The following is a 69,471-nucleotide window of genomic DNA, read 5'->3' as shown; positions in this document are numbered from 1 at the left end:
ATACAGCAAGTCAACAAGAAAACTCTTAACTTCCAGCAGCCATTGTACAGAGCATAAAAACCAGCTGACCAACCGCTGGAGATCAGGTGGTTGCTAGGTAACGACACAGTGCCAGTCGAATGTGACTCAACAGCCAGGAAGGTTTTGAAAGAACTCGTTTCCAGACACCAAATCATGAACTTATTGCCAAAAACCAGCTGAGTGTTTTTCTAAGCGCTTGGTTTGTTTTTAGAAACAGTAGAAACAAAATGGAAGTTCAAAACCAAGCAAAATGTGACCTTTGAACCATAGGTCTTATTAAATTCACAAACCTTGCCAGGTTAAGAAAATATGGTTTGAAGGTAAAAACAACTTGAGTAAAATTGCAATTTTCTCCTTTTTTGGTCACAAAGTTGAGAAGCAACTAAACTTAAAACTCTCAAGAAGAGTTCAGAAATTTTAAAATTACTAAAAGAAAACTTCAAAACTCAAATTTATGCAACAAAAAGGCTTTTGCTCTACATTTCTATTGACTTTGCCACAAACTGATTTGTTTTCATGTCTTAAACCTCAGGAAACTTCATCGGTTGTCATGGCGACTCTTCTGCCTCTTTCAGCCTCTAGACAACTTGCAGCGCTCACATTCAAACTCAAAAAGCTGCTCAAAGATTTTCAGTTCCATCTTCCCAGTGACGTGCGGTGAGGTCATAGCTGGTGAGGCTCTGACTTAATCATAATCAGATTTACAAATATAGACCCCCTGCATGTTATTTACATAAGGAAATTTCACGCATGCGGACAACGCTGGAGGGCAAAAACACTTTCTTCTTCATGTCATCATAGCCGCGCTGCCGCCGTAGAATAATTCTGTTAACTCAATCAAACTTGGACATGTAGATATTATTAATTTCGTGCTCCACAGCAAAGGGAAAAACCGTTAAAGTAAAACTCAAAACCACGTCTTTCTCGCTCTCTGTATCAGAGCAGCTACGCGCAGACTCGTTGCCATAGCAACTGACAACAACGCCACAAAAACACTGAAATATTTCCCACACAAAGAGCAGAACATTCAGTCTGTTGCAGTGGTTTGGTTTTAGGGTTAATGTTTGTTGTGCGATTATTATTGCTGTGGTATGAGGAGAAAACTATAAATATATCGCTGCATTTTACTGTATGGCTAGCTCCGTGGCTAGCTCGCTGTTACTGTCTCTTACTCTGCAGTTGTGGAGTCACAATGTCTGGGATCATGAGCGCCCCCTGCCATGAGGCCAGAGAACTGCCTGCCTCACCTCCAATCTGTTCTCTGGTTTCTGATCGCTGCTCAGCACAGAAACACGTTACACACACAGTTGGTGACAACAAACACTGAACATTATTTAAGTAAGCTAAATTATGGAAAATCAGTTTAAATATTAAATGTTTTAACCATTTTATTGGCGACGTACAGACAGGAGGAGCATGCTCCCATAGAATAGCAGCCAGTGCAGTTAGTGAGAGGTTGATCAGTCCAGGTGAGACTCAACTCACTGCTGCCTCACCTGCTGCGCTCCGAGCATTTGAATGGGAAAATGCGAAAATTCAGCGATTTTGAAGAAAAAAATAATCAGAATTGGTTAAACTAAATAAAAAATAAATACTTTACAGTACAAACCACAGGGTGAAAAAGCAATATAAATAATTGTATCATTATAAATTATTTTTCCATGATGACCCATGTCACTGCATCTTCCTCAGGCGAAGATCAAAACCGACAGAAACCAGGAGGATCGAATGAGACGTTTCAACTAAGATTTCATTAAGTCATGCAATGACTGTGGAAGCCAATTCATTCTAGAAGAAGGCAGAAATGTTGCTGCTTTACTCAGAGTGGCAAGAACAAGATGGAAACTCTTGTGATGTCATCATGGTTTCGATGTGAACCAAAAACGTGATCCGTCCAAAATGAGCTGCAAGACAAAAAGGTCCAACTTTGTCCTTTAAGGTGTCAGTTTCATCAGAAACCAGGGAAATCGACTCACAGTTTCTACCCAAAGTGTCTTTTATCAAATGCCATTTAATGCTGATCAATAATATAGGCCCAATACAATCCCAGCTGGGCTCCATTTCCCACCCAGATGGGGCCCCACACTGAGGGACTGCTGTTTTATTCATGTGTATTTTGTGTATTTTATCCAAAATGCAAATCACTGAAAACTAAATGGGAAAACAAGGAGATTCTTTGCATCCAGATCTGGATGACCTTTTCATAAGCAAAACATGCAGCACAGAGTTTAAGGCCAATTTCACCATCTGTTAAAATGAAGGTTGACTCTGTGAAAAAGATGGAGGAGAAACTTGTAGCCACTTTTGGACAGAATGAAGATATTTCTCTAGTTTTTAGCTGCACGTTTCTCAGGGAGAGTGTCGATAACACAACCCACCTTTTCTTACAAAGTTAGCTAAAAATGTTATTCAGAAGAAAGTTTTGTTGTGGTTTTGGTGGAATCTGCACCCTTGTTTAGCCAAGGATTGTTTTAAAATATAAATGTTTATAGAAATCTGCTTTGGGTCAAAAGCTAACAGCTTCTTCTTGACCTTTGCGACCTTTTAGGTTTCCTGTAATAAACTGGAGAGTGATTCATGGACTCCAACAGGCCGAGTGTCCGAGAAGAGAGAAGCAGGAACATTTAACCAAAGACCCATTAAGCTGCGTTTGTCTGGCAGGTTTGACTTTTACAGAATCAGCTGGACAGATTGAGGCTTCCTGCCTGTTTCAACAGCCGTTCAGTCGGAGCAGAAAACTGTTATCAGCCATTACCATCCACCACCGGAAATAAGCTGAGGACTTTATTCACACACTCAGACAGAAACACAAACCCAAAACATTTCAACTCATACTTAAAAACTATTTTATTAAAAATAGCCGAGTGTCATCAGCAAAATGGATGAAAACCACAGAAACCGCTGATAATAAATACTGTAGATCAGGGGTCTCAAACTCCAGTCCTCGAGGGCCGCTGGTCCGGCAGTTTTTAGATGTGCCACAGGTACAAAACACTGGAATGAAATGACTTAATGACCTCCTCCTTGTGTAGATCAGTTTTCCAGAGCCTTAATGACCTAATTATTCTATTCAGGTGCTGCAGCAGAGGCTCATCTAAAAGTTGCAGGACTGCGGCCCTCGAGGACTGGAGTTTGAGACCCCTGCTGTAGATGGATGGATAAATGGATAAATCAATGAATAAAACTGATAAATAAATGGTGTGATGCTAACCATTAGAGTGTTTTACTAGCAGCTGGTTGAGCTTCTAGCTCTTTCTGGAATCAAGAATTATTGATCCCAAACGTTTGGAGTTGCTGATCAGTTCTGCATGCAGGTTGATAATATCAGAGCATGAATATTTTATTGTGCTGCCTGAAACAAGATGCATAAATAAATTGGAGGCTAAATATAAAAATGGCTTATGAGTTATGAATTATGTTTGACAGCATAATTCATAAACTATGTGAGACCAGAGCCTGAAAGTCCTGAAAGCAGCAAAATTTCACTTTGGGTGGAAAACTGCAGACAGCTTCGCTTTACAAAAACTTCAACAGGAAAATCAAACCAGAAACACCTTCAGAGTCGGTTCTTAATTAATCAGATTACTAATTTAGTGATCGATTAATCGTCAAGTGGAGAAACAGAAAATGAAAGAACATCATATTCAGAGCAGTAATTATGCCAAAACTGTTGAATAAATATGTAAAGCTTCTTAGTTTGTAAAATATATTTTACCCCAGAACTCTTCAAGTGGCATTTTAGCTTCACCTGGTTCAAATTTTGTAAAAAGAAAAAATGTCAAACTAAACACATTTTTAATCCAGTTATTAATGTGTTAATAATAAGTGGAGCAGAAATCGTGAATTTTTCACACGTGATGTGATTTTTAGTTTTATCGATACAAACAATCAAGCATTAGGTAAAGTGCTACATTATTTTAAGCAATACAATTTCTGCTTTTTTATTTTTTCGAAAAATTAACAATTTTAAAATTATATAGAGTACAGTATTTTTCAGACTATAAGCCGCTACTTTTCCCCACGCTTTGAACCAGGCGGCTTGTAGCCCGGTGCGGCTTTTCTGTGGATTTTTCTTCGACCACCAGGGGGCTCTCTAGCAGGAAGTGAATCATTGGAAGTCAAAATTGGAAATCAAAAGAAGAAAGCGCTGATTTTCATTTAGATAAGCTCATGCTAGCAGCAGGCACGACGGAGAAATGTTTTCAAACTCATATGATGCAGCTGTTAAGTTGAAGGCTGTCGATCTGGTATAACAGGAGGGAAATGGAGCCACTGCACGTAAACTCTGCGTGAACGATTAATTGACTTACAATTAATTGTCGGTTAATAGTTTATTAGATTAAAATCAGTATCAATCGATTAATAACGTATGTTTAGATTTTCTTAGTGTTGTAGTTTGGCCACCATCCAGCAGAGGGCGTCGCTGGTCATCCTGAAGTGGAGCCATGGATAACTAAACAAATATGGTGGCCATATCAGAAATGAGACATGAAAGGAACTTAAATGCGTTTCTGTTTAGAAATGTAAACACTAGAGAATCTCTTAATGTTGCTTCTCAGCTTCTCTACTAGAAACTCGCCATGTGCTGCGAAGGCAGGAAGCAGAAAACAGGAAGCAGGAAGCAGGAAGCAGGAAGCGGAGAGCAAATGTAACACGGTAGGAAAAGACTTGATACCAATTAGAACGGTTCAGTTTGAGGGCTACGTGTGATAATGTGAGAAAAACACAAATTTCTGAATATTCATGCATTTAATTATAGATGACACAAAAAAGTTCAAATATAATGATGTATTGTTTAAAATCAGCATATTATGAAAAATGATCTTGTCATTCAGCATTCAGTCAATGTTTTTATCTCTTTGTTTTTACCGTCTTCATTCATTAGACAGACGGCTGACAGCGACCCGCCTCCGACCCGCTTCCGACCCGCCTGCGACCCGACCCGCCTGTGCCCCGCATCCGACCCGCCTCCGACCTGCCTCTGACCCGCCTCCGACCTGCCTCTGACCCGCCTGCGACCCAACCCGCCTCCGACCCGCCTCCGACCCGCCTATGACCCGCCTGTGACCCGCCTCCGACCCGCCTGCGACCCGCCTATGACCCGCCTGTGACCCGCCTCCGACCCGCCTGCGACCCCCGACCCGCCTGCGCCCCGCCTCCGACCCGCCTGCGACCCGACCCGCCTGCGCCCGCCTCGCCCGCCTCCGACCCGCCTGCGACCCGACCCGCCTCTGACCCGCCTGCGCCCCGCCTCTGACCCGCCTCCGACCTGCCTGCGCCCCGCCTGCGCCCCGCCTCCGACTCGCCTGCGACCCGCCTCTGACCCCCCCCGACCCGCCTGCGCCCCGACCCGCCTCCGACCCGCCTGCGCCCCGCCCCTGACCCGCCTCCGACCCGCCTGCACCCCGCCTGCGCCCCGCCTCCGACCCCCTGCGACCCGCCTGCGACCCGCTGACCCGCCTCTGACCCGCCTGCGACCCGACCCGCCTCTGACCCGCCTGCGACCCCGCCTCTGACCCGCTTGCGACCCGACCCGCCTGCGACCCGCCCTGCTAACTCTGCTGCTTGTTTTCATTGTTTGGATGAAACTCGCTGTGGATTCTTCTCTTGACCCACAGTGAATTAAAAACGGTTCGGATCAAATCCAGACAGAAATCCGGTTCAGAATCTCAGATTGAAAATTGACGATCAGAGCTGGAAATATTTAGAAATATTGTACGGCTGAAATGTTCATCTTTAGATGTGGAAATTTGCAGTGAACTAATTACAATTTTCTGGCCAATCGTAAATATTTAAAAAGCAAAAGTGCAGATTCTGTTTATATTTTTTTTTTGGCAGAAAAGTCATTAGAAGTATCGATCTATTGCCAATGTGGCAGAGAAAAGGAGATTTTTAGACCTTAGGAGATAAATAAGACCAATTTCACATGGAAATATCGGCCGATCACCGATTCCCCAAAATTAAGAAAATCGAGGCCGATTTATCGGTCCTCCGATTTATCGGTAATCCGATTTATTGGTGAGATAAAAGTGGAAAGCTGGTAAAAAAAAAAATGTTTTTAAACTTTCACACCAAAACAACTTCCAGCTGTAGGTGTAACAAAAAGTTTATTTGCTACAAATTAACTCAGAGAAGCAGAAATCAGATGCCTGCCACACTTTTCAGATGTTTGAAAAGCCCTGCATGCATTGCTGGTCTATCATAAAACCTCATTAAAATAAACTGATGTTTGTTTTTGCAGCTAACGATTATTTTAGTAACTGATTTTTCGGCAGATTTTTCATTTCACCACTTCAGGTTTTTTTTGTTTTTGGAGTAAATTGATTCTTTTTTCTACAATTAACCAATTAATAACTGGATAGGTGCTTTAGTAACAGATTCTTTTACAGAATTAAATATGCAGCCAAAGTTTGAGAAGGAAAAACGTTTTTTTATCTTAAATGTAAAATGTAAATATATTTTGTACAGCTGTGCTCTCATCGTCTGGTTCTTTTAGTAAATGGCTATCTTGAGTCTGTAAACTCCAGTTGATGAATACCAGATTACTAAATTAGTGGAGGAAAACTTCAATAATCGATTAATCACGATTAATGGTTTCAGCCCTAGTTGCAACGTGACAAAGTAAAGTGAAACAGCATCCAGCTGGCAAGTGGAGGTTTGTGCAGCACCTATACCCCCATCTCTTCCTGCCCTACATGCCCGGCCGGCTCCTCTCTCTCCCCAGAACACTTTCTGCTCCTATTTTGGATTCTAAACCAGGCCAGGCGGCATCAGGCTCCTCCAGTTTTCCTGGTTCCGTTTGAACATCCGAGCAGCTGCCAGGTTAAAGCCCAACACTCCGAACTCTGCGGTAGGTTTCACTGGAGGAACCGGAACCTGGAGTTCCCTCCCGTTCAGGGTTTTTAGTAACGATCGGCTGTAATAACATAACCGGTGGTTATTTTTAGCCCGCGCGAAGACGCGCTCAGCAGCGATGGCTTCCTCCCCCCTCTTACACCACCATGACGCTGTGCTGTTACGCAAAAGCAGGGGTTCACCTTTGGTAGACCTCCAGCTTCCACAGCACGAAGCCAAAACAGCAAAACGGCGCAGAAATGAGCGAATAAACGATCAAGATGCGCAAAGTGACGCGCAGCGCGCGCGGGGGGCAAAACGGGAGAGGCGAGAATTAACTTCTGCTTTTGGCTCCATTTAATTCCCCACAGCGTCTCCGCAGAGACTCTTGTCTGAACTTGGAGTAGGACACACCCTTCATCCCGTCCAGCAGCAGGTAAGCATGAAGCTGTCGGAACCAGAAGAACCCAGTTTGGACGAAAACAAAGCGACCCGATGAAAGCCTGAAACACGGAAACGCGCGCATGCCAGGACACAAAGTAAAGTCTCTTAACTATTTGTAGAGGTGCTGCAGGCACAGGTCCAGGCATTCCCCCTCCACCTCGTCCTCCGTCACCAGGTCCGACAAGGGGCGCATCGGCACCGGGTCGCCCTCCTGCAGAGGCAGCCTCATCTCCCGGACAAACAGCTCCAGGAACCGGCGGAAGGTTTTCTCCTCTGCTGCAGAGCCGGCCATCATTTCTCATTCCTGGGCAGAGACGGACACAAAGCACCAAGTTGTCTGAAAAAGGGAGCAGAGTGAGAACAGCCTGCGCCTCCTGCACAGGTATCATTACCTGAATACCTGTGCAGAACCGGAGGAGCGGGGCCCGAGGACGGCCGGTGGTGTCGGAGCGGCGGACCGTGGATCAGACGGACTGGACGAGCTGTCACCGGCTGGACCGAGCCCCCATTCAGAGCCGAGCGGGAGCGCGCGCCGCGTTATCAGGGATTTCGGCTGATCAGGAGGCGGTGACGTCAGAGGGAAGACGGCGTTTGACGTGAACGCGCACGCAGCCAGCGCCGCTTGCTTTGACGTCCGAGAGCTTTTAGTGGAGATGCCATCACGAAGGAGGATGAGTGTTGGGAGGAAGAGCAGTGACCTTGAAATCAAATCTAATCTAATCAGCAATCTCTCCCGGACTTTTTAATTTGAATAAGTTCATCATTTTTATCATTCATAGTCAGAGCTGCATGGGAGAGGAATGAAAACAATTATTCTGACGTTTTTCTCAGAATTTATTTATCTTTCCATAACCAAGAAAAAAACACAATGCTGGAAAAAAACAATATTGAAAATCCTGTCAATGACAAGAACACAAAGAATTCAGACTTTCTCTCAGATTTGCTCAGATTGTTTTTGCTGCATGAATAATTTAATTTCTGCTGAATAAATCCGAGACGGTTTCCTGAAACAGTTATGTGATTATTTTCATAACAATATTACTGACATACACCAGCGAATGTTTAGGTATTTATTTGGATTTTGACTAATTGAATTAGAATCTGATCTGAAGGTTCAGACCAGAGGTCAGAGGTCAGCCTGATCTGAAGATGGTTATGTTTTTAGATGAAATTCTCTTTTCTTGTCTCTGAGCGGAGTGACGGCTTCAGCCTGTTGCTCGTTAGAGACGCTAATCCCTCAGAGGGAGGAGAGTGAATGTGGAGCTTAAACCGTTAGTGGATCACATGACGTCAGCTGACCTTAAATAAGCGAAAAGGTCAGAGGTCAAACAGTTACACATACAGAACAGCAAACACATCCTGATCCTATAAATGACATTGTTCTTTTAAAGCTCGTAGTTTCTGTGCTACACAGATTATAGCATGCTGTTTTGCACATTTTTATTTTCTTATTTTTCTTATCCTTTAAACGTCTCCAGAGGACAGACGCTGCTTTAACACTAGAAGATATAAATGTATTTGTAATTATCCCTAATTGAATAAATGCAATAAATAAAAAGAAACAATGTTTAGCGTTGTTCATGTTCAAATTTGTTGTGTTTGTTAGAATAAGTTTCTATTTGAGTTTTTCATTCATTCTTTTTGAAACTTTTCAGCGTTTTTTGTCTTTTTATTTTTCCCTCTGGTTATGGAAGCTGTACAGCCGAAGCGATTTTTGCTCATTCTGTTTTATTTTTGGACAGTTATGATAGGTAACCGTGGCAACAGGATTGTTTTTACAGCTGGGAGCAGCTGATTGGCTGATTAGCATCTCAGAAGCTCAACAAACTCAAGGCTTCAGGCTGAGAGAAGCAGGAAGTGCAAATCTTCACAGATCAGATGTGCGACTTCAACGTCTCTCAGCTTTTAACAAAACGGACTGAAAAGATTTAAGAGGTGCAGCAAAAGCAATTGAGGCGGATTAGCAGAGCTTGGGGTCATCCAGGACATTACTAAAGAAAAGTGTCTCTTCTGCCCAGATATTGAGCTGTTAGCATCTCACAAACAGCAACAGTCTTCAGTCAGAGGCGTCCTCAGATTTGTTGCGAGGCTGACTGCTACTGGAGATCCTTCGTGCCCACAGCGTCACCCACAACCACTCTAAAGGTGCTTGGATGATGTGAGTTGGAAGAACATTTAATTTCACTTTGGGACAAATTAGGTTTTTTAATTTAACTGAATAAAGTAAAAGCAGATCAGTTGAGGGGGCAGAAAGTTTTTCCAGCTCCGTAGTTTAACAGAAATCACCTGCAGGTCAGAGGAGAATCTGCTTCCTTTCCAGGACAAGCGTTCTGCCTCCAGCACGTTTCCCTCTGCATGTCCTGAATAACAGATTCCCCAGAGAGACGGGTCTGCAACCATTTCCCCTTTTCTAACGTTTTCCCAGAAAAGTCTCATCCTGAACGCAGAACCAGAAGTCCTGCAGCACCAGGCTCAGCTGCAGCACCAGGCTCAGCTGCAGCACCAGGCTCAGCTGCAGCACCAGGCTCAGCTGCAGGCTGCACACAATCAATTCATCTCAGATGATCAGCAGAGAAAGAGAGTTGGCCGATTTACTTCCTGACGGATGCCGGGCGTTTTACCAACACACGAAAAGAGGCAGCACATTATTCTAGTTTGAATCTATTTACACTGGCTGCCAGCACATTTTAAAATTCATTCTAAAATGTTAGTATTTACGGTTACAGCGCCTGTCTCTCGCTCGGCTCTGCTTCCAGCCGAAGATCGCAGGCGGCTTTGCCTCCATCTTTGCCTCCATCTTTGTGCCATTTTGATTCTGTTGATTCTTCTAAGAAACAGAAAATTCATTTATTAAAACTGGCTTCTAGGGCGAGCCATGGTGGCGTAGGGGATAGCGCGACCCACGTTTGGAGGCCTTGAGTCGCCGTCGCGGGTTCAATTCCTGGACCCGGCGATATTTGCCGCATGTCTTCCCCGTTTCCTGTCAACCTACTTTCATATAAGGGACACTAGAGCCCACAAAAAAAGGCTTCTAATAGGTTTTATGTTTCCTTTTAATTATTTATTTTAAATGTTATTTAGCCAGGGAAGCTAAAATCCTCTTTTGTTTTTTTTTTTACCCCTCCAGGGGGTCTTTTGTGGCTCTATTGTCCCTTATGTGACAGTAGGCTGACAGGAAACTGTTGGAGAGGGGGGAAGACATGCGGCAAATGTCGTCGGGTCTGGGAGTCGAACCTGCGACGGCCGCGTCGAGGACTCAAGGCCTCCAAATACGGGTCGCGCTAACCACTACGCCACCACGGCACGCCCAAATATCCTCTTTTTTAACAATGACTTGTTCAGGAAATATAAAAACATCACACAGCAGAAAACAGAAGAATATCATAGAACAAAAATTAAAATACAACCAAATTTATATTGACTAAACCAGGTGTGCTCCAGTCCAGTCCTCCAGAGCCGTCCTGCAACTTTTAGATACATCTTTACTCCAACAGAGCGGGATTGGCTCTGATGGGCCTGGCATAGGCTTAGGGTTAGAGGTTAGGGGTCAGAGGTCAGAGGTCAGGGGTAAGGCAAACCTAACCCTATAACTGGATTCAGATGTGTTGAAGCATGAAGCATCTGGAAGCTGCAGGACAGAAGCTCTGGAGGACTTGAACATCCCTGGACTGAACAAACTACAACACACAGGATAAGTCAACAGTTTTTCACTGAGTTGATCAAAATCAATATTGGACTTTTTCTTCTGAGCTTTAGTGGTTTTTGCAAGTGCAGCAAAATGAAATGATGATTGGCCCATTGATGTGATTAATTTATTAGAATGTAAAATGCAGGTATTGCTGAAAAAATGGATGAGTGAGGCAACAGCAGGAAGGATTTGGTTTTTCCAGTAATAGTTTAAAAGATGAATTTGTACCAATTTCTTAATCTGGGTGAATGGAGTGATGGCCAGTTAACAAGAGAGCGTAGACGACAATCATGGGTATTAAAACCTGTGGTGGATATTGAGAAAATGTTTGATCTTTGATGTATTCTGTTTTTATCACTTTTTTATGCTTTTATCATCTGTTTTTAATCTTTGTTTGTATTTTAAAGCAGCTTGTAGTTATCTGACATGTGAAAGGTGCAACATAAATAATATTTTCCTTTTGTAAGGCTGCAGCACTAACAGTGATGCACATTTAGCTTGTTCTATTTCTTTAAATGATGAGGGAGGTAGATGGACTTCTTTGGGAAAGTAAATGTCAAAGGAAATTTATTCATTAGTACATCTAAAAAAACAAAACCTGTTGACCAAAAGGCTCTGCGTGTTTAAATGCCAAAGAATGAAAAGTAAATAAATAAACAGGTTTTGAGATTTAATGAGGTTCTCAGTATTAAAAGACAAGCTGTTATAAAATTTCCTCCAAAACATGAAGTTGCCATGAAAAGGACTTTATGGTTGTTATGGAGACTTCGTTACCCCTTTTTGTGTAACGATGTAACTGCTTTGTGCCAAACAGCTCCTCTGTCCAAAAAACCTTATTTCTTAAATTGGAATGGTTCTTGTTACTAACTAGTTTTTTATTGACCACTGACATTGAAGCTCCAAATCTTAACTTGACATGAGAGATTCAGACTTCAGACAAGAAAAGTGCTGCTGTGAAACCAGAGAAGGGGTTGAGTAAGTGTCTGTTTTCAGTCAAGAATAGAAATGCAAGTTCATGGTACCGTAATAAACTCACTGTCGGTATAGTTTAAGTATTTCCAGTGATAGTATTTGAAGTTAATTTGAAAATATTTTCTATCATTAAATTGCAGGCTTGAATGTGCATTCCAATGGACATCAGGAGTTGGGATGCATCAGCCAACGCTTAACTATTTATTCTGTAAGCATTTTACATCATAATTCATTTATTTTATTTCATTTATTTATCTTTAAGTTTTTATGAGGATAAACTCAGACTGTCTTGAACTGTTTATATCAGAAAAATCCCGTTTATTTCAGTGTTGAAGAGGTGTAACAATTAGTTGAATCCTGTTCTTTGATTAAAAGAAATAGGTCTTAGTGTGTTTTATCCTTCCACATGTAGTTAAAATTTGCTTTATTTATAGGTTTAATTACATCTTGAGTGACATTTTTACAAAACGGAGTCGTTAATTTAAATAAATCAAAGTGTGGTACCTACCCGAACGTTATAGTGAATGGAACCGGAAGTGTGCAGGGAAACCGTTCCGTTTCTGTTTTCATTCCCCGGTTCTCCGTCATGAAGGAGGCGAACATGGCTCCTCCGGTGGACCTCGGGGTTCTGCTTCGGGCGGAGCCGCAGGAGGACGCTTCTCGCCGGGAGGACGGGCTGTGTGTGGTCGGTGTGTTCGGAAAGAGCAGCACCCAGACCGGGGCTCTGAAGGAGGCGCTCCTCAACACGCTGGCGGACAAACACATCTTCTCTCTGTTCGGGTCGGAGGAGGGCGACTCATCGGACAGCCACGTCCAGGCTCTCTACGACCAGGAGAACCGGGTCCTGTACCTGCTGCTGTCCTCCGTCTGCGACAGCCGGCAGCTGCTGCGGGCCTGCCGGTCCCTGAGCGCCGGGATCAGCCACGTCGACGCCCACGACTTGTGGAAGGGCCTGGACCGCCAGCACTGCCTGCACCTGCTCTACATGTTCTCCGTGTGCCACGTCCTGCTGCTGGTCCACCCCAGCCAGACCTTCGATGTGACCTACGACCGGCTGTTCCGGGCCCTGGACGCCCTGCGGCAGAAGGTCCTGCCCCTGATCCGGGCTGCCATCAAAGACTGCGCGGTGTCCAAAGAGTGGAAGCTGAACTGCAGGCCGTGTCCTCCGCGGCTGCTGTTCGTCTTCCAGATGAATGCGACTCTGAAGGTCTGAGCTGCAGCTTCTGCTGCTTCAGTTCTGGTTTCATGTTGAAGCTTCAGCCATTTTCCTTCCGACGGGTTTCATTTCCTAAAAGGGTTTGGTCTTGAGTTTCTCTAAAGGTAGAAAAAGATTTTCTTACGCAGGAAAAGCCCAGAGTTGAAGGATTTTCAGGCCAGAGAATCAACAAATTCTATTTTTATTCCACCCATTATTTAGTATTCTCTCTCTTTGGCGCTCAATCCAGTCATCCTTCCAGCAGTTGGTTCATTATTCATCCATCCATCCAGTGTCAGAAAATATATTTTCTGGACATTCATGGATCAGAAACAAGTTAATATGAATATTTATAACAGCCTCCCTGTTGGGGAAACTTCAGCTCATTGTTCTCGTCCATATGCAGGAGTTCTGATCGACAACAGAGCAGGCGAATCCCTGCAGGCTTTTCAATGGAACGACCTGCTCCACCTGCAGCCTCCCTGTGCTGCATGAACAGCATGGATTGTTTTTGTTAAAGTTGCAATTTGTAGCTTTTATTTAAAAAAAAGTTTTTTCCACATTTGTTCAAACTGTCGTCGTTTTATGACAGTTTATGAGACAGAAAATCTGTGAGCAGATCGACCTCCTCCCTTAGCTGCTATGAAGAAATGAACCAAAAACAACCAACCATCCCCAGGAGGCGGGGCTTAGCGCTGTCAGTCAACTTCATGTACACCATCTTCCAAATTATTATGCAAGTGATATTTTCTCAGGTTTTCCTAAATGGTCAATGCAAATGATGGTCAGTATAATCTTCAAGTCATGAACTATTACAGTATAAATCTCATTTTACTGAACAAAGATCCCCATGACAACAGGATTTTTTTCAAAAATAAAAAACTCAAAATGCAAAATGTTCCAAATTATTATGCACAGCAGATTTTCTAAACATTTTATGGATTATAAAGAACTGCAAACGGTCATTCTGTGAATGTGCAGCATTAAGTGTTCACATGTACTAAAATCAAAAGCTATTTCAATCAGAACCATCTTAACAGACCCAGTTCCATGTTAACGTTGGACCTTCTCTGATATCACAGCACAATTCTGGATCCATTGAACTTGTGAGTTTGTGGAAAGTTTCTGCTGAATTTCTCTGCAGGATGTCAGAAAACCTTCCCAGAGCTGCTGGTTGATATGAACTGGATTCAGATCTTCTGCTTGAGGAAACTCCAAAGGTTCTCAGTAGGGTAGAGGTCAGAGGTCAGAGGAGGATGGTGACCACACCATGAGTTTCTGCCCTTTATGCCCATAGCAGCCAATGACACAGTGGTTTTCCTGGGAGCATCAGATGGTGGATTGTTATGATGAAGATGATTTTGCTACTGAAGGTTCGGCTCTTCTTTTGGAACCATGACAGAAAGTGATCAGTCAGAAAGTCCAGATACTTTGCTGAGGTCATTTTCACACCTTCATGGACTCTGAAGGGGCCGACCAGCTCTCTCTCTCTCCCCATGATTCGGCCCACAGCATGACTCCACCACCTCCTTGCTGACGTCACAGCCGTGTTGGGACGTGGTGGCCATCCACCACCGATCCACTACTGCGTCCATCTGGACCATCCAGGGTTGCACAGCAGTCATCAGTGAACAAATCTGTTTGAAAATTAATCTTCATGTCCGGCTGGGCCCACTGGGCCCGGTTCTGCTTGTGAGCTCTGGTTAGGGGGCCCAATAGTAGGTTCATGCACCACAAGCCTCTGGAGGATCCTCCACCTTGAGGCTCCAGCAGCTTCTAATAACTGTTTGCTGCTTTGTAAGGACATTTTAACAGCTGCTCTCTTAATCCCATGAATGTGTCTAACAGAAACTTTCCTCATTCTGCCTTTATCTGTAAAACCATCTTTGTTCTGAATCAGCCACAAATCTCTTTACAGTACGATGACGCTTCAGTTTTCGTTAAATATCTGAAGTTTTCATATCTTGTCATACGGCACTACACTATCTGATGGTTTCCATCAATAGAGATTCTTTCTCTTCCCATGTTGCTTGAAACCTGTGGCCTGTTTAATAATGTGGAACATCCTTCTTCAGTAGATTTCCTTTAATTGACCAGACAAACTAATCAACCAGATCTCTGAAATAATTATAGTGATTCAAAGAGCCCTGACACACAATAGCATCTATAAATTTAATAGCACAACAAAAAACTTTATCTTTATGACACTTAAATCCAATTTGCATAATAATTTGGAACATGGTGTATCTGCGGCTAAATGCGCTAATGGTGGAAACAGAACTTACCATTACATGAAAACCGTTTATCCGCCATTCGCCGTCATTGGTGGCTATGCTAGCTGCAACATAGCGGAGCGCAATAGGGAAGGGAAAACTGGGATGAGCAGCGCCACACAAGATTGTGATTGACGGCTCCCTGCTGATTGGTTGTTTCTAGTTAGCTCTGGGGGAAGACAGAGGAGCTTGATTTTTTTTCATAGATTACCTCATAGCAAACTAATATAGCGACAGTTTCAACAAAATGTGTAAAAAATATATTTCTACAAAAGTTAAATTCTGCAGCTTTAAGTGCAAGATGACCCCAACCTTTAGCCCCGCCTCTCAGTGGCTAGGCCAGCAGGAAAAGCCCCAGAGCTCCCGATGGCCAGTCTGCCGCTCACAGAGTAACTCCTTCTCTTCTCTTTGCTCTTCCAAAGGTCCCTGGGAACGGCTCGGACTCTGGAGGAAACCCCGAAAAGCCCAAGAAGCATTCCCCGAGGAGGCGTCTGCAGCACGCTCTGGAGGACCAGATCTACCGGATCTTCCGTAAAAGCCGAGTCCTCACTAACCAAAGCAGCAACTGTCTGTTCACGGTGCCCGCCAACCAGGCCTTCGTCTACGTGATCCCGGCAGCAGATCAGGACCCGGTGGGTGCTTTGCTCGGCCAGCTGCGGTCCAACTGCGTCTTGTCGGATCAAGACCCCGCCCCGGTCCTCACCGGGCCGAGGAGGTACCAGCAGATGCGTAGGTCAGCTCGGCAGCCCAGCGGCAGCAGAGAGTCCGGCGGCCCGATGGGAGGCCAGCTGGTGGACTGCAGCCTGAAGGAATTTCTCTGGCAGCACGTCGAGCTGGTTCTGACCAAGAAGGGCTTCGACGACAGCGTCGGCCGCAACCCCCAACCTTCCCACTTTGAGCTGCCGACCTTCACCAAGTGGGTCCAGTTGGCTTCCCGACTCTACCAGGTCCTGATCACCAACACTGACGAGGAGCTGGCCGAGCTGGCCACCAAGGTGCAAAGCCAGGTGAAGGTCTTGGATGGTTTTCTGGACGCCGACACCAAGTTCTCAGAAAACCGGTGTCAGAAAGCTCTGCCTCTGGCCCACAGCGCCTACCAGTCCAACCTCCCTCACAACTACACCACCACGGTCCACAAGAACCAGCTGGCGCAGGCGCTGCGGGTGTACAGCCAGCACGCGCGAGGCGTGGCCTTCCAACGCTATGCGGTGCAGCTTCACGAAGACTGCTACAAGTTCTGGAGCAACGGCCACCAGCTGTGTGAGGAGCGCAGCCTGACGGACCAACACTGCGTGCACAAGTTCCACCTGCTGCCTCAGCCAGGTCAGACGCTCCGCCGGACAGCTAGCGGCTCCCGGCGCGGGACGCTATGCTAGCTAGCGGCTCCTGTCGCCACTGTTGATGAAGACAGTTTAAGTGAACATTATTAGTTCATCAATTGGAATTAATTTTAATCTAATAGTTGACAATCATAATTCTGTCAGCAGTTTGCCTCCCAAATGAATGTAATTTCTGCAGGTGAGAAGCCGGACCTGGACCACAACCCGCCCATCATGAACCACAACAGCAGGGGGCGCTCCACCAGTGCCTGTAACTGCGGCAGGAAGCAGGCGCCTCGAGACGATCCGTTTGACACCCAGGCTGCCAACCACGACTTCTACCAGGTCAGGATCTACGCTGCAGACCAGTTCAATCTATTTCTAGATATCTACGCTGCAGACAGACCGGACAGGAAGTGGAGTCCGTTTCCTGTTTAGAGAATATTTCTTTGTTTTCTGTGAGATTGAACCTGACTTTGAAATGAAATCATAGAAATAAAATAATCATCTTTTTGAACAATTCATGTTTATGGAAACATTTCCCTAACAGAAAAGGTTTTCCAATTTACAAATACATCTTTCCTTCCTTTCTTTCATCAATTAACTCTCTGTGATATTTTAACAATAAGGTATTTTTCTTATTATTCTGAAACTTGAAACTATTGGACCGGTATCAGCCCGTCTCACCGTTCATCTGATTCGGTATTTTCCCGTTGGCTCGTTTTGTTTCCACCTGGAGGAAAGCAGGTTTAGTTTGTCTCTTCTGTCGCGCTCAGATCCTGGAGGAGAAATGTTGTGGGAAGCTGGAGCGGATCGACTTCCCGGTCTTCCAGCCCAGCACTCCGGACCCGGCGCCGGCCTCAGACCGGGCCCAGCGGCCGCCGTCAGAGACGTCGGCCGACGGGGAGCGGCCGAAGGAGACGAGCGCGGCTCACAGCCACACGCCCGGCGACGCCAGCCTCAGCCTGGCGCTCAGCCTGGGCCAGTCCACCGACAGCCTGGGGGCGTACGCGGACGCAGATCCGGCCGACGGCCCGGTCCAGCCCAAGAGGCCGAGCCTCGTGGACCGCCAGCCGTCCACCGTGGAGTACCTGCCAGGTAGGGCGGCCGAGTTGCTTAGGGGAACACCGGCGAGTTTTTTTTACTGCGGTGAAAAAATGAATATCACAAAATCAAATGATGACGTCATTTAAATGACCACCGCCTGTCGACCTTCGCTTTGTGTCCCTCTGCGAGTTTCTGTTCATCCCATAAAGTCAGAGAACTGCTGCTGCTGCTGCTGTTTCTGCTGCAGCTGCTGTTTCTGCTGCAGCTGCTGTTTCTGCTGCAGCTGATGTTTCTGCTGCTGCTGCAGTTGCTGCTGCTGCTGCTGTTTCTGCAGCTGCTGCTGTTTCTGCAGCTGCTGCTGTTTCTGCTGCTGCAGCTGTTTCTGCTGCTGCTGCAGTTGCTGCTGCTGCTGCTGTTTCTGCAGCTGCTGCTGTTTCTGCTGCTGCTGCAGTTGCTGCTGCTGCTGCAGTTGCTGCTGCTGCAGCTGCACGTCAGTCAAGTTGATCTGTGTAGCACATTTCAGCAACCGGTCAGTTCAAAGTGTTTTACATCATTGACACAGAACCCGTCGGGGCAGCAGGTGGGTTTAACTGAATTTACCTGTAACCAGTTGATCGTTCATAGCTTGAGTTTATGATGTTCCAACATAAATGTAATAATCTGACTCCTGCATTCGCAGCAGTCCAATATGATCATAAACCCAATCATCAATGCCAGCCAGTGATTGGGGGAAAAGAACTCTGAAACACCGACGTCTTCCCAAATAAAACAAAACTTGAGTCACAGCAAAAAGTTCAGAGCCTCTGAGTTTCATTAAAATGGTTTTTATAGCCAGCTAGCTGCTAGCTGGCTAACTGCTAGCAGCTAGCAACATGAAAGCAGTGACTCTTCCATGGAAATATCTGTGTTGTAGATTCTGTCTTTTCTTCCATCTCTTTTAGCCTCTTTTATCTGCTTACACACAGACGCTGCATCTTACATAACCATGTTTATGTGTGACTGCTGGCAGTCACACATAAACAGACAGAAACTGATTAGACTGAACCTGATTAACTGGCCTGTAGGGAGGAACAGACTGCAGAGAGGAATAAAAAGCTAAACTCTCCAGTCTTTGCCTCACCTGGTTCCGTCCATCAGCTGAGCTCAGTGGGCCGGTGCTGGACGTGAATGTAACTCTGGTTCTGATCCATTTGGATGACATGTATGGCTTGTAACATTTGATCGTTTTTCGGCATTAAAGCCTGTTTTTATAAAAAAAAATCTCATATTTCTCAAGGTAATTTACACTCAGGGGTTCTGGTCGGTCCTGAAACCGGTTCCTGGACCTGGTGGAGCTCAGAGACAGAATGAATGAAGTCCAACATCTGATAGATGGAAGGAAGGAAAGTGGTTTATGTACAGTACAGCGCCTTGTGAAAGTATTCGGCCCCCTTGAACTTTTCAACCTTTTGCTGCTTTTCAGGCTTCAAACATAAAGATCTAAAACTTTTATTATTTTGTGAAGAATCAACAACAATCGAGAGGCGGAACGAAATTTATCGGATATTTTAAACTTTTTTAACAAATAAAAACCTGTGAAGTGGGACGTGCCATTTTATTTACCCCTTTACTGTCAGTGCAGCAAACTCACTGCAGAAGTTCAGTTTGGATCTGTGAATGATCCAATGTTGTCCTAAGTGACTGATGATGGTAAATAGAATCACCTCTTTATAATAAAGTATAAATGCAGCTGCTCTGTGATGGTCTCTCATCATGAAGACCAAGGAACACCAGCAGCTCTGATACTGTTGGAGAAGTTTAAAGCTGGATTTGGAAAGAAAAAGATTTCCCAAGCTTTAAACACCTCAAGCAGCAGTGAGCAGGCGATCATATTGAACGGAAAGAGTATCAGATCAAATCCACCAAGACCCGGCCGTCCTCTAAACTTTCATCTGGAACAAGGAGAAGATCAGAGATGCAGCCAAGAGGCCCATGATCACTCTGGATCACTCTGGATCTACAGAGATCTACAGCTGAGGTGGGAGAGTCTGTCCATAGGACAACAGTCAGTGGTAAACTGCACAAATCTGGCCTTTATGGAAGAGTGGCAAGAAGAAAGACATTTCTCAAAGAGAACCATAAAAGTCTGGTTTAAAGTTTGACACCAGCCACCTGGGAGACACAGCAACACGGAAGAAGTTGCTCTGGTCAGATATGTTTCCATAAAAGCAACAACTCATCACCCTGAACACACCATCCCCAGCGTCAAACATGGTGGTGGCAGCATCATGGTTTGGGCCTGCTGTTCTTCAGCAGGGCAGGGAAGCTGGATGGAACTGAATACAGAACCGTTCTGGAAGAAAACCTGTTGGAGTCTTTAAAGACCTGAGACTGGGACGGAGATTTACCTTCCAACAAGACAAAGATCTCAAACAGAAAGCAAAACCTACAATAAACATATCCAGGTGTTAGAATGGCCTAGTCAAAGTCCAGACCTGAATCCAATGGAGAATCTGTGGAAAGAGCTGAAAGCTGCTGTTCACAAGCTCTCCATCCATCCATCCTCACTGAGCTCCAAATGTTCTGCAAGGAAAAACGGGCCAGAATTTAGATCTTTATGTTTGAAGCCTGAAAAGCGGCAAAAGGTTGAAAAGTTCAAGGGGCCTGAATATTTTCACAAGGTGCTGTATATAAAATGAGTGGTTTTGCATAAATTTATATGAATATATCTTATTAAACAAAATGTTTTGAAGTTATATATTTGGCCAAATCCAATGAACAAAGCAGAAAAAGTGGAATATGGTGTTCACATTGCTGTTTTTGTCTGTCTCCAGGAATGACGCACTCCGCCTGTCCCAAAGGTCTCCTCCCAAAGTTCTCCAGTTGGTCTCTGCTCAAACTGGGACCAGCAAAGTCCTACAACTGCCACACTGGTCTGGAGCAGCCGGGCTTCCTGCCGGGCTCCTCCTTCCTGCTGCCTTGGGACTTGGTGATCCGCTCTCGCTCGGAGGAGGACGCCGGCCCCACGGAGCCTCTAGACGGAGGGACGGCGTCCTGGCCGGCGCCCAACAAGAACCCGGTGGGGAAGCGCGGCGGCGCCGGGACGGGCCGGAGCCGTCGGAGGGACGACGCGGCGAGGGCCTTCGTGGGGTTCGAGTATGAAGACGGTCGGGGCCGGCGCTTCATCAGCAGCGGGCCCGACAAAATCGTAAAGGCGCTGGGGCCGGGCGGCGCCAAAGATCCAGCCAGCAGGGTGCTGAACGCCGACATGCCGCTCTACGTCCCGTCGCCCGCCCAGGGCCGCGGCCTGAAGCCGCACTTCGCTCAGCTGGCTCGGCTTTTCGTCGTGGTGCCCGACGCGCCGCTGGAGATTACCCTGAACCCCCAGGTAAACTACGGCAAGCCAGGAGGGCCACGGACATTCATGATGAAGCCGTTATTGAAAGAGTTGTGTCTTTAGCTGCTGATTATACAAATGATATAAATGTCAGCTCTCTGACTCCAACCCTTTCCTAAAACAAACCTCTGTCTCATGATCTGATGGTTCTGGTGGTTCAGTCTGAATTGAATTGTGATGGTTTTAGTTCTGCTGCTGCTTTGCTCTCAGTGTTTTTCTGTTTGCAGGTGCAGCCCGGCGCTCCTCCTTGCCCGATCTTCCACCCCGAGCAGACGGAGGTGACGCTGCCGAACGACGGCTTCTGGGTTCTGCGCTTTCCGTATTCCTACGCCACCGAGCGCGGGCCCTGCTTCCCCCCCAAAGAGAACCAGCCGCTGAGTAACTACAAGGTGCTGCGAGGCGTCCTGCGGGCCAGCACGGCCAACCCACCGCAGTGACCCTCAGTGACCCACGGCGCTGTCGGCACGGCCAACCAGGCGCCAGAATCCAGTCTGGGATTTTAAGATGCACACAGGAGTTTATAGGTTCATTTCTGAAGAATGGAAGCATCATCATTTACATGCTAATGCGAGCTATCATGACCAAAAGGCCTTTAGTCCGTCTCTTTATGCTGCAGTGATTTCTAAAGCAAAGCTGATGAGCTCCGAAAATCAGAGTTTGATTGTTGAGGTTTTCGACTGTTTGTAAGTTGTTGAAGGAAACCAGATTTATGTACATTTAATATCTTTTCTAACTTTAACAATTAAGTTTTCTGGAGAATTTGAAAATGGGAAATGTAATTTCCAGTAGGGGGTGCTGTGCATGTTTTTTGTTCAATCAGGGATTCCTGTTGGCTTCATAAGTTTCAGAACTGAAATGCAACATGTGTATCATGCAGATTCATCAGTTTAAAAATGTTTAGTTTGGTTTTTGATTTATGTTCTCATTTTTGTAAATAAATAACATTTAATTATCAGAGTCTGATTTTTTTTAATGGTTTATGAAATCCCTCATTTCGAAGTTCTCATTCCTTAATTGCACATTCTGTCCACTAGATGGCCCCACTTTGTTTTTAACTCGGTCCAAAGTTTCAAATGACAAGCAGTTGCTGCGGAAACCAAGCAGATTGATTTCCTTCCAGATGAGCACAAACAGAGAAACAACCAAAAACAGCAATAGTGAAAAATATCTACAGAATATCTTCAAAAACAATCAACTTGTTGCTGGTAGCAGCTTGAAGACTGATGGGGAGAATTACATTCCTGGTGAAAAATAAATATACTGTTAAATTTGAGCATACTTTGAGTCAGACTAATCATGAGCATAGTCCAAGTTCACTTTAGTTAACTTAAAGTGGGACATTTTGGAACAACTAATTTTGTGCTTAGTGTATTTTAATAGTATTTAAATTTTATTAAAATGGGAGTCATATATATTTGCAGTACTGCAATGTGTATGAAGCATTAATGTACAAAGTGGCAACGCAGAATAATAAAAGACATTAAGTAACTAAAAAGTTACTTCATTAGCAATTATAATAAACCACAGTGTAATTGTAGCAAACTGTAATCACACTACTAATATATAAAATATGTAATGCCAATATACTGAAAATACATTCTAAGTATATTTTAAATGTAATTCAATCACAAAAATAGTACACTCAAAATATACTAATCAAGCATGTTTATATTACATAAAAAGCAAAATACTTAAAGTATAATAAGTGTAACTTAAGTTGTTCCAAAAAAGTATGTGAAAGTACCATAAATTGTGCTTTAATACAATTTACTATGAATACAATGCTTTAATTTCTGCATAAAGATTGTTATTTTCAAAAACTACCTTTAACCTGACCAATGAGCCTCATCAGAAATCCTGTTCTAATTGATTCACCGTGGCTGGGTAAACTCACATACCAACGTTTCTGAAGATCCAGCTGCTCCTCGTGTTTCTCAGCAGAAACTGAATTGAAAGCCAGCGGCCGGTGGGCGAGAGGCGACAGCGGCCTGGACCATCCGCTGACCTCTGGCCGACCCAGCCGGGAAGCTTTGGGTTGAGGGAGGAAGTACCTGGAGAAAACCCGCGCATCCACATGGAGAGAAAACTGCAGCAAGACGGTCCTGGGATTTAAACCCAGGACCGTCTTGCTGCAAGGCATGGATCCTTTTCCTGTTTTCCAGGTAAGCAGTATTGTTCTAGATCATTTTGGTGTTTAAACGCAGAGTTCCAGTTTTACTTGGAAAATCCAACTGGAACATCCTCAGAAGTCGGATTTCTACGGCAGTGGATTAGGGCCACTGTAGATAGAAAAGGAAAGACGGAGTAAATTTCTGCCAAAACAATTCTAGAAAAAAAATTTACTTCAAAAGTTTTTCTGCTGATATTGTGATGTTTTCTTCTGACTGTACTTTGCTTTGCTGTGAAATTTGACTCACTGTTTGTTCAATTTGTCTTGTTTTCTGTTCCTTCACATTTTTATCTGCTTCTGCATAGCTTATGGTTTTACTCGTTTTAATCCGTATGATTTCTTTTGCCCTATTCCTTATTTCACATCCTCCATACGTAACTCTGTTTCCCTCCACAGTCATAACATTTTTCTTGTGCTTCTTCTTTACATTCTTCTAATTTCAAATCAAATTTTATTTGTATAGCACATTTCAGCAGCAGGCATTTCAAAGTGCTTTACATCATTACAAACACAGAAACACAATGCAATATAGAATCAATCATTAAGTCAAGTTCCATCAATAAATTTGTAATTGATTACATTTCAAATACAATCCTAAACAGGTGGGTTTTTAGTTGAGATTTAAAAGAAGTCAGTGTTTCAGCTGTTTTACAGTTTTCTGGATGTTGGTTCCAAATTTGTGGTGCATAGATGCTGAAAGCTGCTTCTCCTCGTTTGGTTCTGGTTCTGGGGATGCAGAGCAGAACCAGAACCAGAACCTGAGAGGTCTGGAAGGTTGATACAACAACAGCAGATCTTTAATGTATTGTGGTGCTAAGCCGTTCAGTGATTTATAAACTAACAACAGTATTTTAAAGTCTATTCTTTGAGCTACAGGGAGCCAGTGGAGGGACTTTAAAACTGGTGTTATGTGCTCTATCTTCCTGGTTTTAGTCAGAACGCCAGCAGCAGCAGCATTCTGGATCAGCTGCAGCTGTTTGATTGATTTGTTGGACAGACCTGTGAAGACGCTGTTGCAATAATCAATACGACTGAAGATAAACGCATGGATGAGTTTCTCTAGATCTGGCTGAGACATTAGTCCTTTAATCCTGGAAATGTTCTTCAGGTGATAGAAGGCCGACTTTGTAACTGTCTTTATGTGGCTCTGGAGGTTCAGGTCAGAGTCCATCACTACTCCCAGGTTTCGGGCCTGATCGCTGGTTTTCAGTTGTAATAACTGAAGCTGTGCGTTGACTCTAGATCTGTAACTCTAGATCTATAGCTCTAGATCTATAACTCTAGATCTATAACTCTAGATCGTTCCTCTTCAGGTCCAAAAATAATAACTTCAGTTTTGTTTCTGTTCAGCTGGAGAAAGTTTTGGCACATCCACACATTTATCTGTTCTAAGCATCTGTTCAGTGATTGGATGGGGTCAAAGGTCACCTGGTGTCATCGTACTTTGTGATCTTCACATTTTGGATATCTCTGCTTCCCTTTCCAAACTGCTGCTCTGTGTCCTTTGTGACCTTTGACATTTGAAACAACAAAGTGGTGGAGGGATATAAGGCCTGATCTGAAAACTGAAAAAGCCTATTTTGATGTTTTTTGGCAACTCTTTTTCTTCAAATTCAATGAGGATCAACAAACTTCCTACTTTTTCTCCATTAATTGTTTTTGACAATTTCTCCAGGTTATTCACTTTTGCAACAATATTTCTCTTAATTTTATCAAGATCTTCATCTAGAGGGATCCCATAAATCACTCCTCTATTTTTTATCTTCTCCCATGATTCTTTTCTCCAACACAGTTTTTTTTTATATAGATATTATTCACATTTAAAGCCTTATTCTTTTGTTCTTCATTTTTACAAACTACCAATAGGTTTCCATCTCTCAAAATCTTTACCATTTCAACATCTCCAATTTTCTTTTTTATGTCTCTTGACACCACAATGGGGCGGACGTTATCCTGTTCTTCCTCGTTCTTAAGTTTTAATATTATTTTCAATTCCTCCCTCACAACTTTCCTCCTAACTCTCCTTTCTTCTTCTGAACTACTTCCTTCCGTTTCTGACCCATTTCCTTTCCTTCACCTGTTTTATTTCAGAATCCGTTGTTACGGAGTGAAAATTTGTTCAATCAATACGGAAGCTCGGATGTCTGAACATTTCTGTTCAGTTTATTGAGAAAACGGCGACAGCTGTTCGTTACCTAGCAACCAAATCAACAGAAGCGAGACAGTGACAAAAGACAGAACCACATCCTGTTAAGTATTCTTCAAAATAAAAGACTTCCTCTATCCAAATAAATTATGCCTCTCGCACTTCAATGTTTCACTTCAGCTTTTGTAATTGTATACAATCATGTTAAATTCAATTAATAATAATCGTCATGCAAATTATACTTAACAACAAATAAGTGTAAAGAAGTCACAACATCCAAGTCTTTCTCATTTCCTATCTCCGTTTCCATCCGAACTATTCACATACCAGTTTATGCCCAAATCCGCCATGTTTCTATGTGTGTTGTTAGTTTTTCCCGCTCTGGCCTTCCTTTCCTTTCTTCCCTTCCTTCCTTCCTTCCTTCCCTTCCCTTCCTTTCCTTTCCTTTCCTTCCCTTACTTCCTTCCTTCCTTCCCTTCTCTTCCCTTCCCTTCCCTTCCTTCCTTCCTTTCCTTCCCTTCCTTCCCTTCCCTTCCCTTCCCTTCCCTTCCTTCCTTCCTTCCTTCCCTTCCCTCCCTTCCCTTCCTTTCCTTTCCTTTCCTTTCCTTCCTTCCTTCCTTCCTTCCCTTCCCTTCCCTTCCCTTCCCTTCCCTTCCTTCCTTCCCTTCCCTTCGCTTCCTTCCTTCCCTTCCCTTCCCTTCGCTTCCTTCCCTTCCCTTCCCTTCGCTTCCTTTCCTTTCCTTTCCTTCCCTTCGCTTCCTTTCCTTTCCTTCCCTTACTTCCTTCCTTCCTTCCCTTCTCTTCCCTTCCCTTCCCTTCCTTTCCTTCCCTTCCCTTCCCTTCCCTTCCCTTCCTTCCTTCCTTCCTTCCCTTCCCTCCCTTCCCTTCCTTTCCTTTCCTTTCCTTCCTTCCTTCCTTTCCTTCCCTTCCTTCCCTTCCCTTCCCTTCCTTCCTTCCCTTCCCTTCGCTTCCTTCCTTCCCTTCCCTTCCCTTCGCTTCCTTCCCTTCCCTTCGCTTCCTTTCCTTTCCTTTCCTTTCCTTCCCTTCGCTTCCTTTCCTTTCCTTTCCTTCCCTTCCTTCCCTTCCCTTCCCTTCCCTTCCCTTCCCTTCCCTTCCCTTCGCTTCCTTCCCTTCCCTTCGCTTCCTTCCCTTCCCTTCCTTCCCTTCCCTTCCCTTCGCTACCTTCTCTTTCCTTCGCTTCCTTCCCTTCCCTTCCCTTCGCTACCTTCCCTTCCCTTCGCTACCTTCCCTTCCCTTCGCTTCCTTCCCTTCCCTTCGCTTCCTTCCCTTCCCTTCCTTCCCTTCCCTTCCCTTCACTTCCTTCCCTTCCCTTCGCTTCCTTCCCTTCCCTTCCCTTCGCTACCTTCTCTTTCCTTCGCTTCCTTCCCTTCCTTTCGCTTCCTTCCCTTCCCTTCCCTTCCTTTCCTTTCCTTTCCTTCCCTTCTTCCCTTCCTTCCCTTCCCTTCGCTTCCTTCTCTCCCCTTCGCTTCCTTCCTTTCTTTTCCTTTCCTTCCCTTCCCTTCGCTTTCTTTCCTTTCTTTTCCTTTCCTTTCCTTCCCTTCCCTTCGCTTCCTTCTCTCCCCTTCGCTTCCTTCCCTTCCCTTCCTTCTCTCCCCTTCGCTTCCTTCCCTTCCCTTCCTTCCCTTCCCTTCGCTTCCTTCCCTTCCCTTCACCTTCCTTCCCTTCCCTTCCCTTCCTTCCCTTCGCTTCCTTCCCTTCGCTTCCTTCCCTTCCCTTCCTTCCCTTCCCTTCCCTTCGCTACCTTCTCTTCCTTCGCTTCCTTCCCTTCCCTTCGCTTCCTTCCCTTCCCTTCCTTTCCTTTCCTTTCCTTCCCTTCTTCCCTTCCTTCCCTTCCCTTCGCTTCCTTCTCTCCCCTTCGCTTCCTTCTCTCCCCTTCGCTTCCTTCCCTTCCCTTCCCTTCGCTTTCTTTCCTTTCTTTTCCTTTCCTTTCCTTCCCTTCCCTTCCCTTCCCTTCTCTCCCCTTCGCTTCCTTCTCTCCCCTTCGCTTCCTTCCCTTCCCTTCCCTTCGCTTTCTTTCCTTTCTTTTCCTTCCCTTCCCTTCCCTTCCCTTCCCTTCCCTTCCCTTCGCTTCCTTCCCTTCCCTTCGCTTCCTTCCCTTCCCTTCCTTCCCTTCCCTTCCCTTCGCTACCTTCTCTTTCCTTCGCTTCCTTCCCTTCCCTTCCCTTCGCTACCTTCCCTTCCCTTCGCTACCTTCCCTTCCCTTCGCTTCCTTCCCTTCCCTTCGCTTCCTTCCCTTCCCTTCCTTCCCTTCCCTTCCCTTCACTTCCTTCCCTTCCCTTCGCTTCCTTCCCTTCCTTCCCTTTCGCTAACACTTCTCTTTCCTTCGCTTCCTTCCCTTCCTTTCGCTTCCTCCTTCCCTTCCCTTCTCCTTCCCTTTCCTTTCCTTTCTCCTTCCCTTCTTCCCTTCCTTCCCTTCCCTTCGCTTTCTTCTCTCCCCTTCGCTTCCTTCCTTTCTTTTCCTTTCCTTCCCTTCCCTTCGCTTTCTTTCCTTTCTTCTTTCCTTCCTTTCCGTCCCTTCCCTATCGCTTCCTTCTCTCCTCCTCCCCTTCGCTTCCTTCCCTTCCCTTCCTTCTCTCCCCTTCGCTTCCTTCCCTTCCCTTCCTTCCCTTCCCTTCGCTTCCTTCCCTTCCCTTCACTTCCTTCCCTTCCCTTCCCTTCCTTCCCTTCGCTTCCTTCCCTTCGCTTCCTTCCCTTCCCTTCCTTCCCTTCCCTTCCCTTCGCTACCTTCTCTTTCCTTCGCTTCCTTCCCTTCCCTTCGCTTCCTTCCCTTCCCCTTCCTTTCCTTTCCTTTCCTTCCCTTCTTCCCTTCCTTCCCTTCCCTTCGCTTCCTTCTCTCCCCTTCGCTTCCTTCTCTCCCCTTCGCTTCCTTCCCTTCCCTTCCCTTCGCTTTCTTTCCTTTCTTTTCCTTTCCTTTCCTTCCCTTCCCTTCGCTTCCTTCTCTCCCCTTCGCTTCCTTCCCTTCCCTTCCCTTCGCTTTCTTTCCTTTCTTTTCCTTTCCTTTCCTTCCCTTCCCTTCGCTTCCTTCTCTCCCCTTCGCTTCCTTCCCTTCCCTTCCCTTCCCTTCGCTTTCTTTCCTTTCTTTTCCTTTCCTTTCCTTCCCTTCCCTTCGCTTCCTTCTCTTCCCTTCCCTTCCTTCTCTTCCCTTCGCTTCCTTCCCTTCCCTTCCCTTCGCTTCCTTCCCTTCTTTTTCCCTTGCCAAGCAGTCGGACGGGCAGCGGCTGTTTGTGACTCGGACTGTTTGGACCAGATACAGACGCCCAGCAGCTGCGGCTCAGTGTTGCCACAACAGAAGGTGACAGTTAGCGGCAGCTTGGACCTGCTTTGTCCTTCAGCTAACCACCGGAAGCTAACAGGCAGCGTGATCAATCCAAACGGTTTCTCTGGTTTTAATATCACTTCCGGTTCTGTAGACTGCTTCCTGTGTAAGAAAATACACAGACACAACTCTACGTTTGAATATCTGAGGGCATTATTTTTCTTGTGTTAAAAGAGTTTGAAAGTAAAAGTAATATTTAAGAAACAAAACAGTTTCATTTGTCTTGGTGTCTACAGAACACCCATTATTTACCTCGTCACAAAGGGCTTAAGTCTCATTATCAATGACTTAATAATGTCATCATTATTAAGCCATCATTATCAAGTCTTTCTTTGTAAATCTATGTCTGTCTCCTAGGAAATATAAATATCCCAGAAATTAGCTTTCCAACACACAACATACCACATTGATTTTAGTGTTACAACACATTTTAAAGCCACTTGGCTCTAGAAATAACTTCTTTTATAAAAGGTTTATACTTACTAATGTAAATATAAGATTACAGAACAGAATTTCAATACAGAAAACTTATGGGATTTGTTCATTGTTCAGGGAACAGGCTAACTCAGGTTAGCAATACAAGCTAATCAGAACATATTTGTCTCTATTTTGTGCGTTCAAATACAAAAACAATGTGTCCACAGATAAATGCAGTACATTTTGTTTTTTGTCAGCCACTGTTTCATGGAGAACCAATCAGAAAAGCACAAAAGTGTTTTATTTCTCCATCTTTCTGTTTGTTTTACTTGAACGGCAGCCATATTGAATTTGAACTCAGGGACTTTGTGGTTTCCAGGTTGGAATCCAAACTTTGCAGGTTTTCCCTTTGATTTTTCCTATTTGGATCAAGGAAATTCTGACTATTGAATACAAGTTGAACTCAGCCTAAGGCCTACTGGTGATCACACTTGTTTGCACCATGAAGAGAAATATTATTTGATGCTTTAATTTAAAAAAAAAAATCACCTGGCTTTCGGCAAACAGCCATACAGTTCAAAAAAAAAAATTAAATGACAGAATTCACAGTTTGAAAAAGATATATTGTATTCAGATTAGTGAAGAAATAAACAGTCTGCTAAAAGATTTGGTTTGACAAGAGGCCAAATCAGGTCATTTTTACGTTCTAAAACAGCGTTGGTGTGATAACTACCTCAGGCTCAATTTGCCTCTTCAACACTTCATTTCCTCCATTTTGTATAAGTTCCCTTTCTTGCATTGATTTACTAACTGTAAACAAACAGTTTTATACACATCTACTCAAGTTATGGGGTATCAGTTTCTTATCTGAAAACTTTGTTTCCCTTTGTTATGCCTCTACTCATTTGCTCTAAGATATGACAGATTAAAACCTCTGATCAAACCAAAATAAACTAAGAGTAAGAAACCTCTTACTGATTTTGTCTTTTCTTACGTAAGACTATGACCAGGACATAGAAAATTCATTTGACATGAAAGATCACAGCACTGTAAAACTAACAGCTTCCACAATTTCCTCTCAGTCTTGTTTCAGTTATTTCTTTCCTGTTCTGCTGCCAGGGAAGGCGGGGTCGTTGCTCGCTTGTACTTTGTCAAAAAAGTTGAAATCAACAACGTAGCGGCAGTTGGAGGAGCTGAACAGCACCTGTGTGAACTCGTAGCCCCACAGGATCTCCTGAGGGACGTAGGAGGTGCGGCTCTGGCACGTGGCCGCGGTCGACTCCATGGTGCCGTTGAGCGTTATGAGCAGCTCAAAGTTTCGGTTGCTCAGGGTTTCTGGGGTCAGTCCTGCCAATGGGCTCTTCTCATCGATAATGTGATAGAAGGTGAGCGGGAGGATCAGGAACGGACAGTCTCCACTGGTGTCCATGTAGAAATCTACGGAGCTCTGGTGGATCTGCGTCTTCTCTCCTTCTTCTGTCACATTGGACTTAAACAGTTTTCCGGTGAGCTGGCACTGAATCAGCAGACTCTTCCTCATGTTGGCCACTCTCACCATCAGACACAGCTTGCCTTGGTGCCTGCAGATCACAGCCACCTGGCTGAACTTTATCGTTTCTGCTCGCTTCTTGGGTCGGGCCAGTTTGGCCAGAAAGGCACCGGTGACAAAGATCTCAGCCAGACCGGTGGTGACGAGCTGAGCCACCAGCGTGAAGATCGCCAGAGGACACTCTTCAGTGATGTGCCGGAAACCGTAACCTATGGTGGTCTGCGATTCCAGAGAGAACAGGAAGGCTCCGGTGAGAGTTTCCACTTGCATCACGCAGGGTGTGTGGGTAGAATTGCGCCAAGTATCAAAATCTCCGTTCCCCATGCCGATGAAGAAAAAGAAGACTCCAAAGATGAACCAGGTCATGACGAAGGTGGAGGCAAACAGAGTGAGCTTGTAGCGCCACTTCATGTCCACCACCGTCGTCCAGATGTCGTGCAGGTAGAGCTTGACCATTCCTTCCACGTTGTCGATCTGAACATTGTTGTGACCGTCTTTGGACACGATCCTTCGCTGGACCTCTGACTTCCTGTTGACCATGATGCTTTGCTTCAACAAGAACTGGCTGTAACTGCAGAGGTTCTATTGGCGCATTGCAGATTAAAGAGCTGGCAACAGACACAAACAGAAATAAGATTAATATTCTAAAGCTGTTTTTCTGTAATTGCCAATGTCTTCAGTCATTTCTGCATGTTTTGCTTCCAGAGATCCAGATTCTCTTCTAATCTTTGAAAGTCTTCATTAAATTAATCGTGACTTTATGCAGGTATTGAAAGATTTTCTGTCTCCAGTCTGTGGACTGTTCAGTGAGTGCTGAGCGAAATCAGTTCTTCAAGGAAAACCTTCAGGAAACCTCGACATTTATTGATTAGGACCAGATCAGAATGCATGAAAGCAAAAATATATGAAGATATTTGGAATGATTTAAAATGTTTGAATTGTGATGTAAGGGATTAAACCAGGGGTCTCAAACTCCAGTCCTCGAGGGCCGCAGTCCTACAGTTTTTAGATGTGCCACAGGAATGAAATGGCTTAATGACCTCCTCCTTGTGTAGATCAGGTCTCCAGAGCCTTGCTAATGACCTAATTATCCTATTCAGGTGGTGCAGCAGAGGCACATCTAGAAGTTGCAGGACTGTGGCCCTCGAGGACTGGAGTTTGAGACCCCTGGATTAAACAATAATCCAACAACTAAACAAAGTGAAATCACCAAACTATTTCCAGCTGTTTAATCCACAGGGTTTAATGGTAGAGTACATCCGTCCATCACTGAGCCTGATTTAAGGTTAGCACTGTTAGCCTGAAGCTAAGCTAATGGATGGATGGGATCCAGAAACTCTTCCATGCACTTTTGTTCCAAGCAAAAAACGATTTTACACACCTTGACTAAAATATTAACCAGCTTGTAGCCTTTATAGTTTTCATCTAAGGTCCACTGAGTTAAAAATTAACAAATGATATTAGAGACCAATAAGCGAGTTATTGGTGTGTCGTAAACAGAATTCGTTAACTGAAGGTCAGTCAGAAAAACATGAAACTGCTGCGGATTAAATAATGGCTGCATGTTTCATCAGAGTGACAAAGTCAAAACAAACCCAGATCATCATTCCTCCACCACCGAGCTTCAAACATCCATTCTGCTTTCTTTAATTTTCTAATTTAAGCTTGTCTTTATCTTAAAGTAAACTTGAGTTACGCAGTGGAACAATCATTAAAAACATAAATCCAACTATGAATGGCTAAAAAAGCAACAGACTGAAGATTATGGAGTTTCCTAGTCAAAGTAATGAGTTATGATGGAGATGTCGTGGCTTAAAGAGCCTCCACTGTGGCTGAAGAAAGCAATTCTGCAAATAAACGATTCAGAATTACAGACTCTGACCTGTCCGTTATTTTCTCACTTGGTTTGAAAGTTTCTTCACTGTAGAAACACAAAATAGTAACATATTTTTGGTCTAGTTGGTCAAGTTCACTTGAAATGAGACTAAACTAACTCATGACTAACTTTTCAGCAAGATAGGAAGGAGCTTGTTTTTAATCAGTAATTCTTAATATTGATCAAAAGTTCTAATTAAACTGGCAAATAATTTATTAATAACGTGACATTTTTCCCAGGCTTTAAGTGAAATAATCTGCCATTGAAACTGGAACTTTTTCCATTAGAATTAAGAAATTATTGACTTAAAATAAACTCCTTTATCTTCCTGAAAAGTTACCTGTACGTTTGTTTGGTCTTGTTTCAAGTGAACTAAGATATTTGCTCTAGAAACTAGAGAAAAAATACTTGGTAAGATTTTGTGTTTTTGCAGTGTTCTCCTAAATAATTGAAGCCATAATTTGAAAACAGTATTTTGTCTTTTTTCACTTTGTTTGTCTGATATCAAATTTTGTTTGTTGGCCTGAAAGATGGAGGAGTGACAAAAATATCAAAAACATAAGAAACATAAATTACTTTTTAGTACTTCTATATAAGTACCGATTCTTTATTTCGATCCAAGTTTGTCAGTATCACCAAACTGAATGTTATTCCACAGAATTATTAGAAATAAAATGAGTTCATGTGTCCTGAAGTTGTCACACGTAAACCGTTCCTATTTAGACACGTTTCCTCAGGCGTAGATAAAGCATGAAGCATTGCAGGCGGCCATGTTAATTAATAATCACTCATTTCTTCATCAATCTGTGTTGTACTCACCTCTGAAAAGCTCGTCCTCATAAATGTGAAAGCTGACCCTGAGCTGAAGTTCAGTGTCTTCTTTCTCCGTTTGTTGTGAGATCTGAACTTTGGCACAATGAGGAACGGAGCGAGACAAAGCCGAGCGTAATCTGTGATCCGGGGGCCGGCTCTGTGTCCCTCCCCTCACCTGTCCACAGGTAGGGGCAACAAGGTGACCGCCTGACGTTTGTTTCCTCCTTTACCGTTGTTGTTGCTTCACACAAGACCAGATTTACGTCTTTCAGAGCGTCTGAAGGACACGACGAACTTTGTGACAGACAAAAGGCTGAAATAAGGTCAAACTGCCGGAGGAAGGCATGGTGTGAATTATCTGATAAATTCTCTAAATCTCTATAAATATGATCTCAAATAACATTTTGACACCTGGAGATCAGAAAATAATCCTGAGACCCAATGACTGTAGTTGGTAATTTATTTAATCAGGAAAATGCTACGAATTGACTGGTATTAATAAATAAAATGTATTTGTTGTTGATGCCTCAGTTTGTGGTTAAAAAGTCAATGTGATCAGATTTCGAGCATCGATTTGCTTCTCATTCTCTGCAGGTGTTTTTTTTGGTGTAATCAGTAACTTTAACAAACGGGAGGACATTTTTACTAATAAAATCAGAAAATGTGGTTTATGTTTGTATCCAACCCCCATTACTCTGATACCCCGAAAATAAGATCCGATCAACCTGAATAAACCTGATTATGGCTGAAACTGACAGTTAATTTGTTAAATAATCATACTATTGATTATTCAGGCGACTAATTGGATAAAAAATTTGACATTCACTTTTTATTTAAACACTTTTAGCCTTTTCAAAACAATATTAACAAGACATTAAAAGATGGAAATAAACAAATAATTCAATTCCTTTTTTAAATAACAAAATAAAAATGTTATTCCCAAAAAATGCAATAACATTTTTTAGTGTACGCATGATTTTTTTGTAGATTAATTGGTTCATTTTTTTCATTAACTGATTAATAATTGACAGCAGAAGGTGATTAATTGGAAGTTTTAATGAGTTCTGGGTAAAACGCCTTTACAGACAAATGTTTTTTATCTTAAAGGTAAATATATACTTTTGTACAGTTTTGGCTTAATTACGGTTCTGAGTGTGTTATTCTTCAGCAAATGGCCTTTTTTGAGTTTATACTCTGGTTAACGATTAATTGATTACTAAATTAGTTGATGATATTTTTCAATAATCGATGAATAATCTCATTCCCGAGCCTAATAAATTAAAATGACCCTCAGAGTAAATCCAGTTTGGTCACCGCTGAAGCCGAGGGAGGGAGGGAGGGAGGGAGGGAGGGAGGGAGGGAGGGAGGAAGGAAGGAAGGAAGGAAGGAAGGAAGGAAGGAAGGAAGGAAGGAAGGAAGGAAGGAAGGAAGGAAGGAAGGAAGGAAGGAAGGAAGGAAGGAAGTGGTAGATAATCGTGTTAAATGACCTAAAAAACGCCAAAGTTTGTTGTAATGAGACGAGATGGAAAACGTGGACAGAACTGGAATTAAACGGGACTCAGTCAGCTGAACGTTTTCTGTTCATGAAATGTTTGGAAAAAGAGTTTTTTTCTTTTTGCAACAAAGTGAATGATTACTGGAAATAAGCAGCAGGAGGGCTGAACGACAAAATACCTGTGGTCTAAACAAAGTCTAATGCGGGATTCTGCTGGTGGCTGTTTGGTGTTTTGTGAAGAACAGGACACATTAACTTATTAAACAAACACTTAAATGAAGTGTTAAAGAATGAGAAGTCAAAATGAAGCTAAAAACAAAAACCAGGAGAGGTTTGGTGTAAAAAATGAAGAATTCTGTTTATCGGCAGAAACAGACGCAGTGAAGTTTGTTGAAGTGAATTAAACGCCTTTCAGTGCAGAGAAGGAGTGATGTTTGCTGGGTGACCGACCTTGGATCCTCAGCTTTATTATTAACTTCATTTCCACATTCCTGAGAGCCGAGAGATCGTCGCTTATCATTTCTTTACTGCGGTACAAAATGAACTGGGAAATCTCATTCTGATGCTTCTTGTCTGCAAATGTTGATGGTGGCATCTTAAAGGAGCGAAAGGAGATTTTCCAAAAATCACCAACAGGATGCAGTTTTTACAGGTTTCCTTCGTTTGGACAAGAACTTTATGATTCAGTCTAATGTGTTTATTGAAGGTGAAGCCCAACATTTTATTTCAACAGGAACATGTTAAAATATTCAAAATAATTAAAATTAAATTGAATAAAAAGAACTGCATGTGATCAAAGAAATTTAAACATCTGCAAGACAGGAGCCTCCATTCTTTATCTGCAGAAATACTTAATAAACTACCTTTAATGTTTCTCTGACATGTTTACATAAAACCAAAGGAATGTTTAAAACGAACATAAATGTTATTTTAAACTTTGTCTGTTTTTTTTACCCCTCAGATTAATTCAGAGACAAACAATCTTCCAGTTTTATTTAACAGTTCTTATTTTAACAATTGTTTTTTGTTTTTTGGAGGTTTTTTTCCGACCGGCGTTGCATTAGTTTCAAGCCATTATTCCTTATGCTTTTATTTTGAAATTTTGACCCAGAGTCGTTGAAGTCGGCGGAAATCGCACTCTTATTTTGAAAGATTTACCCAGATACCGAGTTATAGTTCTTCTTATTCATTTCTCATTCAGAAGCAAGCCGAATAAATGTAAAGCCATTGCTCTTGGTTAGCAGCAGCTAAAGCAGGTTTGTGACGCCAGCCGCCATTAAGCGGTCAGCTCAGCTCGGAGATGAGCGTCACTCTGGATATCAAACTGAAAAGAGCCAACAAAGTCTATCATGAGGGGGTAAGAGACCCACTGAGGCTAACAAGCTAATGTTAGCCTCCCTCTATTTACACTATAAAAACATTGATAAAGCCATTGACTAGCTAGCATAGACAGTTAGCTTGCTGCTTTAGCAACAAGCTAATTCGCAGTCACATGACCAGCAGCTGCTTCCATGGTGTTGTGACGAATTTGGTCACCACTTAAATTCTGTGCTCGATTATTATTTCTTTACATGACAATAAATAAGAAATATATTTTTATATGTTGTCTATAAGATTTTAAATTATAACTTTCTATTTATTTGTTTTGATCGCCATAGAAACCCGGTGTGGTTAGCTCGGTGTGTCCCTAAAACTGCCACTTATATTGTTCAAAAATGTTTATTAAAATTCTACTTTTATCTAGATAAATGATGGTAATCGTTAAAAAATAAGAAATAAATAATAAATAAGAACTATTTATTATTTCTTTATGTAACTGTATGGCTGCAGCTCATTTAAAAACATTCCCATTTTTAATCTTTCAGACGCCTGTCATTAAAAAAAAGTGATTTATGTCATTAATCTGCTCACAGTAAGTCTATTTCAAATTTATTTTATATTTATTGATTATTTTATTGAACAAAAAGTGGAGCAAATGGCAAAACTATCAATCCCAACAATACGGACAGTTTTAGATTTTAAACATTAATTGAAATTTATTGTGAGAATAAATCTAAATCTTTATCATAAGAATTTTATCGCAATAAATAAAAAAATTCTGTATAGTTTTGCGTTAATTTCTGCTCTGTTCTTTCAGCAAATGGCTTTTATTGAGTCCAGTTAATGATTAATTCATTACTGAACTAGTTTATTCTAATAATCGATTAATCGCCTGAGTTCAAAGGGATCAATAATCCGTGAGGTGATTCTGCAGCGGCAGCTGATTCTGCTCTGTTTCAGGAAACTGTGGCCGGCGTCGTCACGTTGTGCTGCAAGGAGCCGCTGCAGCACAACGGCATCGCGCTCAGCATGGACGGCATCGTCAACCTGCAGCTCAGCTCCAAGAGCGTCGGCGTCTTCGAGGCGTTCTACAACTCCGTTAAGGTGGGACTCTGGACCGGAGTCTGGACCGGAGTCCGGTCCGTTCTGCTCCTCTGGAGTTCAAAAAGTCTTACTGACTGAGAAGCTTTAAAGATGAAAGGCTGCAGATAAGAATTATTGTAACTATTGGTAATCATGATGATTAATCAGATAGAAAATGATTTTTCTTTAAATAATCTGGTGAAGCTAAAACTGACCTGAAGTTTTTGGTTGAATGATTTTACGGAAAATGTTTTTCTCATCTTAAATGCAAAATGTTTTTAGTTTTTGTTCTTTCAGCAAATGGCCTTTTTATTCTCCAGTTAACAAAGTCAGTTGCAGATTATTTCAATAATCGATCAATCTGATCAATCTCATTGATGGTTTGGTAAATGAAGCATTAATTCAGATTTACTCACCAAACTTAGAGAATAATTTATTTAATAATAATCTGTGGGCTAATCTGTGAAACGCCTGCCGGTTAATCTGCAGCCAATCCCGCTGATCAGCAGCAGCATCGAGGCGGCCAAGGCCGGGAAAATCCCAGGAGGGAAAACGGAAATCCCGTTTGAGTTTCCGCTCATCAGCAAAGGCAACAAAGTTCTGTACGAGACTTACCACGGCGTCTTCGTCAACATCCAGGTCGGGCTCGATGTTAGCCTGTCTGCTAACGTATGGATGGCTAACCAGAGTCTGAAAAGCTTCAGGCTGTGCAGTTTGTGTTCCAACTTTCTGACTTTTCCCCGTTTGCTGCTCAGTACACGCTGCGCTGCGACCTGAAGCGCCCCCTGCTGGCCAAAGACCTGAGCAGGAGCTGCGAGTTCATCGTTCACAGTCAGGTGAACGTCAGCAAAGTATCGATTAGCCGCTCATTACCTTATTGATTATTAACTTTTGATTGGTTTTTCATTTCAGCCGCAGAAATCAAAAATCGTTCCGACTCCGGTCAAGTTCAGCATCACTCCAGAGACGCTGCAGAACGTCCGCGAGGTGCGACCTTTGACCTGCTGCTGTCGCATCACAGCCATCACAGATCAATCTATTGATTAATCTTTTATTCCTTTACTGAAGGTTTAATCATTTGCAGCTAAAAATCCTAAAAGCATCAACATCAGAAAAGCTGAATGTCGATGCAGAGCTTATCTGGGATTAATTATTGATTAACTGATTAATAATTTGACAGAATTAATTGGACATTTTTAGGGAATTTGAACCAGGAGAAACTAAAAGTTTTTGGTTGAACATATTTAGATGATTTGATTTTAAATGCTAAATGTTTAATTACTCTGTTTTTTCAGCAAATGAAACGATTAATCGATTACTTAATAAGTTGATTAATCGTGATTAATCAGTTTGAGCTGAAACTTCAGAGCTACTTTCACTGCAAACTTTCAATTTGTTTCTACCAGTTTAAATGGAAACTTTTGCAAAATAACTCAGATTATCGATTTCCGTCAATGTTTTTATAAATTGATATTTTTATATAAATGATGCTAATTTTAATCTGAAGCCATTAATCAATAATTGATTGTCGGTTTGTGTGTAGATCAGATCGGTGGATTTTTTTCCTCATATTTTCAGCTGGTGTGTAAAAAACGTGAAGCTGCTGAAACATTTGAGCGGTTCTGGAAACGTCTGCAGGTCCGTTTCACTCACTGTTTGTGTCGGCAGAGGAGTCAGCTGCCGCACTTCCTGATCCGAGGACATCTGGACGCCACCAGCTGCGTCATCAGCCAGCCGCTCACCGGGGAGGTGCAGGTGGACAAATCCGACGTCCCCGTCAAGAGCATCGAGCTGCAGCTGGTCCGGGTCGAGACCTGCGGTGAGTTTCCCTCTTCCTGAACGCCGCCTGGCGTCGGCGCCCCCTGGAGGTTTTCTGTTTTACCTGCAGGCTGCGCCGAGGGCTACGCGCGAGACGCCACAGAGATCCAGAACATCCAGATCGCAGAAGGAGACGTCGGCCACGGCCTGCCCATCCCCGTCCACATGGTGTTCCCCCGACTCTTCACCTGCCCCACCCTGGAGACCACCAACTTCAAAGTGGGTCAGTACAACCGGCCAATCAGAGCAGCCGGCCAATCAGAATGCTCCACCTTCACCTCCCAGCTCAATCTGGTGATTTTTTTCATAATCGATCAATCGGTTAAAGAGGAGAAACGCATCAGCCTTTCTGCTGGACTGGAGATTATTATTGATTAACGGATCAACAAAAGGTGATTAATGGATCTTCAGAGAAGTTGAAGCAGGTGAAACGATTCCACTTCAGGAGTTTTTGGTCAAACACATTTATATATTGAATCTGTATAGAATTTATGTCTTGTAGTTTTACTTTAACTTATGCTCTGAGTTTTTCTTCCACCAAACTTTTTGCCTTTATTTAACCTTTACTCCAGTAAGCGATTAATCGATTACTAAATTAGTTGATCATTTCTATAATCAATGGTTTCAGCTCCAGTTGATCAGGAACTAACGATTTGTTTTTTTCTCAGAGTTTGAAATCAACGTTGTGGTCATCCTGCAGGACGATCACCTGATCACCGAGAACTTCCCTCTGAAGCTCTGCAGAGTCTGATCACATCCAACCCGATCGATCGATCGATGATCCATAAAATACCAACGGCATTCAGACAGTTTGAGCTGCACAGGATATTTGGTAGCTGAACATATTTGGCCTTTGAACTCAAATCTGAATCCATCCCATAATTGTTCTGAAACTTTGAAATTATATTTCTCTGCAGCCTGTACAGATTTATTGATTGCATCTAAATTATTGTAACATTTTTTTAAATCATGTTTGTTGAGCAGAATTTATAACTGAAGTTATTTGAGCTATAAAGTGCTTGTAAAATAAATGTCATTTTTCATGATTCCAGTGAATTTATTGACTTCTTGCTTCATCTTATTAAATTATCTGCACTTTTAAACTCAGACATGAACAATCAGGAAGTAACTAGTTACATCTGAGTAACTGAGTATTTCTACTGTTGAGTAAAAGATTCTATAAATCATTTTCATTTTGGTCCTAAACACCAAAATTTCCACATAACTTGATATTTTAGTTGATCTAGTGACATAATGTTGAATATTGATTAATAAACGATATCACTGGTCAATCTATCCGCCAAATTCTTATATTTTTTTTGTGTTGTATTTATATTTACTTATATTCTATATTCTTATTCCTTGTTTCTTGCATAATTTAAGGTTTTGGTTACTCACATTTGGTGTGTACCTTAGTATTTAATTTGTATTTTGTATTCTTTTGCACTTTTGCTTACTGTGTGTTATCTTTGGTTTTTGCCTGGGAGCTGCTGGTAACTTCAATTTCCTGAGGGAGTTTTCCCAAAGGATCAATAAAGTACAAGTCTAAGTCTAAAGAGTCACTGATAAAGATTTTTAAAGATTTGTACTCTGGAAGAGACGAGCTCCAACACTGACTAATTTATTTTCTCAGGTTTTAAATGTCAATAAAATCAGGAAAACAGAGAATTTAAAGAACAAATAAAAAATAAAAATCGGATAAAAGCAGAAAAGGAGCATCAGGGGGCCTGGCGCCTCCTGGTGGACAGAGCGGGGAAGTCGTCAGGCAGCAGCGCGTGGGTCCTGCAGGTGGGACAGGTGTTGTTCTCCTTCAGCCAGGACCGGATGCACTGGACAGACAGAACCGGGTCAGAACCAGAGGGAGCCTGGAGGGTCCCATCGGGCCCCGGCCCTCACCTGGTCGTGGTAGCTGTGCCGACACTCCAGCACGCAGGCGTCCTCTGGACTCATGTCCTCGTGGCAGATGATGCAGGGATCCTCCATGTTCAGCTGCAGGAAGACGCAGGTTATTGATTAGCTGGTCGATTCATCATTGATTATTGGTTAATTGATAAGTGGCCATTTTCTTAAAAACCTGAGTTTTCTCTTGAATCTAAACGACCATCTTTCCATCACATCCTGATTTTAAAAAACTATTTTAACATTTGTCGTTTTGAAATCCTGACTGAATAAACTGAACGTCGTCGTTTCATAAAAATAACTGGAATAGAAAAAGATGGAGAATAAAAAGTGAAACTTTTCTCCACTTTAATTCACTGCAGCTTTAAATCAACCATTTTTATTAACTTCATGTTTTTACAGTTTTTCTGTCACTTCATCTGTTGGTCAAAAACTTTTAGCTGCTAAAGTTAGTTTATGATTGACTAAAGGGCGATTCCACCTGATCTTTAATCTGTTCTGGTTTAAAAACTGAAATACTTTGACATTTCAAACTTGATCCAGATTAGAGCAGCAAATTATTATTAATCTACTAAACAATTATTAATCTGTTAAATAAAGTGGCTCATTCTGCCTTTTTCATGCCATAATTAAATTACTTTAAATGATTCATGAATATTTAGTTTCTAATGTTTTAAACTACATTTTTTCCCCTATTGACTACTTTCTACTTTTACTTATTTACACTTTAAAACAGCTGCAACAAAATGAGCTAAAAATAAATATTCTAAGTATGGAAATAAAGAATAGAAACAAAACGGAAGTGAGCGAAAAATGTCTCAAAATGTTTCCAGTTTTAAAAGTGGGCAATAAATAATAATAATAATAATAATAAAGTAGAGCTGAAAGTGTCCTTGGATTTCATTAGTTTGAAGGAAACCAAGTGTCTAGTCAAATCAAGCGTCTCTTTGCTCGGCGGCTGAGTCAGACTCACGGCGTTCGGGTTTCGGACTCTCTGCGCTCCGACCAGCTGCCACACCGGGTTCTGGTTCCCCTGAGCTGGGCTGGACCGGCCCGCGGCGCCGGATGACTTCAGCGTTTCCTGAGGAACAGGAGGAAAGCAGGTGATTGGCTGAAAGCCGCGGCGGTAAGCCAATCAGAGCGCGGCTCTACGGACCGCTACCTGATGGTCCAGGATGAGCTGCGCCACGCCGCTGACCACTTCCTGTAGCGGCACCAGGTTCAGACTTCCTCCTCTGGCCAGACGGAAGTCCTGAACGAAACGCATCAAGTCGGACCTGCAGACCAACCAGAACCGGGTCAGAACCGAGTCAGAACCAGGTAATCCACAGATCAGCGGCTGAGCTGTTTCTAACGGCTCGGTTCTACCTGGAATAATCTGGAAACATGGCGGTCAGGCTGTCCATGGCCTTCTGGAAAACCGAGACGAGCAGCGGCTCCTTCCTGGCGGCGGCTCGGGGCGGAGCGACAGGCGGGGCGGACTCTGTGGCGGGCGGGGAGGCGGCGCGGGCCGGCTGAGGCGGAGGATCGTTGGCTGCGACAGGAAGCTGGAACGGAAACAAAACTTGACCTTACGCTGACCCTGGGAGGAATCAACAGAGAAAATCTGATCCTAAAAACAAAAACTGATGTTCAGCAAGAAGATTTTTGATGTCTGGAAAACAAGCAGTTTAAAAAAAAAACCTTGCGACTATTGAGTCACTAAGCTGTTACCTAGCAACCCCAGCTGATCTCCAATGTTTGGTCTGCTGCTTTTCCTGATGTACAATGGCTGCTGGAAAATCAGCTGCGGTTGCTAGGTAACGGGCCGGGGTTACTGAATATCTGTATAAGGGTTAGGACTGGCCTCGGGGTCGGCCAGATTTGACCTCAGCAAAAGGTGACGATGCGGCTCTGGTATGAAATCATGGATTCTTCACCTACTCATCTGACTTTCATTCTATTTTACTTAAACGTCAGAATAAAACTGCTGCATGTTTTAAGTAGTTCAAAACGGAGAGAATTCAAAGAACTTACAGGATTCTTCCCATTCACCCTCCTCTAACTGCCTTTTATTCAAGTTGCATCAGAAACTACAAAAAAATCGGTTCTGAAGTGCCGAGCGCCGTTGGAGGAAAATCATCTGGACTTGCCAACTAGCAGAGAAATGCGAAAGCTGCAAAGTCAGGTTTGTCAAACGGTTTCGTTCAAATCTCTGATGGAAATGTTGCTTTGCCTTCATCCTGACATTTTTCAGAAACATTTCTGATGTTCTCCAGTGGATCCAGAGCCTCACCAGCTCATCTTCAGTATTTTGAGCGAGTGTCTCTTAGTGAATTGACAACTGTTAGAAACTTAAAGCTTCCTTCATGACAGCATGCAGTCACTGGTCCATGTTCTGGTGTCTGGAGGTTTTCCATCCCATCATTAAACCTCCATTTAAACATCTTATCCAACTTCAGACCAACCTCTAAATTGATATCCAAAGTTTTGGAGAAAGTTGCTTCTGTCCAACTGCAGACTTATGTTGACCTGAATGAAACTGGTGACTGCAGCTGCCCTTTAAAAAGTTAATCAGCAGGTCTTTAGATCTGTCTGCTTGCACTGAACCGGTTCCGGTTCTTTCCAACAGGAGTTTCTCTGCAGATCTGGGGCAGCGTTGGTCCTCTGAAGTACGGGGTTCCTCAGGGTCGATGTTGCCGCCTTGTATCTGCCGCCTCTGGGTTGCATCTTTAAAAAAAGCACAAAGTCTCTTTCTGCTGCTCTGCAGATCCGTTCAGATCTTTCTGCCTCAACATGACCTCCAGCCTGCTGGGCCGATGTTCCAGGATCGTCTTCAGGATGTTCAGACATTTTCTGAACCCAAATAAGAAAAACTGAGATTGTATGTTTGGTCAGTGCCGTCCTCTGCTGGACGTGATAGTGTGGTCGGTCCCCCGTCCTCCTGCTGTCGTCCATTTGTGAAAAATCTGGGTGTGATTGTTGATCCTGTGTTAGAGTTGATTAGCATGTTAGCGCTGCTATCAAAGCCAGTTTCTTCCAGCTGAGGATCCTTGCTAAGATCAAATCTGATCTTCCTCTGCCTGATTTTGATCCAATCATTCATCACATTTAGATTATTTAACTCTTTGTACTCAGGGTTGGAGCAGAGCAAACAAAATGCTGCAGCTGGTCTGCTGACCAAAACCAGGAGGAGTGAAACTGTGGCCCCGGTTTTACAAACCCTTCACTGGCTCCCTGCTGCTTTAGGATCAAATTTAAGGTCTTATTGATAGTTTTAAGTGTTTTTGGGTCCTTGGTACCCAGAGCCCTGAGTTTTTACCGTCTGTCCCTAAAGCCAGGATGGAAAGCAGACAGAGAATCTGTGGATCGTCTCCCTCTGGCTGAAACTCGGCTAAAGAGATAAGGAGATAAAACTCCATATTGTTTGGGTTTTATTCAAACTATTAGCTTTTGGAATCTTTGAAAATTTTATATTTGTCTTAATGTTATTTTCAATTTCATCAATAATTTACCTGTGATGTGTTTGTGGTGAAGGGATTTGTTCAGCTGAGGCTGCTGGAAATATGCTTCATAAATAAACTTTGACTAGACTCAAACAGCAGGGAAATGTTCCAGGAAGGTTTCCTGATCTATAGATCTATGTAGATCAATTCCTGGGTTTCAGACACGTGACCCGGATGACGCGCGAAATTCAGATGGAGGTCCGGAAGTGGATTTCTCCGGTTCAAATCAGAGCAAAATGGACCACAGTGAGCAGCTAACGCTCTAAATGGGCTGAAACAGACGAGGAATCTAAAAAAATATGCGTATATTTAGGATATGATCCATATTCTCTCTGTAAAAAAGACTTCTCTTATAATCTTGAGGATTTACCCTCCAGATAGTTACAGGGGTTGGACAATGAAACTGAAACACCTCTCATTTTAGTGTGGGAGGTTTCATGGCTAAATTGGACCAGCCTGGTGGCCAATCTTCATTAATTGCACATTGAACCAATAAGAGCAGAGTGTGAAGGTCCAATTAGCAGGGTAAGAGCCCAGTTTTGCTCAAAATATTGCAATGCACACAACATTATGGGTGACATACCAGAGTTCAAAAGAGGACAAATTGTTGGTGCACATCTTGCTGGCGCATCTGTGACCAAGACAGCAAGTCTTTGTGATGTATCAAGAGCCACGGTATCCAGGGTAATGTCAGCATACCACCAAGAAGGACGAACCACATCCAACAGGATTAACTGTGGACGCAAGAGGAAGCTGTCTGAAAGGGATGTTCGGGTGCTAACCCGGATTGTATCCAAAAAACATAAAACCACGGCTGCCCAAATCACGGCAGAATTAAATGTGCACCTCAACTCTCCTGTTTCCACCAAAACAGTCCGTCGGGAGCTCCACAGGGTCAATATACACGGCCGGGCTGCTATAGCCAAACCTTTGGTCACTCGTGCCAATGCCAAACGTCGGTTTCAATGGTGCAAGGAGCGCAAATCTTGGGCTGTGGACAATGTGAAACATGTATTGTTCTCTGATGAGTCCACCTTTACTGTTTTCCCCACATCCGGGAGAGTTACAGTGTGGAGAAGCCCCAAAGAAGCGTACCACCCAGACTGTTGCATGCCCAGAGTGAAGCATGAGGGTGGATCAGTGATGGTTTGGGCTGCCATATCATGGCATTCCCTTGGCCCCATACTTGTGCTAGATGGGAGCGTCACTGCCAAGGACTACCGAACCATTCTGGTTCAAACATTGTATCCTGAAGGAGGTGCCGTGTATCAGGATGACAATGCACCAATACACACAGCAAGACTGGTGAAAGATTGGTTTGATGAACATGAAAGTGAAGTTGAACATCTCCCATGGCCTGCACAGTCACCAGATCTAAATATTATTGAGCCACTTTGGGGTGTTTTGGAGGAGCGAGTCAGGAAACATTTTCCTCCACCAGCATCACGTCGTGACCTGGCCGCTATCCTGCAAGAAGAATGGCTTAAAATCCCTCTGACCACTGTGCAGGACTTGTATATGTCATTCCCAAGACGAATTGGGAGGCCCTGCACCATACTAATAAGTTATTGTGGTCTAAAACCAGGTGTTTCAGTTTCATTGTCCAACCCCTGTAGTTAGATCCACATAACTAACTATCTGGAGCTGCAGACCTCAAATTATACGACGAGCCAGAAGAAAGTTTCCAAAAGCCTGGAGAATAAAATCATTTAGTTTCAGGTTGGGTCAAATTTAGGACCAACAGAATCATTAAATGGCTGTGGACTGGTTTCTGCCGGGTGAGTAGTGAGTTGTGCTATTTAAGTAATTAGTCTATGATAACGATGCTACCGCTAACAACAAGCTAACCCATGTTATTTCTATGAGCTTGGATCTCCTGGTAAATCATTTATTTAGCTTCTGTAAACCAAATTCATGCAGGAGTTGTAGGTTAATGTTGAGTGGTTGTAGGATTCAGGTCCAATGCAGGTCATGGATTCGCTCCGACCTACAGAACCTCCGTGTTGGAGTCAGACATGAACCGTGTGGGGGAACAGTCACAGCTCTCTGTCTGTATGGCTGGGGAGGTTACATTTCATTTATTTAGCTTTTTTTTAGCATCAATAAACATGATCTTTTCTGTCCGGGACTCGGCCCTGAGCTAGCTGCTAACAACATTAGCGCTCTGAGGACAACCAAGCTAGGTTATAAAATAATATCTTACATATGAATGCTTGTCTTTCTAAGGAACTGTCCAGTAACATTTCTGAAAATACTATTTAAACGATGCGATCGTTACCCGTTAGAAACTCGGCGCTGCAAACTGGCGTTGTTAGTTTTCACACCTCCTGTTTTTAGCTGTAGATTGTTGATCCACTTTTCTCCTCTTTTTCCTGAAAGTTTTTCAAATTAACTCCCTTGTGACCGACTACCTTGGAAACAGGAAAATAACGTTTATCTTTCTCTGTATTAGAACGGCTGGAACAACCGTAAGGACTCAGACTTTAGGCTTTTTGATGCTGGATCAGCACAAATAAACAAACTGCTTTTACTTCCTGCCCTCCATCTGCACTGGGTGACGTCAGAGCTACGTCATCTGAAACCCAGATGACGTAGCTCTATAGATCTACATATCTCTATCTATATATACATATATATAGATATAGATATATAGAACTACAGAATGTAACGTTTCATCGCTACATTCAGAAAATTTACATAAAATTATTTATCTGAAGCGAAAAGCTTCACTTATCAAAAGCAGAAAACATTCAGAACTTTTTGATCTAAAACAATAGGAGTAAAACTGCCGACTCTGCAGCTGAATTGTTCTGATGACCCAATAAGAACCTGCAGAACCGGTCCGATCGGAGCGGCCGCACTGTCTCCGACCCGGCGGCCCCTCAGCTGGTCCAGAAGGTCCTGGAAGCGGCGCTGCAGAGAAACAGGGAATGAGGCCGGCCCGGTTTGGACCCAATGCAGCCAAATGCTTCAGCCTGAGGTTCTGGTTCTGGTACCTCAGCAGTGGAAATGTTCTTCTCTACTTCCTCCACTTCAGCTTTGCAGCCATTCCTCGCCGATTCCAGCTCCTGGTTCTGAGTTCTGCAAAAGTGACAAACATAATTTAAAATAAATAATTTTAAATAAATAAGCATTTCTGATGTTTAATATTTCCTGAAATAAATCCCTGGTTTAATATTCCCGCCTCGTTCTTTGCAACAACAAATTATTTGTGGAAAATTCAGATTTTTCCGAAGATCAAATCTAAAATATTGGAAAGAAAACACAGCTGGAGAAGATAAAGTAGCAACGCTAGCCGACGCGTGATTGGCTGCTGTCTGCAGAGCAGCCAATCCAAGAACACCGCTTGTTTTTCTTGGTGCCGATTGGCTGAAAACAGAGGGAATGTCTGTTTGTCCTGGTTTTCCAGAGTCAACTAAAATATTAAAATGTTCTTTTACACATAAATAAAACAATTTAAAAAAACATACATTTCAATAACATTGTTTATAAAATATAAGCCAAACTTTATTTTAATTACACAGATCAACAAGTCACTGAGATATTAGGAATAATACCGTATTTTCTGGACTATAGAGGCACCTCACTATAAGCCACATCTACAAAGTTTTAAAAAAAACTGGAAAGGTGCATCTATAAGCCGCTGTCGGTTTTCCCACAAGGACCCAGCAGAGGGCAGCATCCTGATAAATCTGCTATTAAGGACGCAGCCTTGTGTCTAAACGCCCAACCAAGGATTCGTTCACGCTGAGCTTACGTACATACAGCCAGGGGCAACTACATACTTTCTGAGGTGCATGTGACCCCCCAATGACATAAACTTGTACAACTCATCTTTAATTAAAGTATCAATAAACGTACATATATGTGAATAAATTGCTGACCACAGGGTCATTCAAAAAAAAGAAACAAAAAACAGGGCAATATTTCATCATTTCATATATTTGAGCCAAAGAGCCTCTTCTGTTATCCTGTGTCTGCAGGTCTGAAGCTTTCTGTTAGCATGTTTTCTATCACTTCTTATAGCCTGATAGGAAACCTGATCCAAACTGGCAACCCACATTAATAAAATGGTGAAATGAAGCCTAGGCGCAAATTCAAACTGGAAGACTCTTTTATCCCCACCGGGACCCGTTAATTGAAGCGACCATGCCCACAATCGTCGACCTATCAACGCCGGACCAAGCCACGTCACGTCCAATCATCGACCAAGTCCCAGCTGATAAGGACCTTCATTCATGGTGTCCTTCGCTCTCCAGCCGAGCTCAACCCACCACCACCCCTTCTCCTCCACTCGCCCGGTCCTGAGGCCCGCACCCTTCTTCAACCTCCACCACCAGTGCCGGGCCCTGGGGGGGGGATGACGTTCCTAACAGCATCGGGATGCTCATCTGAAGCCTATCGCTAACGCTGCGATAACCGTTATCCCCAGCCGGGGCCCGAGCGCCAAAGACTTTAAATCCTGTTTGTCAATAAACTCTTCTAATTGTCTTCTTATCTCCGTCTGAGTCTCTCCAGATTGAAATAATATTGACCACAAAACACTATTTATAAAAGATAAACGTTTTTCCTACACAATCCTAACAAACGTTTTTAATGTTGAAAAAATAAACGGTTTCTCTTCACAATATTAATTTATTTCTTAATCTATTTGTGTGATTTGTTCTTTAAATTACCATTTATATTATTTTTCGGTCTCAGGGAATGACTGAGGGATGAAGAGACTGATGTCTGGTTCTTTAGGTTCTGAGGTTCCTCTCCTGATCCATTCTGTCTGATATCAAACCCACTGGCCGCCACTGAATATCACATTTTTTGGTGTCTATCAGACATTTATAGCAATACGGAATAAATCACGTCCCGTATTGGACAACAACCACGTGCAGCCGCTCTATTTCCCTCCTGTCCTGCCAGATCGATAACCTTCAACTGAAAAGCTGCATCATATCGACGTCTTCCTGTGGTTTCCATCAAGAGGGAAATGAGTTTGAAAACATTTCTCCGTCGTGCCTGCTGCTAGCATGAGCTTGTTCTAAATGAAAGCAGCGCTTTCTTCTTTGATTTGCCAATTTTGACTTCCAATGATTCACTTCCTGCTACAGAGCCCCCTGGTGGTCGAAGAAAAATCCACAGAAAAGCCGCACCGCGCTATAAAAAAGTGGCGGCTTATAGTCTGAAAAATGCAGTAAATAAATGTTGATCATATTGAAACAATTCAGATGGTAAACAACCTTCCAGAAAAATTTATTGTTTAAAGCTTTCTGGTTTTTATCAAACATAAATAATTCTGGTGAATCAACTAAAACCTAAAAATAAGAAAAGTTTTTTCTGATTTAATTTCAAACAAAGAGAAAATAAACTGTAAATAAAGGTTTCCAAATTTAGACTTTCAAACATTAAATTTTATTACAAAACTGTTTATTTAAATATCCAGAACTTTCAAGGACATTCCAAATCTGGAAAACAAGAATTTTCAAGAATTCAAGGATTTCAAGCACTTGAAATAAGGAAGACTTCTAAAGGAGTCACACACCAAGTTTTAATTCAAATTCAATTAAAAAAAAACCTAATAACTAAATAAACTCAGAATGAGCTGCAGATTTCAGAACGCTGCTAGCGGCTCCTGCTAGTTCATTTTTAAAAATATTAATGTAACAAAAGCTGTCTCCATCTCTAGCCTATTTAGCGTTAAGCCCCACCCGTCTGTAGCCTGGTTAGCGTTAGCCCCACCCGTCTGTAGCCTGGTTAGCGTTAGCCCCACCCGTCTGTAGCCTGGTTGGCGTTAGCCTCACCTGTGCGCCGCCTCGTCCAGCTTGCTGAGCAGCGTCTTGGCATCGGCTAACTCTCTGTGCAGGACGTTCAGACTCTGATCCCTGCTGCTTTCAGCCGCCGACAGCTGCAGCAAACGGGCAGATAAACGTTAGCGTGGACCTGCCGTTTCTGGTCCTTTCCTTGGTTTCCATGGTTACCTGAGCCATGTAGGACCTCCTGCCAGCAGAGGTCAGCAGAGCCTGGTGGCGCCTGATCTCATCCTCCAAACTCATCTTCTCAGCCGCCGACTGGTTGCTACAGAAAGTGACGCATCGCGTGAGGAATCGGTGGGATTTTAATAAATCCTGGTTTCCTGCTGCTGCTCACCTGAGCTCCAGGAAGTCGTTGAGTTTGGCCTCATAGCTGCTCTTCTTCTCTCTGATGCTCCTCGAAAAGCTGCAAGGAGAAAAAAGTCAGGAAGGATCCTGGTGAAATCTTAAGCTATGCTGCAGGTTTAGGATGAAAGATCTGATCGCCAACTGACAACCGAATCTACAATTAGCAAATAGACCAACGACTACACAATCATAAATCTTTGAAAAGCGTCAGTGAAGCCTCCTGCACAATCAGCCAGAATGAAGCAAGCCAACAACAAAAACTCTTGTGTTTTCCAGCAGCCATTGTACAGCGCATACAAACTGCTGACCAAACGCCTGAGATCAGCTGCGGTTGCTAGGTAAAGGCGCAGTGTGATTCAACAATCAGATTTTTCTAACGGCTTGTTTTCCAGACACCAAAAACATTAATTTATTGGAAAAAAATGACTGGATGTTTAAGTGTTTGTTTTTAGAAGAAGGAAAATCTAAAATTGAAGGGTAAAAATGAACAAAATGTGATTTTTTCACAATACGTCTCCATTAAAACAAGCTGGTTTATGGTGCTGAAACAGGGTTTATACAAGATTCTTTAGATTCGTTTAGCACCAAAAAACGAAACAGGATCTGCTCCACGGTGGAGCCTCAACCCGCAGGAATCCGCTGCTGATGAAAGCTGGACGCTCCGCTCAGTCTGATTTGATCTCCGTCACGTCGTTCCGGGTCAAATTTAGATTTTTTCCTGCATACTTTATAAAATGTCTTTCGGTCATTCCTAGTCTTTGAATCTCGGATCATCGAGTCAAAGTTGTGAAAACTTATATTTTCCCCTGGCGAAGCTCAAAATGACTGGCTAGTCTCAACACGTTAGGCGGGTCCAACACTATGCAGCTTGGAGTCGGTCAGTGACAGCTCAGGTCCTGCCAGAACCGTAGTTATCATTTTTATACAGATTTTAGTAAAACAAACTTAAAACAATAAGTGAGCATCAATGGAAAATTAAAAAAATTTTTAAGGGATGATGAAAAATTTACTACCTTTAGTTACTTTTTACTACCTTTTACTGGCCTTAATTTGAGCTCATTTAATTTACTACCTTTTACTACCGCGAGGAAACCCTGTGACAAAGTGTTTTTACAGTGCAGCCGGCTCACCTGGCCTGCTCCTCCACCAGGTGCTCCACCTCCGTCTTCAGCGCCTTCAGCTCCTCCTGGTTGGATTTCTTCTCCTTCTGGTCCTTCTTCACCTCCTCCTCCAGCTTCTGCTGGAACATCAGCAGCTCCTTATGGGTCACCTGATCAGCAAAACATTTAAACATTTAAATATTAGAAATATTAGAAACATTTAAACATTCCTCATGCAGGAGCTGCAGCTCCTCAGACTCACCTGGATATTCGTGGTGATTTCTTTCACCTCCTTCTCCATCAGCCGGACGTCGTCTTGCTCGCTCTGGTCCACTTTGTTGCCGTTTTGGGTTTTCAGTATTTGCTGCTCCAACTTCCTGTTGCTCCGCTGCTGCCTGATGATGTCACCCTGCAGACGGTCAGAAACCAGGAAGAGAACACAAACGGATTCTGTAGAACGAAGAAAAACCTGAAAGGAAAACTAGATGGAGTGACGAAGAGGCCGGCAGCCATATTTCTTATTTATAGATCCTTAAAGTTCAGGAAGTGAAGATGACTCCAATGTTTAGATGAAGTTTTGAATGTGATAAATCTGTAATAACGATTAATCTCCAATTCTGGATTAATAATCCAGTTATTCTGAGTTTCTGAGGAAATGTCTGATCCTAGAGTTGAACCAGAACAGCGTGACCTCTGACCCTGTAGCCAAAACAGACAGACAGGATCATAATGCAACACGTTGCTAGGCAACCACAGTTACTTAACACGTTGTTGCTAGGTTACCCAGAGAGTGAGTGAGTTGGCTGATGCTAGCAGTTAACTTAGCTGACTGTGAGGTGGAGCGGCTAAAGAGTTTCTGCCTACATCTCCCAGCATGCCGAGCGGTTCAGGGATTCTCCATCAGACGGATCATCTATGGATATTGATCACGGGTTTCTGGCGTTAGATGTTATTGATAGATTGGACACTGACTGCGGGGTCGGAGGTCATCATCCGAGAGGAACAACACTAGCTCTGGAGGAGCTGCAGCGAGCCACCACTCAGGTGGGAGAATCATCATCATCATCATCATCATCGTGACTCACCTGCTGCGCCTCCCAGCGTTCGTGCCGCTCTGTGTTCACCGCCACGCTGCCCACGGCGCCCGCACTCGTCTGCCAGAGCAAAACAAACATCATGAGTGAAACGCTCGCTGCGATACGGCGGGACCGGCGGCGGCGGCCTTCACCTGAACTGCCGCGTCGCTACGGCAACGACTCGCCTCCGAGGACAAAACGCTCCTCTGAGGAGCCGGATCTCTTTCCAATTGCTCATAAATATCGTCCAGCGCGTCCAGGTGAGGCTCGGCGTAACCGTTGGCAATGAAGCCGCAGTCGATGTCTGACCAGGTGGGCGCAGCGTCACTTCCTGCCGGGTAGAAGGAGTACGGGTTGGGCAGGACCGGCTGCGCTCCGGCAACGGGGAAGCAGAACCCAGACAGGTAGTCGGAGAAGTCGCCCAGCATGTACGGGTCAGGCGACGCCTTGTCGAGCCGTGGGTCACCGATGACGTCTAGGTCGTCCAGGCTGGCGGCGGGCCGTGGGCCGAAGGCGTGCCGGGTCAGGCCGATGCGCCGCCCGATCTTAATAAAGCGCAGCGACTCCAACAGGAAGCTCTCCAGGCCGCCCGCCTCCGCGATCTTCCTCCGAGCCTCAGCCGGGAAGTTGGCGAGTTCGCCCACCAGCAGGCGGTCCTCGTCCACCAGCGGGCCGTGCTCCTCCAGGATCTGGGCAAAATACCTGCAGCAGGACGGGGAGGAAAACAAAAAAAACTCAGGAAGAGTCAGAAACACAGCAGGAAGCCCAGTTACACCATGAAACCATCAATTAAAGCACAACAGGAAGTCACAATTATGACTAAATCTCATGATTATGACAGGCTTTTATTTTTTCCTTTCAAAAGGAACCAGAGTTGATCGATACGGATTTTAAAAAAACATTTTCCAAAAGTGCATTCTGTGAGTTGCATGACAGAATATGAGGGTCAGGCTATGAGAATTTGTTTAATTGTGAAAATATATTCATATTAGCAGAAAAATTAGAAAACGTGTGAATGTGTAAAAACGTTTGGCCTCACCGCCGGTTTTCAAACCATTTCTCAGCTGGTGTGAAAAGTGGCTGATCAAGTTTTATTTTCTATAAGTTGTGACGCTTCTCGTTATCTGGTGTCCGTTTGCTGACAATATGGAGAAATTAAGCAATAATATTGGTGTCAATCTTAAAATATAAAAAAAAATATTAAAATGGACTAAAATCTCATTTTGGGGTTTTAGCTTTTGGACAGAAAATAATTGGTTCTAACTTTAACTAGACCAACAGTTTATTTCATGACATTTTTTTCTTGAATATCAAAATAACTGAAGCAGAAACTGATACTGATGGAAACCCGAACAGAACCTGATCCGAACCCGATCCCAACCTGATCCGAACCGAACCAAACCTTCCATGTTCAATTTATCATATTTTACTCTTTAATAATCTGATTATATGATTAATTCGACATTCTGGAAGCTCAGATGAAAATAATCCCGATGTTGGAACATTTTCATAAAATGTTTTCATTTGATCTGTTAAAGTATTTCTGTCGGCCTACAGCTGTGGCTGTGTGTGCAAAGTGCTATTAAAGTTTTCTAGTGACTTACTCATACAAACTTTCTTTGGTGGAGTCGGGGTGGTTGTCTAAAAACTTTGTATAGGCCGTTCTGTATTGGTCCTCAAAATCAGCCACCTGCTCTCTAAGGTGGCTGGGAACGCTAAACGGGTCACCTGGGTGAAGGAACGATCTGTGGACAGGAAGTTCAGCATCAGCATCGCCATGGAAATGGTGAAACGACCAGCAGCTCGTTAAAACCACGGAGCTGAACTCACAAAGAGTCTTCTTCAAAAAGGTCCTGGTCCCACTCGTCTCTGGGCGTTAGCGCTCGGGTCGGAGGCAAACCGAAAACACCCTGAGAGGAAACCAGCAGCAGGAGACGACTTAGCATAACATCAACAACAACAAGAGACATTTTCAGACCATCTACCTTTCGTTTCTTTTTCCGGCCTCGACTTTTAGTTCGAGTAGGAGAAATCTGGAACGAGACGGCACTAAGTTAGCTTAGCTTAGAGGAGCTTTCCACCTGACCAGGTGAGAGGCTTCAGCAGCCGTTACAATAAAATGATCTGCAGCTGAGAAGAACAAGACTTGTGTTTTATGAATAGCTGCTCCATAAATTATCCACATTTTATTTTTAAATACAAAAACTAACAATTTTATTGATAGTTTTGCTTGAAAAACAAAACCATCTTAAAACGTCCCAAATTTATAGGAAAAGGTTTGTTAATTTTTTGCTCCAAGGACAAACTAAGATGACAAAAATCTAAAAACGACAACCTGAATTTTTATGACGGAGCAAAGCAGTGATATTCGCCTAAAAAACAGTTTTTACCCGATGGCAATCATGGCACTAAATTCAAAGGCATAAGAACTTCTGCTCTTGACACCACTTTGTTAAAAATGTCAATTCTGTTGCGACACCTCCAGGCGTTGCAACCATCTTCTGATGTCTATTTATTTCTCATTTTGTACTATTTATTTCTTTATCTTTGTATATTATGTATATACACAAAACCTGCATCTTAACTCGAGTCGAGCAAATCTCAATCTGGTTGTAATCTGTTGATGACAATGACAAATAAATCTTATCTTATCTTATATTTTACCGACAGACAAAATACTTTATGATTTTGGTAGGAGGGTCGCAGTGAAGCCCAAACACAGCAGGTCGCACATTTAAAACATGTTTAGATCCTTTTGTTATTATTTCTAGATCTAGAAATATTTCTACTTTATTTTGTGGTTTTCTGAGTTAATGAACAGATTCATTCAAAGACGACAACGTTTCGACTCAAATCAAACTAATAAAATACTAAATAACAACATGGAAAATCATTTGCTATGAGTGGGACTGGAACTGGGTTGCTAGGCAACGGCGCAGTGAATGTAGATTAATAATAATCTGGAAGTGGAACCAGAACTTTTTTAAAATCAACATTAAGACCTGAACTAGCATTCTGCCTGTTGCTGAAATTTTTTGTCCAATTTCAGGATGAAACCCCGGGGAACTAGATGAAACCCCAGGGAACTAGATGAAACCCCAGGGAACTAGATGAAACCTTGGGAACTAGATGAAACCCCGGGGAACTAGATGAAACCCCAGGGAACTAGATGAAACCCTGGGAACTAGATGAAACCCTGGGAACTAGATGAAACCCCAGGGAACTAGATGAAACCCCAGGGAACTAGATGAAACCTTGGGAACTAGATGAAACCCCGGGGAACTAGATGAAACCCCAGGGAACTAGATGAAACCCTGGGAACTAGATGAAACCCCGGGGAACTAGATGAAACCCCAGGGAACTAGATGAAACCCCGGGGAACTAGATGAAACCCCGGGAGCTAGATGAAACCCCAGGGAACTAGATGAAACCCCAGGGAACTAGATGAAACCCCGGGGAACTAGATGAAACCCTGGGAACTAGATGAAACCCCGGTCAGGTTCAGGTGTATAAATCAGGTGTTAGAACTTACATGATCATTTTCAGACTTTTTTAACACAGAACAATGAGCATCTGAAAAGCAAACAGAACATTTTAGAGCAAAGAGGAACGCTACTGAATCCGGTGGGTGGGTTGCCAGGTTGGCGTACGTACCCATCATATCAAAATATTCATCCAGTATACTGTGACAACAAACGTAGTCGTGTCTATGCTCCTCCAGAGTCCAGATAAAAAGCCGGACGTCGTGCGCCGAGGCCTGCTTTAGATACTCCGTCACCGTCAGGCCGAGGCGCCAAAACAAATCCGGTTTAGTGTCCAGTTTCTCTAAAATCATTTGTTTTAAGGGGTCAAAGTTCAGCAGCACCACCAGGTCCAGCTGCTCCAGGCGCTCAGAGTGCCGCTCGATGAAGGTCTGCGCCGCGGTCAGCCCTGCAACCAGACACAGGCGATCGGAAACACGGCAATTAGAGACATGGCAACCAGACAGAAAAAGCCACTCAAACATCCAGACATGAAGTGAAATCAGTTTCATCTGATCAGATTTCAGCCTCACGGTTAGAATTTACCCTCATGGAAACAAACATTTGACGCCATCATGAAGATCAATACACCCAGATTATTGATCAATGATCCAGTTACTAATCAATAGCAAGTCCAACCAGGCTAAGGGTTTCTACACTGGATTTAAAGGAACTCAGTGTTTCAGCAGTTTTCAGTTTGTTCCAGATCTTTGATGCATAGAAGCTGAATGTTGCTTCTTCATGTTTGGTTCTGATGCAGAGCAGAACCAGAACCAGAACAGGTTGGTCCAGCAGCAGCAGCAGCAGATCTTTAATCCGTTTAGTGATTTATAAACTACCAGCAGTTTAAAGTCTCAGTGAAGGAATGTAGAGCCGGGTGGTGTAGAACTAGGTGGTGTAGAGCTAGGTGGCATAGAGCCAGGTGGTGTAGAGCCGGGTGGTGTAGAACCGGGTGGTGTCTCTATCCTCCTGGTTCTAGTCAGAACTTCAGCAGCAGCGTTCTGGACTGTTGGGTTGTCAATCAGACCTGTGAAGACGCTGCTGCAGGAATCAAAGCCTGGATGAGTTTCTCTGATCTGAGACTTTAGTCTCTGGTTCTGGAAATGTTCTGCAGCTGCTAGAAGGACCACTCTGGAACCCAAGGGTCAGGTCAGAGGTGAGAGGTCAGACTGATCTCTAGTTTCCAGCTGGAACAACTGAAGCTGTGCTCCAACTTTGTAACTAATAACTGGCTCTGGTTCTGGTTGTGACCCGTCAGGCCGAGCCGAGTCCTACCTGCGCCGTCCAGCTGACACGCCCACTTGCTCAGCTTGGCGTTTATTCCCACGCAGCCGCTGAGCTGCTGGATGAAGACCCGGGCCCAGACCCGGTTCTTGCGCTCCAGCAGCAGCTCCACGGCCTGGCCCAGCGTCTGCAGCCGCTCCTGCTGCCAGTGGAGCAGGCGGCCGGCCAGGTGGTTCCCCCGGGCCCAGTCCAGCTCCAGCCAGGGCCGCAGGCTGCCGACCAGCGCCGACACCTGCAGGCCCTGCTCCTCCCGCAGCAGGTCCAGGTTCTGGTTGATCTGCAGCAGAACCCGGTCTCTGTACACCAACCAGGCTGCAACAGAAACACAACAGGACACTGACAAAAGGCTAACCGGAAAACTTCTTCTGGGTTTGGTTCTAAAGCAAATACTGAAACCCAAATTAGAAACGAAGCCGCGCTTCAGCAGAAGTATGAGCCTGAATGAATCTTTAATGCTGATTTCAGAGCGGCGCCGGTTCCACTGGACCGTCGTTCCACCTTCTCCGTTCAGATATCTGAGGTTTATTGTCGGCTGGTTCCGGTCCGATACAGAAAGACAGCTGGTTGATTTAAAACATTCAAGTTTTAAACATCATCTTATTCCTCTGGACCAGTTCATTTAAATTCACCAACAGCGCCACCAGCTGGTCAAACATGGGAAATCAGCTTTAATTTGTTGAGTTGGTGCCGTTGGGAGAAAAACAGAAAATAAATTAAATAAACTGAAACTGGTTGATTGTTTTGGTCAAATGTTACAATTAAACTTTCATTCAGAAAGTTTAATTGTGAATAAATAAATTTTATGTAAAATAATAAATATTTTACATTATTTTTTTGTCCCATTTCAGGATGAAACCCAGAGGAACTAGATATCTCTCAGAACTCAAAGCATAGAATTACACTGAATAGATCAGACATGTCACTGATACTTAAATAGAATTTTTTCCAATATCTGTTTTATTGATCTGATATCAACACCGGTATCGGTCCAATTTCCATTTTGCTATTGGAACCTGAACTTTTCATCAATAATGAGATTTAATATTTCTGATCTGATGTCTGGTCCGTTTTATTTGTTCTGAGGCCAAACCTTCTTGGTGAGGTTTGTATTGGAAAGTCCTGTGGAAGGAAAACAGTTCAGAGTGAAGCGGACCTTTCTGCTGACTCGGCGATCCCGAGTCGTCTTTCTTCTGCAGGATTTCATGGCTGTTGGTTTTCTGATCCTTAAACGTCTGTTTGAACTGTTTCCTCTTCTGCTTCTGATCCTCTTTGGACTTTAACTTCTTCACACTGGCAACAAAAACCAGAAGAAAAACAGAGACTCATTAGTTACCCTTTAACACAGCGCCAACTAACAATGACTTTAGCAATCAATCGATTGAATAAAAATGGACACATTCTATAGATCTGTCATTAATCACCGTTTCCTCTTTTATACAACATTAGAAATACTTTAAAAGATGCAACTAAACTATTAAATTCCATCTTAATTAAACATTTTATTGGCTAAAATGCAGCATTGTTTTAGTGAGTCTAATGAGTTTTAACTAAAACATTTTCAGATTAAAGTGTCTAAACTAGGGATGCTCCCATCACCAATCATTGCCCTGTGGAATGGAAAAATATTCAGTGTGTTTACTTAATCAAAAGTGTTTATTAATTCAGTTAAAGCATTAAATACACTGCCTGGTCAAAAAAAAGTCGCCACCAAAAAATGGTCATACTCTCTAATATTTTGTTGGACCGCCTTTAGCTTTGATTACAGCCCGCATTCGCTGTGGCATTGTTTCAATAAGCTTCTGCAGTGTCACAAGATTTATTTCCATCCAGTGTTGCATTAATCTTTCACCAAGATCTTGTATTGATGATGGGAGAGTCTGACCACTGCGCAAAGCCTTCTCCAGCACATCCCAAAGATTCTCAATGGGGTTAAGGTCTGGACTCTGTGGTGGCCAATCCATGTGTGAAAAAGATGTCTCATGCTCCCTGAACCACTCTTTCACAATGTGAGCCCCATGAATCCTGGCATTGTCATCTTGGAATATGCCCGTTCCATTTGGGAAGACAAAATCCATTGATGGAATAACCTGGTCATTCAGTATATTCAGGTAGTCAGCTGACCTCATTCTTTGGGCACACAATGTTGCTGAACCTAGACCTGACCAACTGCAGCAACCCCAGATCATAGCACTGCCCCCACAGGCTTGTACAGTAGGCACTAGGCATGATGGGTGCATCACTTCACCTGCCTCTCTTCTTACCCTGATGCGCCCATCACTCTGGAACAGGGTAAATCTGGACTCATCAGACCACATGACCCTCTTCCATTCCTCCAGAGTCCAATCTTTATGCTCCCTAGCAAACTGAAGCCTTTTTTTCTGGTTAGCCTTCTGATTAGAGGTTTTCTTACGGCTACACAGCTGTTCAATCCCAACCCCTTGAGTTCCCTTCGCATTGTGCGTGTGGAAATGCTTTTGCGTTCACAATTAAACATACTCCTGAGTTCTGCTGTTGTTTTTCTTCCATTTGATTTGACCAAACGTTTAAGTAATCGCCGATCACCATCATTCAGGATTTTTTTCCGACCACATTTCTTCCTGGAAGACGATGGTTCCCCACCATCCTTCCAGTTTTTAATGATGCGTTGGACAGTTCTTAACCCAATTCTAGTAGTTTCTGCAATCTCCTTAGATGTTTTCTCTGCTTGATGCATGCCAATGATTTGACCCTTCTTAAACAGACTAACGTCTTTTCCACGACCACAGGATGTGTCTTTTGCCATGGTTGTTTAAGAAATGAGGAGTTACTCATTGCATCAGCTGGGGTTAAATAACTTGTTGCCAGCTGAAAGATAATGGCCTATGCAGTACTTATCCAATAGGAGGCTTGTACCTATTTGCTTAGTTAAATCCAGGTGGCGACTTTTTTTTTGGCCAGGCAGTGTATATTCATGTATCTAACTTGTGTAAGTCAAAGATGTTTTTCTGTTGAAGCTGCACATCTTAGCTAGGAACGGAAATCAGCCTTGCAGTCTGAACTAAACCACAGAGTTTAGCTCATCCTGCCTGCAGAAGCGATTGTTGCATCTGCAGCTCTTCTCTCCACGTCAGAAACCTAGAAACAAATAGTTTTCACACCCTGTGGTTTAACTTTTTGACCCCTGGACTCGAGGAAACAAATTCACGATCAAAGTTCTTATAATTAATTTAGTGCTGATGTGCACAGAATGGGTTGCTGTTGGAAACTGTCACAATGTTCTGCCTTTTCACCTAGTTGACAGAAACCAGATGTTCTTTTCTTAGATGCGTTTATCCTTTAAGCTTCTTGGAATTGTTTGCTCCACCTATGGTTTGTGACAAGATGTGTATAAAATCTAACATCCTGTGTGCTGCAGTCAGAGCCTCTCTGACTGTTGCTCACCACCTGCAGCTGAATTAAAGCTGTTTTGTTCTCTACCTTTGACTTTTGGGTCTTAGACTTTTTCCCACTTCACAGCCAATCACCAATCATTGAATATATCAAATAATGTCAAGTAAAAAAAAGAAACATTCAAAGTTAAATGCAGGTTTCATCAAAATAAACAATCCTGAGTTATTAAATTAAAACTTCCTGTGCATGGCTAGCTGAGTGATGCTGGCTCTGATTGGCTAGCTGAGTGATGCTGGCTCTGATTGGCTAGCTGAGTGATGCTGGCTCTGATTGGTTGCTTCTGACTGAGCGAGTAATTCTCCAGAACACAGAGACGAGGCAGAGGAGATCAATTATTTTCAGAGATTATCTGTCTCATGCTAGGACAGTGAAAGTGTTACCACATATCTAAAATCAGTTTCAGTTCCCTGCTGCAGCTCAGCTGCTGCTCGCTGTGACAGTTCACCGTCTGGAGGTTCAGCGGCTCCGTCTGAAATATCACCTCCAGTAGCGGCGGTCCAACAGCGGGAGCAGAACCGGCGTCTCGCTCCGCAGCTCAAGACTTGAATTATTGTTCATCTTTCTGACCGTGTTGGAAGCTGCGCTGCTCTACCTGCTGTCTGGATCCGGACGTCTTTGGTTCCTGCGTTGAGCCTCCATGCAGCCAAATCAATCGAGTGTTTGGTTTTTAAATATCATATTAGATTCGTTGTGTTTCGCCCCCGAGGTCATTTCCTGCCGCAACACGCAAACGTCCCGGTTCACTCAGAGCGTTAAAGTTCCTCACTACAGGACTTGATGCTGCGCAGCGAGAAGGCAGGAGGAGAGCAGCTGCAGGCTGAGAAGGAGATGCAGGTGATCGGCAACTAGAGACTCTGATCGATCACCGATCACACACTTACACGGAAATCGGCCGATTATGATCGGCAGCCGATCGATCGATCGGCACACCTCTAGTTTGAAGGTTTTCATTTCTCCTAAAAACTAAATTTCCGCATAATTTTTGAGTCTGTTTACTCCAGTTAATGATTAATCGATTTCTAAATTAATTGATTTCAACTATCGATTAATTGATTAATCTAATTAATCGCTTCAGGCCTACAATTTATACTATTAATACCCTGATGACAGAAATATTCAGCAGTAATTAAGCTCCAAAACTAATTCTCACTACACAATAACCGCCGGCAACAGGTTTTAAAGCATTTCATTAAAAATGTTGATGGAACAAAATTCAAAGTATCTTCTTTGTAAGAAAGTATTAGGGCCATTTTTAATAATTTCTCCAGTTTTCTGAGGAGAACTCACCTGGTGGCTTTCTGATTAACTCGAGGTTTCTTCGGCAACTCCGGTTTCGTGATCGTCGTTTCAAACTGAAAGCACAAAGCAAAGCAGTCAGCGCTGACCCGCCGTTCGCAGCGACGCTCCTCTGGACGTTTTCTCACCTTACATTTCACCAAACCCGTAGGACCGAAGATTCGTATAGAGCAGATTTTACCCAGACAGTCGGGAGTCAAACACGCCTCATTCAGGACATCCTGCAACACAAAAAAGCATTTATCTGCATGTCAGGGACTCAAATCTGCAGGAAAGAGGAATGAAATGCAAACCTTTTCATTCTTTTCCCTGAACTCGGTAGACTTTAGGCTCTTCCAGCAGCTGATGTGAAATTCAACCTTGCAGCTCTGACAGCAGCATATCTGAATGTAGCCCTAAAACGACAAGCTTCTCGTTCAAAACTCAACGCGTTTCGCTTCCAACCACAGAAATGAGAAGCTGCTTACCTTAAAATCTGGGTCAGTGAAATAGATCTCAGCTTTTAGAGGGCAAAGACATTTTTCAAGACGACAGACGGCGTCAGGGGCGGGGGGAAATCTACACAACTCTATCGATTTCTCAAGCATCTCCTGAAACAGACAGGATGATTCAGGACTTTCCTCACCGCTACACATTCCAGATCAATCAGGATGCACCAACCTTGAAACTGTCTGCTTGGGTTTCTTTAACAATCTCTTTGGTTAACGGCCAGGTGAGTTTACCTGGGGTAATTTGATTCTTCACCATCTGCAGCGAATCTGAAAATTGCTGCACGGCAACTTTAAACCTGCAAAACACGAAGAGCAACAGCTGGAGAGCAAGAAACGAGGATACGGAAGACACTTCCTGCTAGGGCCTAGACAAAACCTGATCACCACGTTTATTACACCAAATCATTCTCAGAAAATCAGATTTCAGTTAGTGGAGCTGCCTGCACAACCAGCCAGAAAGCAGCAAGTCAACAACTAAACTTTTGTCTTTTTCCAGCAGCCATTGTACAGCAGGAAAACCAGCGGGGTTGCTAGGCAACAGGGTTGTGCCGGTCAAATGCAATTCAGAAAACGTTTTGATAGAAATAGTAACTTATTGCCAGAAATCAGCTGGGTGTCTTTTTTGAAACAGAAACTAAAATTTAGGACCAAAAATGTGCAAAAGGTCAATTTTGTACAACAAACGTACCGGTTTTCTCGTAGAAACACTCTGCCGATGGTGTAATAAACCAGACACTGGAACGTTCGCTCTTCAAACGATTTCATCCTCTCCAGGAGTTTCTCTGCTTCTGCTAGTTCCTGCAGCAACAATCATCAAGAAAACGGTTCATAAACCCACAACAGAACAGAAATGACAGAAAATAGGAGCTGACAGACCAAAAAATCTGGGATTGAGAGAAAACATTTCCTCAGAGGTTTAAATTTTAAGGGTTATGTTGTTGCGGCGCTGAGGCTGCCGTCGCTCTGATCGGATGTTTATTCCCTCTGGTTCTCGATGCTGTGAAGACGGAAAACCTTCAAACTAGAGGTGTGCCGATCGATCGATCGGCTGCCGATCATAATCGGCCGATTTCCGTGTAAGTGTGTGATCGGTGATCGATCAGAGTCTCTAGTTGCCGATCACCTGCATCTCCTTCTCAGCCTGCAGCTGCTCTCTTCCTGCCTTCTCGCTGCGCAGCATCAAGTCCTGTAGTGAGGAACTTTAACGCTCTGAGTGAACCGGGACGTTTGCGTGTTGCGGCAGGAAATGACCTCGGGGGCGAAACACAACGAATCTAATATGATATTTAAAAACCAAACACTCGATTGATTTGGCTGCATGGAGGCTCAACGCAGGAACCAAAGACGTCCGGATCCAGACAGCAGGTAGAGCAGCGCAGCTTCCAACACGGTCAGAAAGATGAACAATAATTCAAGTCTTGAGCTGCGGAGCGAGACGCCGGTTCTGCTCCCGCTGTTGGACCGCCGCTACTGGAGGTGATATTTCAGACGGAGCCGCTGAACCTCCAGACGGTGAACTGTCACAGCGAGCAGCAGCTGAGCTGCAGCAGGGAACTGAAACTGATTTTAGATATGTGGTAAAATATGTATGTTATATCTAAATTAGGTCAATTTATTGCCAGATAATTTAGTATCATTTATACGTAAAGCAAAAAATTAACAGCCAATCCAGGTGATGGGCAGAGATCGGCCTCATGGATGATCGGTATCGGAACATCCCTAGTTTAAAGAAGCAACACTCTACAGTCAGAGGCCGCTTCAGATTCCCTGCACTGACTGCTACTGCAGCACGACTCTTTGGAGATGCTTGGATGATACGAGTTACGATGAAATTTAACATTTCTGAATTGGATGTTTCTGAAAAAACAACTAGGACATTTATGGTGATAAATTGTGTGTTTATAAACCGTTTAATAATCAGAAAATCACTGTAAGCCGTTGCAGCCTGATGGACTTCGCTGATCGTGTTTCCAAGCTGTTTTTGTCTACTTCGTGTTGCCAGACTGGTTCTAGTCAGGCATTAATGTCTGGCTGCTTAATTCAACACAAGCTGATCATTTTCTGGACGGCTTTTTTTTCCACGTCTATGTGTTTTGTCAGGTTGGCTGTTTTTAATTTAGGATAATTTAAAGACATTTTAATGAAATATGATCCAAACCGCGTTCTTCTGGGCGACTCACCTCCGGCTGTCCGATTTCTATCAAGGCCGACGCTCGACCGAACAGCAGCAGCAGAACATCCAGAGAGGAAAGTCCCAGTTTCTGAGAAACAAACATTCAGACGCATCAAGTAGTCACTGAAACAGATTAATCAATAATTCAAATAATCGTCAACTAATTAACTGGAGTGAACAGGTTCAAAAAACGTATCAGTCAAATTATCTCACTGACCACAGCAGAACATCAAACCAAACTAATCATGACCGGATCCAGTTTGGTTACAGTTGAATCCAGCGCTGCGTCCCGCTGCTCCTCCGCCCGACGAGCAGCGGGACGCTCCGCGGATCGGCAGCGTCTCTCTGAACCGACATGCAGGCGGCAGAGATCGCCTCCATCAGGACCTCAGAGTGAAGATTGGACTTTGTTTCCAGATGTTAGACAGTTTTTTATAAGTATTTACTAGAAGCTTCAATAGCAGGCTGACGCAGATCAGTTGGATGGATAAAAAAGTCTGACATCATGACGCGTTGTCCCACATTACTCTGATAGTCTTTTATTAGCATACAGCGCCACAGCCCTGCCCCCCCTTGGCAGGTCGGACCACATCTTGGTAAGGATGACTCCCAAGTATGTCCCTCGAGTGAGTAGGCAGCCTGTGAGCATCAGGACGGTGAGGAGGTGGACACAGGAGGCAGCTGAGGCACTGCAGGACTGCTTTGGGTCGACAGACTGGGATGTGCTCTGTGGGCCTCATGGGGAGGACATCGACAACATGTCTGACTGCATCACGGACTACATCAGATTCTGTGAGGACACTGTCATGCCAGCCCGGACCGTGCGCTGCTTCTCCAACAACAAACCCTGGATTACCAGTGACCTGAAGGCACTTTTAAACAAAAAGAAGATGGCTTTCAGGTCTGGAGATAAGGAGGAGCAGAGGAGAGTCCAGCGTGAACTCAGAGAGACACTGAGGACATGCAAGGACAACTACAGGAGGAAGCTTGAGTCCAAACTCGAGCAGAACAGTGGGAGAGATGTGTGGAAAGGAATGAAGAACATCACTGGGTTGAAGGGGAAGGACACACAGACATCTGGGAGCCTGGATAGAGCAAACCAGTTCAACCAGTTTTTCAACAGGTTTAGCTCACCTCCTGCTACTCCCCTACCACCACCAGCCCCCCACACATCCACACTGCCCCAAGTTGTTCAACCCACCTACCGGCATTCTCCTGCACACCACCTCTCCTTCAGAAGACATCTTCACGGCCACTAAAGGTCAAAGGGGAAGTGGTGGAGGAGGTGGAGGATTACAAATACCTGGGAGTTGTAATCGGCAACAGACTGGACTGGGCATCTAATACTGACGCTGTGTGCAAGAAGGGGATGAGCAGACTCTATTTTTTAAGGAAGCTGAGATCCTTTAATGTGTGCAGCAAGATGTTGGAGACCTTTTATCACAGTGTTGTTGCCGGCGCCATCTTCTTTGCTGCTGTGTGTTGGGGAAGCAGCATCAGAGCCAGCGACTCTAATAGACTGGACAAAATCATCAGGAAAGCTGGCTCTGTACTGGGACTAAGGCTGGAGTCCCTGGAAACTGTGGTGGAGAGGAGGACACTGAAGAAGGTTCTGTCTATTATGGACAATAAACAGCACCCTCTCCACCACATAGTGGACAGACAGCGGAGCACCTTCTCACATAGGCTGCTCCAGCTCCGCTGTCGTAGGGACAGATACAGGAAATCCTTCCTGCCACAGGCCATCTCACTGTACAATAAAAGCTAAATCATTGTTCTGCACTAATCAGTCCAATTTTGCACAACTGCACTGTGGCACACTTGCTGTACATATATTTACATATACATATCTGCATTTTTTTGAATCTTTGCAAGGACTGCTCTAGGTTGCTTTTTATGTTGGCAGCATTTCATGTTTTTACAATTTATAGCATTTTATATATTATATTTTATTTTATCTACAACTACTACTCAGTAGTAGTTGTTATTGTGTCTTGTCTCTATGCTGTAACTGCGAAGTAATTTCCCTGCTGGGATGAATAAAGTACTTCTATTCTATTATTAACAATTTTTTCAGCACTAGTTGCCTTTATTTGACAGCAATTCGACAGGAAGGGGCCAGAGAGGGGAGAGAAGCCTGGGCCCAGCGAACCGAGGACGGGAGTCGAACTCCAGATACCCGGTCTACAGTCTCTCTGTGCGGCGCCGCGCTAGCCACTGCGCCACCGCACAACACCCCTATTCCGGTAGCCTTTGCTGGAAGTTTCAGTTTCTCTTTGGTAAATTATTTACATTTTTATACAACTTGAGTTGTCTGAGGAACTCACCTAGCTCACTTTCATTTTCTTGGAAAAATCTGTTTTATCAGATGATTGTGACTATTGGACCGGACCCCCAAAAAAAGTCATTGCAGAGTAAAGAATCGACTAGTTCCCGTACAGATAAACTACGCGTTACCAGACATTCTGAAGTCTCTTACCTTGGGCGGGGCAGCCTCCAGCAGCCCCAGCGCCTGGCTGAAGGCCTGCTCTGCGTTGCGGCTGCGCAGGTCCGACAGCGCGCTGTGAGCCTCCTGCACCAGAAACCGCAGCTCCTTACATAAATCTGCTTTGCTGTCGGCCATCTTCTGGTTCTGGTTCTGATGAACCCAAACGGAGCGGGTCAGAGACAGAGAAACCCAGGATGATGAAAGGAGCCGACAGGAGGAAAGACTCACCGCTTTCTGCATTTCGCTTTGGCTCTTTGACTTGATCTTAGAGCCGCTGAGGTCGTCGCGCTCACTGCAGACAGAGCAGAGACAGAGTTTCACAGACCGTCGGTACCACAGGACACACCAGGACACAACAGGACACAGCAGGACACAACAGGGCACCACAGGACACACCGGGACACAACAGGGCACCACAGGACACACCGGGACACAACAGGGTACCACAGGACACAGCAGGGCACCACATGACACACCAGGGCACAACAGGACACCACAGGACACAACAGGACACACCAGGACACAACAGGGCACCACAGGACACACCAGGACACAACAGAGTACCACAGGACACACCAGGACACAACAGAGTACCACATTACACAACAGGGTACCACAGGACACACCAGGGCACCACAGGACACAGCAGGGCACACCAGGACACAACAGGATAATTACATATGGTCTAGTCAAAGAAAGAAGCTGGTTTTGCTCTCAGACATAATCCTGTGTTTAAAGGGAAGGAACCATCTTTACAAAGACTTTCACTAAAGACTCTGATGAGCAAATCAAACGGACGGCGCGTGACCTCACTGACCTTCTGGACGTTTTAGGGTCTTTGAGTCGTCCCTCCGGGTCGGACGGCGCTTCAGAGATACAAGAGATTAAAACACTGACAGTCATTAAAACATACGACACGTAAAACCCACCCCGTGTTCCCTCGGGTTCGTTTGGTCGCCAGGCAACCAGGACGAGAACGCTGGCGACCAATCACAGAGCTGCTTACTGAGAACATTCCTTCCTGTTTATTTTCAAGTTCTTAGGAAAATGGTTGCCAAGGCAACAGCCGGTTTGAATTCATTTTGGGTCAGAAAAATTTTCATTTCTAATTTAGTTCAGACATTCAGTCGTTTGGATGATGAAAGTATTTTTGGCCCAAATCAAGGAGAGACCGCCGACAGTCGCCGCCGACGGCCACTGGGGAGGAGGGAGCCGGGTGTTTGGAACCTCCATGCATTCAGCATCAGGATGAGCTTTCTGCATTAAAATGATTTTTATTTGGGCTTTTCAGAACATTACATGTTCTGAAAAGCAGAATTCTGGGTTTCCATCAGAGTTCAGACAATTGATTAGTAATTTCCTCTGATTGATTCAATTCCCCTGTTGGAGCCCAAAAGAGGAAATATCAAACTTTCTGTTCTTGGGTTTTAAATTAAACAGCTGGATCTTTAGTATTAACGTAAATATTTAATAACATGAAATAAACTCAACCACCAAATTATTTAAACTGGAAAACAAACTAACCTGTCTTTTTGTCCTTTTTTGTCTCGATGACCTAAAAACACGAATTAATGATCAACATGAATTACAGCCAGATAAAAAAAACAACCAAAAAACACAAACACTCTGCAGTCCTGACTAAAACTGAGAACAAACACAAACAGACTCAAAACAACCTCCGTTTATTTCACATTTTTAAATCTAGCTTAAATATTCACAAAGTCTTTATCCCAAAAGAAAAGTTCAAAACTCAGCGTTCGCCAGCTGAATGCTTGAGGGCGTCTGCTGCAAACTTTGAATCGAACCTTTGAACATCAGCGGCGGCGCTAAACTCCTGGACAGTAAAGACGAAAACTCAATCAGTTTAGGGTGAAAATCGTCTTCCTG

General features: G+C 43.7%; 5 protein-coding genes across 8 annotated transcripts in view; 2 read left to right on the top strand and 3 right to left on the bottom strand.

The window, feature by feature from the left end:
- The window catches only part of LOC116716556 (protein phosphatase 1E-like), a 47,985-nt gene extending 40,155 nt beyond the window's left edge, over positions 1-7,830 (bottom strand). Inside the window, 2 exon segments of the mRNA XM_032557379.1 lie at positions 7,410-7,603; positions 7,692-7,830. Coding sequence (XP_032413270.1) covers positions 7,410-7,594 — 185 coding nt within the window. The 5' untranslated portion in view covers positions 7,595-7,603; positions 7,692-7,830.
- Positions 7,831-12,499: 4,669 nt separating this feature from the next.
- On the top strand, positions 12,500-22,124 carry LOC116716555 (protein SMG8-like). The gene is made up of 6 exons (XM_032557378.1): positions 12,500-13,166; positions 15,850-16,750; positions 16,946-17,091; positions 17,523-17,844; positions 20,607-21,160; positions 21,397-22,124. Exons 1-6 carry the CDS (start codon positions 12,546-12,548, stop codon positions 21,604-21,606), a joined length of 2,754 nt encoding a protein of 917 aa, XP_032413269.1. The 5' UTR covers positions 12,500-12,545; the 3' UTR covers positions 21,607-22,124.
- A 7,263-nt stretch (positions 22,125-29,387) lies between these two features.
- Positions 29,388-34,244, bottom strand: kcnj15 (potassium inwardly rectifying channel subfamily J member 15). The gene is made up of 2 exons (XM_032557370.1): positions 33,484-34,244; positions 29,388-31,396 (listed from the first exon to the last, which is right to left on the bottom strand). The coding sequence occupies exon 2, from the start codon at positions 31,326-31,328 to the stop codon at positions 30,333-30,335; it is 996 nt and encodes a 331-aa protein (XP_032413261.1). The 5' UTR covers positions 31,329-31,396; positions 33,484-34,244; the 3' UTR covers positions 29,388-30,332.
- Positions 34,245-36,127: 1,883 nt separating this feature from the next.
- On the top strand, positions 36,128-40,240 carry vps26c (VPS26 endosomal protein sorting factor C). Of its 2 annotated transcripts, XM_032557383.1 has the most exons (9): positions 36,131-36,329; positions 36,838-36,884; positions 37,253-37,396; positions 37,865-38,014; positions 38,131-38,211; positions 38,288-38,362; positions 39,044-39,194; positions 39,264-39,416; positions 39,862-40,240. In XM_032557383.1, the coding sequence occupies exons 3-9, from the start codon at positions 37,322-37,324 to the stop codon at positions 39,942-39,944; spliced, it is 768 nt and encodes a 255-aa protein (XP_032413274.1). In that variant the 5' UTR covers positions 36,131-36,329; positions 36,838-36,884; positions 37,253-37,321; the 3' UTR covers positions 39,945-40,240. The 2 variants fall into 2 exon arrangements, with proteins under 2 accessions (XP_032413273.1, XP_032413274.1); XM_032557382.1 differs by lacking the exon at positions 36,838-36,884 and having other exon boundaries at positions 36,128-36,329.
- Positions 40,241-40,791: 551 nt separating this feature from the next.
- Positions 40,792-69,465, bottom strand: ttc3 (tetratricopeptide repeat domain 3). Of its 3 annotated transcripts, none has more exons than XM_032557372.1 (32): positions 69,109-69,465; positions 68,402-68,450; positions 67,813-67,876; positions 67,576-67,734; positions 65,104-65,184; positions 63,612-63,721; positions 63,093-63,219; positions 62,900-63,022; positions 62,726-62,827; positions 62,561-62,653; positions 62,424-62,488; positions 58,861-58,997; positions 57,699-58,019; positions 56,557-56,832; positions 56,435-56,475; positions 54,888-54,935; positions 54,733-54,812; positions 54,507-54,647; positions 53,055-53,604; positions 52,912-52,980; positions 52,089-52,235; positions 51,857-51,996; positions 50,716-50,784; positions 50,547-50,643; positions 50,370-50,473; positions 47,574-47,658; positions 47,407-47,490; positions 42,461-42,639; positions 42,255-42,369; positions 42,066-42,173; positions 41,090-41,182; positions 40,792-41,022 (listed from the first exon to the last, which is right to left on the bottom strand). In XM_032557372.1, exons 3-32 carry the CDS (start codon positions 67,822-67,824, stop codon positions 40,912-40,914), a joined length of 3,867 nt encoding a protein of 1,288 aa, XP_032413263.1. In that variant the 5' UTR covers positions 67,825-67,876; positions 68,402-68,450; positions 69,109-69,465; the 3' UTR covers positions 40,792-40,911. The 3 variants fall into 3 exon arrangements, with proteins under 3 accessions (XP_032413263.1, XP_032413264.1, XP_032413265.1); XM_032557373.1 differs by having other exon boundaries at positions 67,576-67,728; XM_032557374.1 differs by lacking the exons at positions 62,424-62,488; positions 62,561-62,653; positions 62,726-62,827; ... (6 more) ...; positions 68,402-68,450; positions 69,109-69,465 and adding an exon at positions 61,729-61,813.
- Positions 69,466-69,471: the final 6 nt, after the last annotated feature.

Source organism: Xiphophorus hellerii, unplaced genomic scaffold (genome assembly GCF_003331165.1).
Source record: "Xiphophorus hellerii strain 12219 unplaced genomic scaffold, Xiphophorus_hellerii-4.1 PGA_scaffold_66__1_contigs__length_299863, whole genome shotgun sequence".
In the NCBI taxonomy this organism is placed as follows: Eukaryota; Metazoa; Chordata; class Actinopteri; order Cyprinodontiformes; family Poeciliidae; genus Xiphophorus; species Xiphophorus hellerii.
The sequence above is the reverse complement of the archived record's forward strand: the minus strand, read 5'-3'. Positions and strand labels throughout refer to the sequence as shown.

What these genes read in the sequence shown, in the direction of transcription:
- vps26c (XM_032557382.1), top strand. Translation starts at nt 36,273, where the DNA reads ATGAGCGTCACTCTGGATATCAAACTGAAAAGAGCCAACAAAGTCTAT. An exon ending in CGTTCTACAACTCCGTTAAG is followed by an intron (nt 37,397 to 37,864) that starts GTGGGACTCTGG and finishes GTTAATCTGCAG; the next exon opens with CCAATCCCGCTGATCAGCAG. An exon ending in AGTTCATCGTTCACAGTCAG is followed by an intron (nt 38,212 to 38,287) that starts GTGAACGTCAGC and finishes TTTTCATTTCAG; the next exon opens with CCGCAGAAATCAAAAATCGT.
- LOC116716555 (XM_032557378.1), top strand. Translation starts at nt 12,546, where the DNA reads ATGAAGGAGGCGAACATGGCTCCTCCGGTGGACCTCGGGGTTCTGCTT. An exon ending in AGATGAATGCGACTCTGAAG is followed by an intron (nt 13,167 to 15,849) that starts GTCTGAGCTGCA and finishes GCTCTTCCAAAG; the next exon opens with GTCCCTGGGAACGGCTCGGA. An exon ending in CCACCTGCTGCCTCAGCCAG is followed by an intron (nt 16,751 to 16,945) that starts GTCAGACGCTCC and finishes TAATTTCTGCAG; the next exon opens with GTGAGAAGCCGGACCTGGAC.
- kcnj15 (XM_032557370.1), bottom strand. Translation starts at nt 31,328, where the DNA reads ATGGTCAACAGGAAGTCAGAGGTCCAGCGAAGGATCGTGTCCAAAGAC.
- ttc3 (XM_032557372.1), bottom strand. An exon ending in GTGTCAGCTGGACGGCGCAG is followed by an intron (nt 56,833 to 57,698) that starts GTAGGACTCGGC and finishes GTCTGGTTGCAG; the next exon opens with GGCTGACCGCGGCGCAGACC. An exon ending in AGCTCATCCTGGACCATCAG is followed by an intron (nt 42,174 to 42,254) that starts GTAGCGGTCCGT and finishes CCTGTTCCTCAG; the next exon opens with GAAACGCTGAAGTCATCCGG.